The 72089-nt window shown below is 48.1% G+C and overlaps 1 protein-coding gene across 1 annotated transcript; it reads right to left on the bottom strand.

Annotated features, from left to right (window-relative positions):
• Positions 1-45952: 45952 nt before the first annotated feature.
• LOC141117405 (protein S100-A6-like) lies at positions 45953-56156 on the bottom strand. Its single transcript, XM_073610260.1, has 4 exons — positions 56093-56156; positions 55936-56013; positions 46859-47002; positions 45953-46170 (listed from the first exon to the last, which is right to left on the bottom strand). The coding sequence occupies exons 1-4, from the start codon at positions 56093-56095 to the stop codon at positions 46003-46005; spliced, it is 393 nt and encodes a 130-aa protein (XP_073466361.1). The 5' UTR covers positions 56096-56156; the 3' UTR covers positions 45953-46002.
• Between the last annotated feature and the right edge of the window lie 15933 nt (positions 56157-72089).

The following is a 72089-nucleotide window of genomic DNA, read 5'->3' as shown; positions in this document are numbered from 1 at the left end:
CTGGAACTCCTCTGCATTACCTTGGTTTGGGCATATCACTACGTTAAAAATGGACACCATGCCAAAATTGCTATATTTATTCCAAACCGTTCCTATTATGGTCCCTAAACACTATTTTACATCTCTTCGCTCTATGTCCATATGATTCATATGGCAAAATGGTATGTCCCGCATTAGTCACAACCTACTTACATACCCCAAAATACAGGGCGGAGTAGGCCTTCCTGACTATGAGCTATATCATAGAGCTGCATTGTTATCCAGGGTCTTAGAATGGTTCCCTCGCCCATTCCCCAAAGCGTCCACCATGGTGGAACAAGATTTATCCGCTCTTGATCTCAGGGCCTTGCTTTGGGGATATGGACGACACTTACACTCACTCTCCTCTACTTCCCCACTGATGATTGCAGCATTACTGTCACGGACCTGGCCGGGACGGAGGCTGTTGGAGAGGACTGTATGCAAGCCTGTTGCCCACCGATTATGGGCCCTAGCATTTGGGGGAATGGTGCTCTCTGTGAGCTGTATGCCTGGGGACCCTGGGGTTGATGTTACTATGGATTCAGCTCCATGTCCCCCCAAAACACACAGACTCTGGAACCCTTTATATGCCATATTAGAATGGTGACTGATTTATACCATTGGGACTCGTACTGTTAAATGCTAATGTCATCAATTCTGCTACAATGTGTTTAGTGTGGCTCTAAGAGTCTTTTCACCCATTGTTGTTTATGTTAATTGAGAGAGCTGATCACATTAGCCACCAGCACTGGGTAATAGACGAATGGTCTGGGCTGAGGAGGGGGGAGATTGTTGTTTGTATTGTTAATTGTATTGATGTGTGAAGCTCGGTGCCTACAAGACTGTCATCTGGTCTGGGTACATTTTGTAGTAAATTAGCTCATGTTAATTAGGTTAGCTTCCAGTCATCCCTGCTGTATAAAGGTCTGTGAAATCTCAAAATAAAAAACAGTTCTGATGTACTCCAAGACTGGTGTTGTCTAGTTCTTGGGGTTTCTATAGCCAGATCCATTGGACGCGTGTTCCAGAACTTAGGAAGGGGTATACAGACGGAAGCACTCAAGCGGAGTGTGGGGCGTTCCGTGACATTGGTGGCAAGCAGCGGGAAAGCTTCCTGAAGTCTGAAGTCTGGGACATCCAAACCTCCAATTGGATCCAAGATCAGCATAGCAGACTTCAGTCACCCCAGCGGAGATATGGACCTGGCATCAGAATTCCCGGGGCTACTGCGGATCATCCTTTCAACGTACACCAGGACTGTGTCTGAGGATGAATACCTGGAGCTCAGGCAGCTGATTCGGGTGGAGCTCTGGATTGCAGCCCTCCGTCTCGCTGGTATAAAACAGGGCAAGTGCTTTCCAACCCAAGAGCAACGGGCCAGTGACCAACGGGCATTGCGGATGGCATTCCTGGGAGAGCAGCCCCAGGAGCAATGGGTGACTGAGTTGGACAGGTTGGTCCAGCAGGAGATAGAGCTGGACAATCGTTATCGGGCTCTGCAATGGCACGCAGAGGAGGGATATTTAGGGGAGACAACAGAATGCTCTCCGGAGGGATATGACTTTGGCGGCCCTGGATTGCTGTGGGAGAACCTTACAGATCTTTTTATGTTTGGCGATGAAGGGGAACCTGACCTTGAGGACATGAGAGACTATAGAGAGTCTATGCTCGGTCTTGCAGGGGTCTCAGAGCTCAAACCTGATCTGGACCATTTGCTAAGGAAGGAACAGCATCTGGAAAGGGCATACAGGAAACTGCTAGAACAAGTTCAGCAGCATGCCAGAGAATCGGCAGTGGAAAATCCGGAGATTGCCGTCCCCAAACCTGAAGTGCTGACAACAGGGCAGAGCTCTGCTAACCTCTGTCCAGAAATGATAACATCTTCTGGGTTCCATGGACAGGAGATGGTGAACCCCTATTCCCCGACATCAGTTGCAGAGACATGGGATTTGATAGACTTTTCTGCTGAGGAAGAACAACCTGATGAGCCTCCAGCAGAAGAGCTGCTATCAGGGCCAAAGTTCACTGTGTTCTGCCCAGCACCAGCAGTGGCTTCGGCCTTCCTGAGAGAAGAGGTAGTCGGCCTTTCTCCCACAACACTGACAGGGACATGTGATTTTCTGCCAGCAGCATCTATGGAGTTAAAACAAACTTCTCCAGCTGAAGATCTGGTAACTGAACAGAGGGTCCAAGACCTCTGTCCCACACTTTTACCAGTTCCAGAGACTGGGGATTTAATAGACATTTCTGTAGAGGAGGAACCACCTAGCAAACCCCCAGCAGAAGTGCTGGCAACCGGACAGAGGGTCCAAGACCTCTGCCCCACATCTGCAGCAATTGTGGAGGCTCAGGGTGAGAAGATGGCAATCACTTCCCAGCAGCAGATACAGGGGGAGAAGGGAGAGGAGGTGTGTGTTGTCCCTCCCCAACAGTTGGCCAGGGTGGAGGAAGTGGGCTTTCCTCCCCAGCAAAGATCCGTGTACCTGGGAGACAGTACCATCGACATGTCGTCCCAGCAGCCAGATGAGGGAATGGAAAAGGAAGCAGCCGGCTCACCTCCCCAATGGCAGCTACACAGTTTTGGAGGGGAGGAAGCCAGCTGCCTGCCCCAACAGTTAGCTGGAGCAGAGGATGCGGAGTCCCCAGCAGAAGTGCTGGCAACAGGGCAGAGTGCTACCAACCTCTGCCCAGCACCAGCAACAACTACAGAGTTCCAGGGAGGCGGGGCAGTCGGCCTCCCTCTCCAACAGTTAGCCGGAACAGATGGTGTGGAGTTTCCAGCAGAAGGGCTGGCAACAGGGCCGAGGACTGCTGGACTCTGCCCTCAACTAACAGAGGATGGATTTCCTGTGAAGGTGGATGGGACTTCAGTCTCCACCTGTATACCCCAGGGATGCTGGGCAGTGGGCCCAGATCCCCAACAGCATGACAGAGAGGTTGGCTGGGTGAGTGATACTCTGTTTGGAATAATTTATTTGGGGTACGGTGTGGGTACAGGCAGTAGAGGACTGGAGCTGTTTACTAACTTCGGAGTCAACCCGTCTGGGGTCTCCTCCTGTGTTAGTCTCCTGCCGAAAGGGGAGAAATGTCACGGACCTGGCCGGGACGGAGGCTGTTGGAGAGGACTGTATGCAGGCCTGTTGCCCACCGATTATGGGCCCTAGCATTTGGGGGAATGGTGCTCTCTGTGAGCTGTATGCCTGGGGACCCTGGGGTTGATGTTACTATGGATTCAGCTCCATGTCCCCCCAAAACACACAGACTCTGGAACCCTTTATATGCCATATTAGAATGGTGACTGATTTATACCATTGGGACTCGTACTGTTAAATGCTAATGTCATCAATTCTGCTATAATGTGTTTAGTGTGGCTCTAAGAGTCTTTTCACCCATTGTTGTTTATGTTAATTGAGAGAGCTGATCACATTAGCCACCAGCACTGGCTAATAGACGAATGGTCTGGGCTGAGGAGGGGGGAGATTGTTGTTTGTATTGTTAATTGTATTGATGTGTGAAGCTCGGTGCCTACAAGACTGTCATCTGGTCTGGGTACATTTTGTAGTAAATTAGCTCATGTTAATTAGGTTAGCTTCCAGTCATCCCTGCTGTATAAAGGTCTGTGAAATCTCAAAATAAAAAACAGTTCTGATGTACTCCAAGACTGGTGTTGTCTAGTTCTTGGGGTTTCTATAGCCAGATCCATTGGACGCGTGTTCCAGAACTTAGGAAGGGGTATACAGACGGAAGCACTCAAGCGGAGTGTGGGGCGTTCCGTGACAATTACATATCTGGTACAAGAAGGGTATACAGTCTCTACTGTCCTCAGACCCCTCACCCCTCACTTCTTTATTTGACCACCCTGCACTCCCTCAAGATAAAGGTTCCAACACACTAGGCCCATATTCCCATTCTACGTGGCCTGTAGCGAGTTCATTTGTGAACCCTACTTGCGGTGCACCCATCCTGCCAAACACGCAAGGTAATTGGCTCACAGCCCTCCGTATATCCTCCTTTTGTTCTGATCTTTTCTCTTCCTCTCAAATTCACAGACCCTTAACGGAATTCGAACAGCTGTGCTCTCTTCCGGAAACTCCCAGACACTTACTTTCTACCATATACATGATGCAGAACATACTGCTACATAACCGACCTCCTTCATATACCAGGAAGTGGTCCATGAAGCTGGGAAAGGAACTTCATTTAGAGGATTGGCAAAAGTCATATTATTTCACACACAAATCCTCAATATCCTGCTATACCCAGGAGAAAAATTTTAAACTTCTCTCCCGATTGTACAGGGACCCTCAATCCCTTAACAAAATTTTCCCCTCCGTTCCATCCTCATGTTGGAGATGTGGTTCAGAAAACGGAAGTTACTTACATATATGGTGGGCCTGTTCATTTATTCAGCCACTATGGTCCAAGGTTTTTTCCATTTACAGTAGTCTTTACGACCAGCCCATGCCACCTTCCCCAGAAATAGCATTACTATCCATGCTTCCTGGTTCCATAACCTCACAGAAGCGTTCCCTACTGCGCTTTTTCCTATCGGCTGCCAGGCAGATCATACCCTTATTTTGGAAAACCACCACTAGACCCCCACTTGCCTTATGGGTTTCGACAATGAATGACATTATGCGCATGGAGGAGAGGATAGCCATGGATAATGATACTTTTGATAAATTTAAAACTTTATGGCTTATTTGGATTGAATACTCTACATCGGACTCCCTGAAAACCTTATTGACTACCCAAGGTTAGACACAGATACTCACCCTTACTACTCCATGTACACGTTGTCACGCCGAGGTCTATTCCACGCCCCCCCCTTGTACCCTATCCCTCTTGTCTCTTTTTCCACCCACTTTTCTTTTCTTTCTCTTCGTCTTCCTGAATTCTATTTCTACCTCATAGTCAGAGGTTATAGTCTTTCCTAGATTAATCTACACGTTTTTATAGACAGATTATTACTATATAGTATTGTCGGATAATGAGGGTTTCCTATCTTGTAAGATTTAATCTAGCATTGTACATTGGAATAGGATATACCCCATACTGTCTTTGTTATTGACAACTGACTACTAACCCTTTTGTACAAAATTTCTTTGATATTGTTAATAAAAACATATTTCACACTAAACCTGGGCTACACCCAATACCAGGGCAAGGCCTTCTAGAACCCAAGAAAAATGAAGCCAAAATGTTCAGTGTTGAGGCAGGCGAAGCTTTATATTTGCACCTAGAGTGGCTGGGACGGCACAGGGAACATAATTGGCCACCACTGTCCACCAGGCCTAGACTTGATGCTTTGCGGTCCATGGAAAACCGAATAGAAAAGGGGAAAGGATGTGACACGGTTCCACCAGTGTTGTTTAGCTATCAGGAGCTTTGGGAAGCCAGGTTTTCATTAACATTATTGGAACCAATTTTGGTTTTATCTGTAAACTAGTTATAACTCAGAAAAAGTGCAAATTGTATTCTTTTGTAAAGTCACTAGAATGAGGTCTGTGGTACAGATTCTGGTTCTGTCTATTTTTGTTATGTGACAGATCACTGTGCTGGTTCTGTTCCCCCAATGCCTATTATGACTAAATCTCAATCATGTAACTATGATAGACCACCCCCATCCCATCCTGCAGATATACAAGCCTTCTCCATCTCACTGATAGGGACTACAAGGATTACACCGGGACTACACCGTATGACATCAGTCTAATGAGGATGTTTTTTACTCGGGATGTATGATTTTTTCAAACGGGCTCAATAAATCTTTATATGATCATCTTGCTGTACCCAAAGGTCTACCGCCTGCTCCTGTTCTCCATTCCACAAGATAAATAAAACCAGTACTTACTGGGAATTAATGAATTGTTCTGTCTGCTCTTCCAATAAATGAATGCCGGAGATCCGGGACCTCAGGCGAGTTCTGAACAATCGGTGATCTTTACCTAAACAAACTAATAGTCACAGTACAGGCCGGCCTCACAGTACATCTCATCCTCATTGAACTGTTTATCTGCGTTTGTCCACATCAATGTCACACCACACGCCGATGATTGTCTTTAACCCGTAATGTGGCCTGTACATAACAGAATGCATCTAAAAACCCAAGAGAATACGGGGCATTACATTAACAAAAGGTTATAAGCCCTGTCACTTGGGGGTCCCAGAACCATGGCACCCGGACACTTGGGGGTCCCAGAACAATGACACCTGGACACTTGGGGGTCCCAGAACAATGACAGCCAGACACTCTGGAATATTGGTATTGGATTATGGTCATTGGTATTCTATAGATATATTGATGCAGAAAACAAAAACACAGAAGCATTTAAAGGATAAATTTCTAGTTTGAGACGTCAGTCTTTGTACTGAAGTAGGAACGGGGGTCAGTTTATATGGCCATATTTATGTGTGTAGTAAGACTGATTTAGAATTTCAGCTAAGAATCATATTTCTTGTATTTCATGTTGAAGCTACTTGTGACTTCCCCATTACAGGAATCTGCTACATTCCTCTTTCTGTGCAAAAAGCTTGCTTGCTGACATCATTTAAGACAGATGAAGGAACCGCAAGAGCATACTGCAGAGAAACGAGTTTTGTAAAAAGCTAAAAATATATATGGTTTGCAGAACTTGTCTGGTTTTAGGATGCATAGGTTGATTTTTAAAAGGTTAGAATGTCTGGTAAAACAGAAGTGTACCGCCCGTTTGCTTGTGACGTAATATGCTGAAAATATATATGTACACTGTATTCACTGTATTAGACACTCTTGACATGTAGACACGAGTTGGGTCAGGAGTGTCCATTCTTTTCTGGCCAGAAAGATGGAATAAATCTCCCATACCAGAGTTCTATGTCCAATAATGTCATTACCGATATTCTGCTACTTTATTTGGTGCATTTGGCCATGAGGGGGGAATATCGGTGTGACCTGTTGAGGCAGGTGGCACTGTTTTCCACCAGACCTACAAGGAGTGGCCCTGAGAGGCCAGCCCTGCGGGCTATATCGTAGTCTCAAAAGGCGCCTTCTAGAACTGTTATCTAGGAGACTGCGCTGTGTCCCATTTGGTGGCCTGCTGTGGACGACCTTGGTAGCGTCAAAAGGACCTGGGAATCCGAGAAATAGATAGCTGGAGCTCCAACGGGAACAGGTGAGAGTCTTTTTACTTCTGTTTTTGGATAACAGTCAGACAGCCAGCCAGCCTCTCGACGGATCGAGAGAAGGGAAGCCTGATCACCTTCCGAGAGAGACGTCTGTTCAGATGATTGTGCATCTTTCGGACGAATCCTCAGTCAGTCAGTAATTTTTGGGTGGGAGTGTCTGGTATGATTGATGTGTGTATGAGACATCACTTTGTGGTGAAGTGACCGTGGTCCTCTTCTAAGTGCGGTTCCTGGCCGGGAGACCGCGCCCAGGCCACTGACCGAGGGAAGCGTTGTCTATTGTTCCTACTTGTGTCGAGGATTCAGACCCCTTACTGAATTCTCATCATTTACCCTACCCTCTGTGCCTGTCTTGGTGTCTTTTAGGTTATAAGTAGGGATGAGCCGAACACCCCCCTGTTCGGTTCGCACCAGAACATGCGAACAGGAAAAAAATTCGTTCGAACACGCGAACACCGTTAAAGTCTATGGGACACGAACCTGAATAATCAAAAGTGCTAATTTTAAAGGCTTATATGCAAGTTATTGTCAATAAAAGTGTTTGGGGACCCGGGTCCTGCCCCAGGGGACATGAATCAATGCAAAAAAAAGTTTTAAAAACGGCCGTTTTTTCAGGAGCAGTGATTTTAATAATGCTTAAAGTCAAACAATAAAAGTGTAATATCCCTTTAAATTTCATACCTGGGGGGTGTCTATAGTATGCCTGTAAAGGGGCGCATGTTTCCCGTGTTTAGAACAGTCTGACAGCAAAATGACATTTTGAAGGAAAAAACACATTTAAAACTACCGCGGCTATTGCATTGCCGACAATACACATAGAAGTTCATTGATAAAAACGGCATGGGAATTCCCCACAGGGCAACCCCGAACCAAAATTAAAAAAAAAAAATGATGTGGGAGTCCCCCTAAATTCCATACAAGGCCCTTCAGGTCTGGTATGGATATTAAGGGGAACCCCAGCCAAAATTTAAAAAAAAAATTGACGTGGGGTTCCCCCTAAATTCCATACCAGACCCTTCAGGTCTGGTATGGATTTTAAGGGGAACCCCGCGCCAAAAAAAAAAAAAAAAAACGGCGTGGGGTCCCCCTAAAAATCCATACCAGACCCTTATCCGAGCACGCAACCTGGCAGGCCGCAGGAAAAGAGGGGGGGATGAGAGTGCGGCCCCCCCCCTCCTGAACCGTACCAGGCCACATGCCCTCAACATTGGGAGGGTGCTTTGGGGTAGCCCCCCAAAACACCTTGTCCCCATGTTGATGAGGACAAGGGCCTCATCCTCACAACCGTGGCCGGTGGTTGTGGGGGTCTGCGGGCGGGGGGCTTATCGGAATCTGGAAGCCCCCTTTAACAAGGGGACCCCCAGATCCCGGCCCCCCCCCTGTGTGAAATGGTAAGGGGGTACTTACCCCTACCATTTCACTAAAAAACTGTCAAAAATGTTAAAAATGACAAGAGACAGTTTTTGACAATTCCTTTATTTAAATGCTTCTTCTTTCTTCCTTCATCTTCTTCTTCTTCTGGTTCTTCTGGCTCTTCTGGTTCTTCCTCCGGCGTTCTCGTCCAGCATCTTCTCCGCGGCGTCTTCTATCTTCTTCTCCTCGGGCCGCTCCGCACCCATGGCATGAGGGGAGGCTCCCGCTCTTCTCTTCATCTTCTTCTCTTCTTCATCTTCTTCTTCATCTTCTTCTTCATCTTCTTCTTCTTCTTCTCTTCTTCATGTCTTCTCCGGGCCGCTCCGCAGCCATGCTGTGGCATGGAGGGAGGCTCCCGCTGTGTGACGGCGTCTCTTCGTCTGACGGTTCTTAAATAACGGGGGGCGGGGCCATCCGGTGACCCCGCCCCCCTCTGACGCACGGTGACTTGACGGGACTTCCCTGTGACGTCACGGGGAATGCCACAGGGAAGTCCCGTCATGTCACCGTGCGTCAGAGGGGGGCGGGGTCACCGGGTGGCCCCGCCCCCCGTTATTTAAGAACCGTCAGACGAAGAGACGCCGTCACACAGCGGGAGCCTCCCTCCATGCCACAGCATGGCTGCGGAGCGGCCCGGAGAAGACATGAAGAAGAGAAGATGATGAAGAAGAAGATGAAGAAGAAGATGAAGAAGAAGATGAAGAAGAGAAGAAGATGAAGAGAAGAGCGGGAGCCTCCCCTCATGCCATGGGTGCGGAGCGGCCCGAGGAGAAGAAGATAGAAGACGCCGTGGAGAAGATGCTGGACGAGAACGCCGGAGGATGAACCAGAAGAGCCAGAAGAACCAGAAGAAGATGAAGGAAGAAAGAAGAAGCATTTAAATAAAGGAATTGTCAAAAACTGTCTCTTGTCATTTTTAACATTTTTGACAGTTTTTTAGTGAAATGGTAGGGGTAAGTACCCCCTTACCATTTCACACAGGGGGGGGGCCGGGATCTGGGGGTCCCCTTGTTAAAGGGGGCTTCCAGATTCCGATAAGCCCCCCGCCCGCAGACCCCCACAACCACCGGCCACGGTTGTGAGGATGAGGCCCTTGTCCTCATCAACATGGGGACAAGGTGTTTTGGGGGGCTACCCCAAAGCACCCTCCCAATGTTGAGGGCATGTGGCCTGGTACGGTTCAGGAGGGGGGGGGGCGCACTCTCGTCCCCCCCTCTTTTCCTGCGGCCTGCCAGGTTGCGTGCTCGGATAAGGGTCTGGTATGGATTTTTAGGGGGACCCCACGCCGTTTTTTTTTTTAAATTTTGGCTGGGGTTCCCCTTAATATCCATACCAGACCTGAAGGGCCTTGTATGGAATTTAGGGGGACTCCCACATCATTTTTTTTTTTTAATTTTGGTTCGGGGTTGCCCTGTGGGGAATTCCCATGCCGTTTTTATCAATGAACTTCTATGTGTATTGTCGGCAATGCAATAGCCGCGGTAGTTTTAAATGTGTTTTTTCCTTCAAAATGTCATTTTGCTGTCAGACTGTCAGACTGTTCTAAACACGGGAAACATGTGCCCCTTTACAGGCATACTATAGATACCCCCCAGGTACGAAATTTAAAGGGATATTACACTTTTATTGTTTGACTTTAAGCATTAATAAAATCACTGCTCCTGAAAAAACGTCCGTTTTTAAAACTTTTTTTTGCATTGATCCATGTCCCCTGGGGCAGGACCCGGGTCCCCAAACACTTTTTATGACAATAACTTGCATATAAGCCTTTAAAATTAGCACTTTTGATTTCTCCCATAGACTTTTAAAGGGTGTTCCGCGGCATTCGAATTTGCCGCGAACACCCCAAATTGTTCTCTGTTCGGTGAACTTGCGAACAGCCAATGTTCGAGTAGAACATGAGTTCGACTCGAACTCGAAGCTCATCCCTAGTTATAAGTATGGGTGGGAAATATAGTGTTGAATCTCCCCTACAATCCATGATCTCCAACTTTAGGAAGGGATTTGCTAAGAACTGCAATTTAAAACTTAGCCCTGAGAAATTGATAACATTGTGTGAGAAAGATTGGCCCTGCTATGGAGCGCAGTGGCCCCCACAGGGAACCCTTGACTCAGAGACCATTGACTGATTATTTGAGAATATTATGTCAGAATCACAGAAACATGACCAAGACGCACCTTCCAGGAGGACTGTTCGTTCGGATGATTGTGCATCTCTCGGATAAATCCTCAGCCAGCCAGTCAGGAGGAATATCCATCCAGATGATTGTGCATCTCTCGGATAAATCCTCAGCCAGCCAGTCAGGAGGAATATCCATCCAGATGATTGTGCATCTCTCGGATAAATCCTCAGCCAGCCAGTCAGAAGGAATATCCCTCCAGATGATTGTGCATCTCTCGGATAAATCCTCAGCCAGCCAGTCAGGAGGAATATCCATCCAGATGATTGTGCATCTCTCGGATAAATCCTCAGCCAGCCAGTCAGAAGGAATATCCATCCAGATGATTGTGCATCTCTCGGATAAATCCTCAGCCAGCCAGTCAGGAGGAATATCCGTCCAGATGATTGTGCATCTCTCGGATAAATCCTCAGCCAGCCAGTCAGGAGGAATATCCGTCCAGATGATTGTGCATCTCTCGGATAAATCCTCAGTCAGTCAGTCAGGAGGAATGTTCGTCCAGATGATTGTGCATCTTTCGGACAAATCCTCAGTCAGTCAGTCAGTCAGCTAGGAGAAAACGTCCATCTGGATGATTGTGCATCCTTTGGACAAATGGGAGATAAAGACCTGCAGTGGATAGAAGCCACAAAAAGAGGAACAGTGTAGAATTATGGTTATGACAAGAGTAGTACCACGGACAAAACAAACAAAACACATATATTCTCAACCCAAAGAGACAGATCAGCCTCCCCCGTATGTAGATGAACGGACCTCAGATAGAGACAGGTCAGAGCCATGTCCAAATGCCCCGTCCAGTAAACAAGGGGACTCAAGTTGTTGTCCACCTACATCAGATTCAGCAAGTTTGTCAATGCCAAATCTCAGTAAATATACTCCGAACCGTAACACTCTGGGTATAAGCAGGACAGAAATAGGGAACTCAGTAGTAGTCAATGGGCTCCCCAATCAAGTGTCCACTTCCACTCCAAGAAATCCTGATGCAAACAGCCGGACCCTTGCCCCATCTTTCAACATACCTCTGCAAATGCCCCTAAGAGAACAGGCGGTGGAGGAACATCGGACTCTAGTTTACACCCCTTTTTACCACAACAGATTTACTGAACTGGAAGATTCATAACTCTGCCTACTCTGAGAAGCCCCAAGCCTCATCACAGATTTGCTCCGGTCAATAACTCAGACCCATAACCCCACTTGGTTGGACTGCCAGCAACTTTTATTGACCCTTTTTAATACTGAGGAGAGACACAGAATTAACCAAGCAGTGCAGAAGTATAAAGTCAAAAGACCCTTCCTATTAGAAAGACTTTGTAGTTTTGGGGGGGGCATCAAGTCCAACATCAGTTCCTGTACATGCCGGATTCCCCTATTCCCTTGCTGGGCAGAGACTTACTTGCTAAACTCAGAGCGTACATATACTTCCAATCTGACGGACAGGCTATCCTAAAATTGCCCCATCCCTTTAAAGCCCGCATACTGCAAGACATCCCAGGACTATGGGCAGACAACCCACCAGGATTAGCCAGACACATTTCCCCAATCCTTATTGAATTAAAATCAGGAGCCACTCCAGTCAGCCTGAAACAGTACCCAGTCCCTCTAAAAGCCCTAGTAGGAATACAAAAGTACTTAAATATATTCCTACACTATGGAATTCTAAAACCCTGTCAGTCTCCCTGGAATACACCTCTACTCCCAGTGCAGAAACCCGAAACAGCTCACTGTCGTCCTGTTCAAGACCTCAGAGCAGTCAATCAGGCTGTAATGACCATGCACCCAGCGGTCACTAATGAACAGTGTGACCCGGAGGAAAAATTAGACGTAGGGTTGGCATGACTATGGGAGGAACAGGTCTGGAAGGGTTAAAGTGTTACTGAGGTAGTTTTAGATGAAGGGGTAGCTTACCTTATTGGAGCATCAGGTCAGGTGGTCGGGGTGGAGCCGGAAAAGGGTCTTGGGTAGTTGCATAGGCTGATGGGTAATCATTCCAGAAGATTTCTTGTTGGAAGAAGTTCTGTCGGTCCCCTGCGGAGAGAAGTACAGGCAGGATGAGTGATTTGGAGGCCTTATGGGACCAGGTCAGGGCTGCAGCCTCTACACGGGGTCCACAGTGGCTCCAACAGCAGTTGCTAGGCATGTTAGGGGGGTCGGGGGTTGATCCATCTCCTCCTGGGTCCCCCCCTTCCTCTAAGCGCGCTAGGAGGGTTCGCCCTCCCGAGCGCTTGAGCCCTTCACACACACCCCGGGTTCGGCGGCCGCATGGGAGCTCCATTCGGAACCCTTCAGTGTCCCCTGCTGTGCCATCAACTTCTGGCTCCAGCGGAGGGCCTGGGAGGAATCCCCAGCATCGGCGGGACCTGCGGGAGGTGGGGACGCTGCGCTCTCTTTCCCCCTCCTCCCCCTCTACAGTGACTCAGGACATGGCGGCCGGCTCTCCTGCTGATGTGCCTAGCAGGAGGCCAGCTCGGCATGGGACACGGTGGGATGCAGGGAGGGGCGGGAGCCCTGTCCCTTCTGGAGCGGTGGTGAGGGCGGATTGTGTCTGCCAGGAGGTCCGGTACCTGCATTCATTGGCGGCATCGTCTAAAGGCTCGGCTCCCTCTCCTGTGGCTGGAACGACAGCTCGGCGTGGGAAGTCTATTGAAACAGGCAGCAGAAGGCATGTTAGCGCCCTCTGCTGCTTCTCCAAAGAAAGTGCAGTCGGCTTCACATAGAGAAAGAGTGACAGCTACACGGGGGAGTGACCAGGCCCAATTAAAGGGTAGGCGACCCCCTTCCACAGTTGGGGGTGCACGGGAACCCCGCAGCTTTCCGATGGAGGCAGATAAAGATGATGATACGCCGAGGCGTGCGGAGCCGGAAGAATCGAGGGGGCGGACGCCTGCGGCACAGTCCGTGCGTGAGTCGTCAGCAGAATCCGGCGAGGTATCCAGTGATGACAGCGATGGGCGATCACCGACCATGCGCCCTACTGTGCAGAGTCAGCTGGGATCCGGATGTGCGGCTGCTCGGGATTCGGCATGCAGGCAGCCTGGTGAGTCCAATTTTATTTCTGCTTCCTCTGTAGGTCAAGGTGTTCGGTTTGTGGCGGGTGAGCAGGGGGGGTCACAGGGCGGGGTGCACTTGGGTCAGATAGGAAGGGAACCTGGTGTGTTGGGTTTGGCGGAATTTTCGTGAATTGTTGGACCGTTGTGCTCCGCCCAGGCCTTCTGGACTAGTAGCGGGGCCAACGGGGGCGTGGGTCCCTGCTGTGACCACGTCGGATGGTTCGGGCCGTGATGCCTCCATCATGCGTAGTTCTACGCTGCCGCCAGCGGTAGGCACGGCGTCACACCGGGAAGGACAAACAGATGCGGAGGTCCCATTATCCTCGGCGGTAGTTGAGTCTGCTTCTCAGACGGTGAGGGTCAGTGGCTCGGAGTCACGTAAGTCCAAGGAGTCTGGGGACGATGGGGTTCGTTTGGGAGATAAAGCACATGGTGAGGTTTATGTATGCTTCGAGGGTCCGTTGGGGGTGCATCTCAAGCCTGAAGTTAGGGAGAAGATTTGGTGGGGGGAATATGTGGAGATATTCTCCCTTTTGCCATTAGAAAAGTTCAATATAGATAAAGGCAAAGCGGACGAGAGTAAAAAGGAGGAGGAGAGGCGACGTTGGCGGCTTATCCCTAGGACTTTTTCTAACTGGCTGCAAGCCTTTGCGATACTGGCCAGCGTCATTGGTGAAAAGGAACCGGAGAACTGTTCTCCGCTTTTTTGCTATTTAGACGCTATCGGGGAGGCTTATAGAGTATATGGGGGATTGGCGTGGCTTCGCTATGACAAACAGTTTAGTCAGCGAAAAGCCGTTAGGCCTCAGCTAAGATGGGACCATAAGGATATTGGGCTTTGGATGAAGCTCATGGTGCAGGCTCGGGCTTCGGGCCAGCCCTTTCCGGGGGGGGGGGGGGGGGGCGGTTCAGGTGCTGGACAGCCGGCCTCACAACGAAAAAACTATTGTTGGCAATTCAACGAATCAGCGTGCTGTTTTGGCGCGGCCTGTCGATTCCGTCATGAGTGCTCCGGATGCGGAGGCTCTCACGGCTATGCCAAATGTTTCAAGAAAGGGAAGCTAAAATCCGGTGAGTCCGCTTCAAAAAGGGAGGACGCCGGTAAACCTGTCCATGATGCTGCCGTACCTAAATAGGTATCCCAGAAGGGAGGCGGCGTTTTTTTCCTTGCCGAGGGCTTTACCACTGGTTTTCGCATTCCTTGTTCGTTACCCTTGTCTGGGGCTTCTGTGCCCAAGAATCTGAAATCTACTTATCAGTTTCCTCAGGTGGTGACGGACAAATTGGCTAAGGAGGTGGAGCTGGGCAGAATGGCTGGCCCCTTCGATCACCCACCCATACCTACGTTGCATGTGTCCCCTTTAGGGGTGGTTCCTAAGAAGGAACCACATAAATTTCGGCTGATACATAATTTGTCGTATCCAAAAGGATCTTCGGTGAATGATGCGATTGAGCCTGATTTGACTTCGGTGTCCTATACGTCATTTGATGCGGCCGTTAGTTGGGTTCAGCTATATGGGCAGGGGGCATTGTTGGCAAAGACGGACATTGAGTCCGCTTTTCGTTTATTGCCGGTTCACCCGGACAGCCAGCCGTTGCTGGGTTGATTTTGGGGTGGGCAGTTTTTTGTTGACCGTTGTCTTCCCATGGGTTGTTCTATTTCTTGTTCTTATTTTGAGACGTTTAGTACCTTTGTCGAATGGGTGGTTCGGGAAGAGTCACAAGTGCGCTCGGTTCTGCACTACCTTGATGGTTTTCTTTGTATTGGCCCCCCGAAGTCCACGGTTTGTTCGGTCTTGTTACGGATATTGGAAGGCGTGGCACGGCGTTTCAGGATTCCTCTTGCGCCGGAAAAGACAGAAGGGCCTTCGACTGAGATGCAATTCTTGGGTATCATCATTGATACGCAGGCGATGGAGTGTCGCTTGCTGCCTGCTAAATTGGAGGACTTGCGATTGTTGGTGAGGGCGGCCCTACAGGCGAGAAAAATTAGGCTGAAGCAATTGCAGTCTTTGCTGGGGAAGCTTAATTTCGTCTGCCGCATCATGCCGATGGGGCACATTTTTTGTCGTCGCCTGAGTGCCGCTACTTCTGGGGTGCGATTGCCGCATCATTTTATTCGGCTTTCGGCCGAACACAAGGCTGATTTGCGGGTGTGGGAGGAGTTTCTGGCCTCTTATAACGGGAGGTCCTTATGGATGGCCCCGGTGGTGTTTGATTTGTACACGGATGCGGCTGGCAGTTTGGGTTTTGGGGCGTACTGTCAAGGGGCATGGTGCACGGAGGCGTGGCCGGAGGAATGGCGTGTCACTGGCTTCTTGAGTAACCTGGTGTTATTGGAGCTTTTCCCGATTGTGGTGGCAGTGGACATTTAGGGGTCTCGATTTCAAAATCGGCGAGTTTGTTTTCACTGCGATAACATGGGGGTGGTGGCAGTTGTGTCTAGTCTGTCTGCTTCGTCTCCGCCCGTGGTGCGTTTATTATGTTTTTTGGTTCTTCGTTGTTTAAGCTTGAATTGTTTTGTAAAAGCTGTACATGTACCGGATGTAGAGAATTCCATTGCTGATGCCTTGTCTCGTTTTCAGTGAGACAGGTTCCGGAAGCTGGCGCCGGCGACGGAGCAGAGGTCTGTTCCTTGTCCTGCACATCTGTGGAGACTGGCATTGGAATAGCTGGTGTCTTGGTACAGCGTTCGGTGAGTGAGGGAACATGGGCGGCTTACTCTTCGTTTGGCGTGAATGGGAAGGACTGGTAAGTTCCATGGGGGGTTGTGTTTCGGATCAGGACAGGCTTTCCCTGTTGTTGTATGTGATTGGGAAGCAGTTTTCCAAGGGAGAGTCGGTATCGAAAATGAATCGGAGATTGACTGCGTTGGCTTTTCTTTATAAGCTACAAGGCCTGCAGGATATCATGAAGGATTTTATGGTGCGTCAGGCCATGAAAGGTTTCCGGCGCGGACGCGTGGTAAGAGATACCAGGCGCCCGGTGTCTTTTGAGCTGCTACAGGATATGGTAGGAATCTTGCCCAGGGTTTGTTCCTCCCCTTATGAGGTTCACCTGTTTACAGCAGCTTTTTCTTTGGCTTTCTTTGGAGCCTTGCGGATTGTGGAGTTGGTGAGCAAAAATAAACGCGGTGAAGGGGGTTTGATGTTTTCGGAGGTGCAGATCGCTGTGGATAGCATTCGGCTCCTGATCAGCAGATCAAAAACTGATCAGCTGGGCAAAGGGGTTTATGTGACGTTATTTAAGGTGCTTCCAGAGGCGGTGTGTCCGGTACTTTCTGTTCAGCGCTTCGCTCTATGTTTGGGCTCTATGTTTGGGCTCTATGTTTGGGCTCTATGTTTTCTTTGGTTGTCTGTTGCAGGTTTTCCTCAAGGCCTGGTGTGGATTCTGGGTGACTTTTATGTCTTCTGGGGGGCGATCAGAGCGGATGCACGGCCCGAAGGGAGACAGCTTGGAGTTCCCCGGAGTGAAGCAGTATGCAAATGGCTGGGAGTTAGAGGCATGATGTGGGGCGGGGTTCTTCCGGAATTTCATTATTATTCTAAAGTGGATAGGCCTCCTGATGTTTTGGTGCTCTCCGTGGGAGGGAATGATATGGGGGTCCGGGCCGCTAGGGATATTGTCAGGGATGTTAAATTCGACATTCTGCGACTGATGCGTGATTTCCCTGGTGTTATCATAGTGTGGTCAGACATAGTGGCACGACACAATTGGCGACATGCACGTTCTGTTGAACGCTTGAATAAGGCCCGGATAAAAGCCAACAGGGAGAGCGGACGTTTTGTGTCTCGTCTTGGGGGTGTGGTGGTTCGCCACCGGGATCTGGAAGACTTGTCTATTAGGTATTGGAGGGATGATGGTGTGCATTTAAATGCGGTTGGAACAGATTTTTGGTTTTTGGGATTGCAAGAAGGGGTTCAGAGGGCTCTTCAGGTGTGGAGGGACTCGCTTTAGTGAGGTGTCACTCAAGCTCGCATGGCGGGTCAGGGGGTCTTTGGGGGGTCAAGAATTAAAACAGATTATTACATTTTGGGGGACCCATATAGGGTATGGGATCCCACCTTGGTTGGTTGTTGGTGGTTCTCCCAGGACTTAGGTCCCATGGGAAAGAAAAATTGGAAAGTCGCAATGTCCTCGAGCCGGCTGGGGCACAGCTGAGGACACAGTTGTTATTGATCAAAAATGGGACCCCAAAGACCCCCTCCTGGTGTTAAAATTGTTCTGTTTATTGTTATATAATTTGTTAATAAAGGGCTGTTGTGGCCATTTAAACCCATGTCACGCAGCGTTGTGTGGTTATTATAGGTTTAAGATAAGTGTAAGACCGCAGTTGACGAATCCTATAGTCAAGTGTGACCCGGAGGAAAAATTAGACGGAGGGTCAGCATGACTATGGGAGGAACAGGTCTGGAAGGGTTAAAGTGTTACTGAGGTAGTTTTAGATGAAGGGGTAGCTTACCTTATTGGAGCATCGGGTCAGGTGGTCGGGGTGGAGCCGGAAAAGGGTCTTGGGTAGTTGCACAGGCTGATGGGTAATCAATCCAGAAGATTTCTTGTTGGAAGAAGTTCCCTCCCTCCTGCCCTACATTTAGTTAAGAGGTGGTATAAAATAAAAAAAAATTAAAAAAGAGGGTAAAACAGATAAGGGGTGGGGAGTATCATTGTTTAAAAAAAAAAAAGAGTAAAAATGTCAGAATGGTAAAAAAAAAAAAAATATATTTTCTTTTCAAATTTGTCACAGCAGCTGGCGGGTCAGGGGGTCTTTGGGGGTCAAGAATTAAAACAGATTATTAAATTTTGGGGGACTCGTACAGGGTATGGGATAACACCTTGGTTGGTTGTTGGTGGTTCTCCCAGGACTTAGGTCCCATGGGAAAGAAAAATTGGAAAGTCGCAATGTCCTCGAGCCGGCTGGGGCACAACTGAGGACACAGTTGTTAGTGATCAAAAATGGGACCCCAAAGACCCCCTCCTGGTGTTAAAATTGTTCTGTTTATTGTTATATAATTTGTTAATAAAGGGCTGTTGTGGCCATTTAAACCCATGTCACGCAGCGTTGTGTGGTTATTATAGGTTTAAGATAAGTGTAAGACCGCAGTAGACGAATCCTATAGTCATGTTACAATTACTGTAGGAGGCAGGTTATAAGGTGTCCCGGAGAAAGGTGCAATTGTGCCAAGAGACTGTAAAGTACCTGAGATTCAGAGTATCACAAGGACAGAGACAATTGGGAGAAGGCAGGAAAGAAGTTGTTTGTCAGATTCCCACCCCGACTACCAGACGGCAAGTACGTGAATTCCTGGGGGTGGCAGGATTCTGCTGAATCTGGATACCGGACTTTGCCACAAAAGCCAGACCCCTCTATGAATCCACAAAGGGGGGAGAAAAGAAACCCTTTCAATGGGGACAACAAAACAGAGCATTCAAAGACATTAAGGTCTCCCTAATGCAGGCTCCTGCGCTAGGCTTGCCAGATAGCCAAAAAGTCCTCTATTTATATGTCAGTGAAAAACAAGGAATAGCAGTAATACTTGGGGTCGTGGCAGCGCCCTGTAGCATACCTTTCAAAACAACTGGACACTGTAGCTCAGGGATGGCCATCCTGCCTGCGGGCCATCGCAGCAACAGCCCTCCTTGTGGCGGAAGCTGACAAGTTGTCATTAGGTCAGGAGACTTATGTCCGAGTCCCACACCAAGTACAGGCATTAATGGATTACAAGGGGAATCACTGGTTTACTAACAGTCGACTGGTTAAATATCATCTATGCTGTGTGAAAATCCTCGTATCCACTTAGAGACTGTAAACACTTTAAACCGAGCCACTCTGCTCCCCACCTCACAGGAACCCCTAACTCATGACAGTCTCCAGGTAATGGATATGCAAGCCGACCAGACTTGAAAGACAGCCCCTTGGAAAATCCAAACGTTGAGTACTTTACTGACGGAAGCAGTTTTGTAAAAAGATGTTTATCCCCAGATATAGGCTCAGACAATGGCCCTGCCTTTGTCCACAAGTGCCTCCAGGAATTAGCAACAGCACTTAAGATTACTTGGAAATAGGGATGAGCTTCGTGTTCGAGTCGAACCCATGTTCGACTCGAACATCGGCTGTTCGATCGTTCGTCGAAATGCGAACGTTATGGGCCGTTCGCGCCAAATTCGTGTGGCGCGTCACGGCCCATAATTCACTGCGGCATTGCGGTGCATTGCTGGCTGATGATTGGCCAAGCATTCGCTATGACCCGCATGCTTGGCCAATCACAGCGCCGTCAGTAGAGAGAGCCGTAATTGGCCAAAGCCAAGGAGGCTTTGGCCAATTATGGCTCAGGGGATTTAGTACACGCCCCACACTATATAAGGCCACCTGCACGGCGGCCCTGTGTAGTGTGTGTTCCGGCGTTCATAGAGAGAGAGAGAGACAGACAGTGACATTTGATTTGAGTTAGATAGATTAGGCAGAACAGTCAGTCAGTTAGCTGCACTTACAGTGTATTGTGTATATATATGCATCCCAGGTGTTGCATATATATATATATATATATATATATATATATATATATATATATATATATACACTGTATTCAGCTTAGCTAGATCCGTTCCTGTTATCTTCTTACTGACAGGCAGGCTTGTCTTGTTACAGTATTTACAGCTACCTGAAGAAAATTGCTGATGTTCTTTTGATCCTATTAGTACCACAGTCAGGCAGCTAGACTATTTACAGTACAGTTAGTGCAGTGCGTCCTGCTCACAGTGTTCAGCTAAAACTACAAGTTAGTGGGGTGCGTTTGAGCTACTGGCCTGTCCTGCATCCAGCGTTCTTTCGGAACGCACATTCAGTACTGCTGGAGGCTTTGTAACTGATCACAGGGTGCGTCTGTCCACCGACTCGGTTGATCGACTGACCTTCATAAAAATGAATGAGTCTTGGATCACCACCAGCTACCAAGCACCTGATGCTGATGTAACCGAATAATTTTTTTTGAAATCTCAGATCCCTTCAAAGACTGCCTATGCTGATGCTGAGTGACTATCCTGAGTAATTATCCTCTTCCTCCTCAATCATCACGCTGATAGCTTGTAAGAACATTTTTGGTTCTGGGCGCCACCACCAGTGCCTAAGGCACAATTTTTCAGCCCCTGTTTAACAGGGGCGTGTAATTACAATTTTTGATGTAATACTTTGCAGCAGGGCTCGTTCCTGCATTCCAACTAGAGTGTCTGTGAGGGGTTGCAGTGTTGTGGCACCAGCACCAGTGCCTAAGGCCCATTTTTTCTGCCCCTGTCTAACAGGGGCATGTAATTACAATTCTTGATCTAATATTTCACAGCAGAGCCCTGTGAGGGCTTACAGTGTTGTGGCCACAACAACACCTAAGGCCCAAATTTCTGCTGAGTATATAGGGCAGGACCCTACTTTCAAACATCTAACTTACAAACGACTCCTACTTGCAAACGGAAGGAGACAACAGGAAGTGAGATGAAATCTACCCCTAGGAAGGGAAATTCTCTCCTGTAAGAGTTAATATGGGAAAACAAGTTCTCCTTTCCACTGATGCTTTCCAATCCTTGTTCCACAAAAAACCCCAAATTTTCAAAAAACATTTGTCATTGGGACAAAAAGTGAGGTGAAATCTTCTGAAAAGGAGGAAAGACAGCAAAACAAATGTCACAGGGGTGATAACCCTTCCCTATGTTTTCCAAAAAGCTTAAAATAGATTTTTTGGCTGGAGCTAAACACGTTAAAAATGTACCCGTTCAAAATTACAAACAGATTCTACTTAACAACAAACCTACAGTCCCTGTCTTGTTTGCACCGCCTGTATACTGCTGTTCAGAGTATATAGGGCCTGGTGGCCCCACACCTTTCCTTATTTTAATTTGGGTGCGGGGTTCCCCTTAATATCCATACAAGACCCAAAGGGCCTGGTAATGGACTGGGGGGTACCCATGCCGTTTGTCTCACTGATTTTCATCCATATTGCCAGGACCCGACATTACATTAAACCCGCAAGCAGTTTTAAATGAGATTTTTTCCTTTAAAAATGACATTTGGTGCAGGGACTGTTCTAAACACAGGAAACACGCGTCACTTTACAGGCATACTATAGACACCCCCCAGGTACAAAATTTAAAGGGATATTTCACTTTTTTTTTTTTTTTACTTTAACCATCATTAAAATCACTGCTCCCGAAAAAACTGCCGTTTTTAAAAGTTGTTTTTGCATTGATACATGTCCCCTGGGGTAGGACCCGGGTCCCCAAATACTTTTTAGGACAATACCATGCAAATTAGCCTTTAAAATGAGCACTTTTGATTTCAAACATTCGAGTCCCATAGACGTCAATGGGGTTCTAACGTTCGTGCGAACTTTCGGTCCGTTCGCAGGTTCTGGTGCGAACCGAACCGGGGGGTGTTCGGCTCATCCCTACTTGGAAACTACACACTGCATATAGGCCCCAAAGCTCTGGAAAAGTTGAACGGATGAACCGCACGCTCAAGTCACAACTGGCCAAGCTCTGTCAGGAAACCCAAATGAAATGGACCTTGATGTTGCCCATTGCTTTACTGAGAATTCTGAGTACCCCAACAAAGAGGTCAAATCTGTCCCCTTTAAGGTACTGTATGGTAGGCCCCCACCCATCATTAGAAGGATAAGAGGAGACTTGCATCAGATAGGAGGGGTAGTTAACCGTGAACTGATACAGAGACTTGGGGAGAGTAAGCAAGACATAGGGAAATGGGTTCAAGAGAAACTTCCCGTAAGCTTGTCCCCAGTACACCCCTTCAAACCAGGAGACACAGTGTGGATAAAGGAGTGGTACTTAACCCCACTAGGGCCAAAATGGAGGGGTCCTTACACTGTTCTGCTATCTACCCCAACAGCCATTAAGGTAGCTGAGGTGACACCCTGGATACACCACTCCAGGGTAAAATGAGCTGCTGACCTCACAGACTCCAGGCACAGTACAGTAGATCCCCAAGATCCTTTGAGACTGAGATTGACCAGAGAAATCAGAAGGAAGAACTCCAGCCCTGTGTTCAGCACACTCCTGGAAGCTGCTGAATTTACGCACGGCAGAAGATAGACAGACTGCAGCCCTGCGGCCAACACACTCCTGGAAGCTGCTGGCTCAATGCACGGTGGAAGATAAAGGATATCTACTAAGCTCTGCTCCAACCACACCCCGGACGCTGGTTGGTCTACGCAAAGCTGAAGCCTGAGGATATTCATCGGTGTAATGTTTACTAAAATCTTTATAACGAGACTGTTGAAAGCCATAGCAGTGATACTGGCCGAGCTAAAAAAGGGGGAGGGTAATTCATGTGACCCTTGTATAAAGACCATAAGAGTAGGATCCATAGCTACCAAGATGTTACTGTGGCACTCTCATTATCAATGCAAGGGTACAGAGACTGGTACCTGCATACATAATGGGACTACCTATTCAATGTGCTCCGTGGAAAATCAGATAACCTGTTATCACCCTACTTATGCTCCCTATAAAACCTGGCTAACCATTCAGAGCTTTAGCTCCACTGATGAGCTGGTAAACCATACCCTGATCACCAACTCAAGTATTGCAGAGACAAGTTTTCATTATTTTATGATTCTCCCTATAATGTATGGAGTGCTAATATTTTTACTCTTTTTGCATTCTTATTGTTACCATGGGCCAAGGGTCACTATCCCAGTGTTTTATAAGTTAATGAGAGACCCGGCTGGAGCCGACAATGGGGAATAATCTCGGTAGAAGAATGTTTTGTGCCTGCTAGTGAGGTCACCATAGAAAAGAAAAAAACAAAACTGTATGTATCTAGTGATGCTTAATCTCGCTCATATTAATCGCTATGATTATGATCAAAGGGGGGAATGAAGTAGGAATGGGAGTCAGTTTATATGGCCATAGTTATGTGTGTAGTAAGACTGATTTAGAATTTCAGCTAAGAATCATATTTCTTGTATTTCATGTTGAAGCTACTTGTGACTTCCCCATCACAGGAATCTGCTACATTCCTCTTTCTGTGCAAAAAGCTTGCTTGCTGACATCATTTAAGACAGATGAAGGAACCGCAAGAGCATACTGCAGAGAAACGAGTTTTGTATAAAGCTAAAAATATATATGGTTTGCAGAACTTGTCTGGGTTAGGATGCATAGGTTGATTTTTAAAAGGTTAGAATGTCTGGTATAACAGAAGTGTACCGCCTGTTCACTTGTGACGCAATATGCTGAAAATTATATCTACACTGTATTCACTGTATCTGACACTCTTGACATGTAGACATTAGTCGGGTCAGGAGTGTCCATTCTTTTCTGGCCAGAAATATGGAATAAATCTCCCATACCAGAGTTCTATGTCCAATAATGTCATTACCGATATTCTGCTACTTTAATACAAGCCTTCTCCGTCTCACTGATAGGGACTACAAGGATTACACCGGGACTACACCGTATGACGTCAGTCTAATGAGGATGTTTTTTTACTCGGGATGTATGATTTTGGCAAACGGGCTCAATAAATCTTTATATGAGCATCTTGCTGTACCCAAAGGTCTACCGCCTGCTCCTGTTCTCCATTCCACAAGATAAATAAAACCAGTACTTACTGGGAATTAATGAATTGTTCTGTCTGCTCTTCTAATAATGAATGCCGGAGATCCGGGACCTCAGGTGAGTTCTGAACAATCGGTGATCTTTACCTGAACAAACTAATAGTCACAGTACAGGCCGGCCTCACAGTACATCTCATCCTCATTGAACTGTTTATCTGCGTTTGTCAACATCAATGTCACGCCACACGCCGATGTTTGTCTTTAACCCGTAATGTGGCCTGTACATAACAGAATGCATCTAAAAACCCAAGAGAATACGGGGCATTACATTAACAAAAGGTTATAAGCCCTGTCACTTGGGGGTCCCAGAACCATGGCACCTGGACACTTGGGGGTCCCAGAACAATGACACCCGGACACTTGGGGGTCCCAGAACAATGACACACGGACACTTGGGGGTCCCAGAACAATGACACACGGACACTTGGGGGTCCCAGAACAATGACACACGGACACTTGGGGGTCCCAGAACAATGACACCCAGACACTTGGGGGTCCCAGAACCATGGCACCCGGACACTTGGGGGTCCCAGAACAATGACACCCTGACACTTGGGGGTCCCAGAACCATGGCACCCGGACACTTGGGGGTCCCAGAACAATGACACACGGACACTTGGGGGTCCCAGAACAATGACACCCAGACACTTGGGGGTCCCAGAACCATGGCACCCGGACACTTGGGGGTCCCAGAACAATGACACACGGACACTTGGGGGTCCCAGAACAATGACACACGGACACTTGGGGGTCCCAGAACAATGACACCCGGATACTTGGGGGTCCCAGAACCATAGCACCCGGACACTTGGGGGTCCCAGAACAATGACACATGCGGACACTTGGGTGTCCCAGAACAATGACACATGCGGATACTTGGGGGTCCCAGAACAATGACACATGCGGACACTTGGGTGTCCCAGAACAATGACACCCGGGCACTTGGGGGTCCCAGAACAATGACACCCGGGGTCCCAGAACAATGACACCCGGACACTTGGGGGTTCCAGAACAATGACACCCGGACACTTGGGGGTCCCAGAACAATGACACCCAGAAACTCAGGAATATTGGTATTGGATTATGGTCATTGGTATTCTATAGATATGTAGCGCTGGTAGATTTTCAATTTACCGCATGTTAGGTAAATTTAGTAAATTGTGCGAAGCCCTGTCACTTGGGGGTCCCAGAACAATGACACTTGGGGGTCCCAGAACAATGACACCCGTACACTTGGGGGTCCCAGAACAATGACACCCGGACACTTGGGGGTCCCAAAACAATGACACCCGGATACTTGGGGGTCCCAGAACCATAGCACCCGGCCACTTGGGGGTCCCAGAACAATGACACCCAGGGGTCCCAGAACAATGACACCCAGACACTTGGGGGTCCCAGAACAATGACACATGCGGACACTTGGGGGTCCCAGAACAATGACACCCAGACACTTGGGGGTCCCAGAACAATGACACATGCGGACACTTGGGGGTCCCAGAACAATGACACCTGGGCACTTGGGGGTCCCAGAAGAATGACACCCAGAAACTCAGGAATATTGGTATTGGATTATGGTCATTGGTATTCTATAGATATGTAGCGCTGGTAGATTTTCAATTTACCGCATGTTAGGTAAATTTAGTAAATTGTGCGAAGCCCTGTCACTTGGGGGTCCCAGAACAATGACACATGCGGACACTTGGGTGTCCCAGAACAATGACACCCGGGCACTTGGGGGTCCCAGAACAATGACACCCGGGGTCCCAGAACAATGACACCCGGACACTTGGGGGTCCCAGAACAATGACACCCGGACACTTGGGGGTCCCAGAACAATGACACCCAGAAACTCAGGAATATTGGTATTGGATTATGGTCATTGGTATTCTATAGATATGTAGCGCTGGTAGATTTTCAATTTACCGCATGTTAGGTAAATTTAGTAAATTGTGCGAAGCCCTGTCACTTGGGGGTCCCAGAACAATGACACTTGGGGGTCCCAGAACAATGACACCCGTACACTTGGGGGTCCCAGAACAATGACACCCGGACACTTGGGGGTCCCAAAACAATGACACCCGGATACTTGGGGGTCCCAGAACCATAGCACCCGGCCACTTGGGGGTCCCAGAACAATGACACCCAGGGGTCCCAGAACAATGACACCCAGACACTTGGGGGTCCCAGAACAATGACACATGCGGACACTTGGGGGTCCCAGAACAATGACACCCAGACACTTGGGGGTCCCAGAACAATGACACATGCGGACACTTGGGGGTCCCAGAACAATGACACCTGGGCACTTGGGGGTCCCAGAAGAATGACACCCGGGGGTCCCAGAACAATGACACCCGGACACTTGGGGGTCCCAGAACAATGACACCCGGGGGGTCCCAGAACAATAACACGCGGACACTTGGGGGTCCCAGAACAATGACAAATGGAAACTCAGGAATATTGGTATTGGATTATGGTCATTGGTATTCTATAGATATGTAGCAGTGGTAGATTTTCAATCTACCGCATGTTAGGTAAATTTAGTAAATTGTGTGTTAGGAAGGTTAAAGTTTGCCTCTGTTTCAGCTTGGCTGACGTTGTGTATGTTTCCGTGCTGACCGGTGGGTGTCGCTGTTATCACTGGTTAGTGTTGGAAAGGCAACGTGTTGAAGCGTATGGATGCTCCTCTGTCCCGGAGGCACGCTCGGTGGAGGTGGTCCTCCGAGTTGCATTCTGGGTGAGGGTATTTATGGGACAGACGCCATATTTTGGGGTTCATTTTTACAGCCACCTGCTGGCCCTCCTGGCCGACAGGTATGCGTTAAGGAGCTACCTCGTGGTCCTCTGTTTGGGAGGCCCACGATGCTGCGGCGCAGGGGTGGGTCCAGAGGCTTGTCTGGGGCTTACCACCGTGGCTGAGAAATGGTCCTGAGCTGTCAGTCCTGTGTGACGAAGCTGGACAACCGAGGAGATCCCAGGGGAGGACCCGTCTTGGAGAGATCACGCAGTGTGCTGGTCTATAGAGGGGCCTGGTGACTCGGTTGGAGGACGTATCCAAAAGTAACTATACAGCATAGTGTTACCGGCTCGGCTTAAAGGTTCAAGCACTGTGACTGACATTTCACTACAGAAAACCCTATACATCCCGTGGCAGAGGATCGTACGGATTTTATTCCCAAACAAGTCTGTGGCAGAGACTTTTGATTCGTGCTGCGTGCTGGCTGCTAGACTGGTGAGAGAGGCCTATCCAGATGAGCAAGGAGTGTGTCCCACGAGGGGAGCGCATTTCAAATAGTATATGAATTCTACCAGGACATTTTGTCAAGAGAACCCTACCAGAGAATATTTGAGTTTCTTCTGCGAGTTTCCTTTCTACCTCTTTCCTGCTACTTCCTAAGTCGTTTGTTTTAATAAAGCATTGAAAACGTACTCCAGTGTTGGTGCGTGTATCGTCCAGAGGTAAACTCAACAGAACCCCTAGACCCGGTGCCGGTGAAACAGAGGGAAGCAGAGTGAAGGTAACAGACTCGCTTAAACCAGCAGCTCCACCGTGAGTTATTGCTACAGATATATTGATGCAGAAAACAGAAACACAGAAGCATTTAAAGGATACATTTCCAGTTTATTGAGACGTCAGTCTTTGTACAAGGGTCTCCTCCATGGCGGTGGAATGAACGGTTGGAGTGCCTCAGCTGCTCTCGCAGAAGAAGGTGTTGCAGGCCACGGTCAAAGAGGCCACCAAGATGACAAACTCCTGAAAGTCCACCTCCCCATCTCTGTTCTCATCCAGCTCCTTCAGGATCCTGTCCACGGAGGTGGCGTCTTTTTGCTCCTAGAGAAGGAAGACTTAGATTTAATTAACCATCGTTTTCCCATCTTTCCCCGGTTCCTGCCTACATTACACCGAGATTCCATTCTAGAAGAGTATCCCACAGGAAATAAAAAAGTGTATTTAGTTTGGAAATTTGAGGCTTTCGTAGTAATAATTCTACACGTCTGTTTTTTCATCTTTGTAGTTTGTGTATCAAGATTATGAGGTCCTCTTTAGAATTAGTCAACGCTATGCAACCCTCAATATATTTTTTAGATAATGATTTTTGAATGTCAGGTATCAGCAAAAAGACTTTTCAGAGGGTTCCCCAATCACCAATTTGGCTGTTGATTGTGTGTGACTTGCTTTAGAAAGTAACTACATGCAGTATCTGGAGTAGAGTTAAAAGATATTACTTTTTATTTATATATTCTGGAGTCCTTGTCCCTTTAGAGCCGGTTCACACAGGGGGGCTTCAAAGTCACCCGACTCTGAAACCGCCCCGTACAGCCCGACCTGCAAAACTACTTCTGTATAGAAGTCAATGCAAGCCACTCTGAAGTTGCCCCAAAGTAGTACAGGAACCTTTGAGTTGAGTTTGACTTGAGTCGCTCCTATTAGAACGGTTCCATTGTAGAGAATGGAGCGCGACTTGTCAGGCCGCTAAGTCACCAGACAGGTCACCCCTGTGTGAACAATGGCTTTCTTCTTGTCACTCTTCCATAAAGGGCAGATTTGTGGAGAACACGACTAATAGTTGTCCTGTGGACAGATTCTCCCACCTGAGCTGTGGATCTCTGCAGCTCCTCCAGAGTTATCATGGACCTCTTGGCTCTTCTCTGATGAATGTTCTCCTTGCCCGGCCGGTCAGTTTAGGTGGACGGCCATGTCTTCATGAGATGTTCAAAGCTTGGGATATTCCTTTATAACCAAACCCTGCTTTATACTTCTCCACAACTTTATCCCTGACCTGTCTGGTGTGTTCCTTGGCCTTCATGATGCTGTTTGTTCACTAAGGTTCTCTAAGAAATCTCTGAGGGCTTCACAGAACAGCTGTATTTATACTGAGATTAAATGACACACAGGTGGACTCTATTTACTAATTAGGTGACTTCTGAAGGCAATTGGTTCCACTAGATTTTAGTTAGGGGTATCAGAGTAAAGGGGGCTGAATACAAATGCCCCTCCCCCACACTTTTCACATATTTATTTATATTATTTATCATTTTCCTTCCACTTCACAATTATTACCTCTGATGTATGATGATGATGAGGATCAGATTAGGTCCCCCTTGCTAGTATCGGGTTGGACCCCCTTTTCCCTTCATTCTTGGTGGCATAGATACAACAAGGTGTTGGAAACATTCCTCAGAGGTTTTCCTCCATAGTGACCTGATAACATCACACAGTTCCTGCAGATATGTCGGCTACACATCCATGATGCCAATCTCTTGTTCCACCACATCCCAAAGGTTTTCTATTGGATGTGATGTGATGAGTGTGGAGGACATTGGAGTACAGTGACCTCATTATCCAGTGGTGAGATGATTGGAGCTTTGTGACATGGTGCATTATCCTGCTGGAAGGAGCCATCAGAAGATGGGGACACTGTAGTCATAAAGGGATGAACATGGTCAGCAACAATACTCAGGTACACCATCCCCCACACCATTACACCCCCACCACCAGCCTGAACTGGTGATATCCCATCCCCCACACCATTACACCTCCACCACCAGCCTGAACCGGTGATATCCCATCCCCCACACCATTACACCTCCACCACCAGCCTGAACTGGTGATATCCCATCCCCCACACCATTACACCCCACCACCAGCCTGAACCAGTGATACCCCATCCCCCACACCATTACACCCCCACCACCAGCCTGAACCAGTGATACCCCATCCCCCACACCATTACACCCCCACCACCAGCCTGAACCGGTGATATCCCATCCCCCACACCATTACACCCCCACCACCAGCCTGAACCGGTGATATCCCATCCCCCACACCATTACACCCCCACCACCAGCCTGAACCGGTGATACCCCATCCCCCACACAATTACACCCCCACCACCAGCCTGAACCGGTGATACCCCATCCCCCACACAATTACACCCCCACCACCAGCCTGAACCGGTGATACCCCATTCCCCACACCATTACACCCCCACCACCAGCCTGAACCGGTGATACCCCATTCCCCACACTATTACACCCCCACCACCAGCCTGAACCGGTGATATCCCATCCCCCACACCATTACACCCCCACCACCAGCTGAACCGGTGATACCCCATCCCCCACACCATTACATCCCCACCACCAGCATGAACGGGTGGTACCCCATCCCCCACACCATTACACCCCCCACCACCAGCCTGAACCGGTGATACCCCATCCCCCACACCATTACACCCCCACCACCAGCCTGAACCGGTGATATCCCATCCCCCACACCATTACACCCCCACCACCAGCCTGAACCGGTGATACCCCATCCCCCACACCATTACACCCCCACCACCAACCTGAACTGGTGATATCCCATCCCCCACACCATTACACCCCCACCACCAGCCTGAACCGGTGATACCCCATCCCCCACACCATTACACCCTCACCACCAGCCTGAACCGGTGATATCCCATCCCCCATACCATTACACCCCCACCACCAGCCTGAACCGGTGATACCCCATCCCCCACACCATTACACCCTCACCACCAGCCTGAACCGGTGATATCCCATCCCCCATACCATTACACCCCCACCACCAGCCTGAACCGGTGATATCCCATCCCCCACACCATTACACCCCCACCACCAGCCTGAACCGGTGATATCCCATCCCCCACACCATTACACCCCCACCACCAGCCTGAACCGGTGATACCCCATCCCCCATACCATTACACCCCCACCACCAGCCTGAACTGGTGATATCCCATCCCCCACACCATTACACCCCCACCACCAGCCTGAACCGGTGATATCCCATCCCCCACACCATTACACCCCCACCACCAGCCTGAACCGGTGATATCCCATCCCCCACACCATTACACCCCCACCACCAACCTGAACCGGTGATATCCCATCCCCCACACCATTACACCCCCACCACCAGCCTGAACCGGTGATATCCCATCCCACACACCATTACACCCCCACCACCAGCCTGAACCGGGGATATCCCATCCCCCACACCATTACACCCCCACCACCAGCCTGAACCGGTGATATCCCATCCCCCACACCATTACACCCCCACCACCAGCCTGAACCGGTGATACCCCATCCCCCACACCATTACATCCCCACCACCAGCCTGAACCGGTGATATCCCATCCCCCACACCATTACACCCCACCACCAGCCTGAACCGGTGATACCCCATCCCCCACACCATTACATCCCCACCACCAACCTGAACCGGTGATACCCCATCCCCCACACCATTACACCCCACCACCAGCCTGAACCGGTGATATCCCATCCCCCACACCATTACACCCCCACCACCAGCCTGAACCGGTGATATCCCATCCCCCACACCATTACACCTCCACCACCAGCCTGAACCGGTGATATCCCATCCCCCACACCATTACACCCCCACCACCAGCCTGAACCGGTGATACCCCATCCCCCACACCATTACACCCCCACCACCAGCCTGAACCAGTGATATCCCATCCCCCACACCATTACACCCCACCACCAGCCTGAACCGGTGATATCCCATCCCCCACACCATTACACCCCCACCACCAGCCTGAACCAGTGATATCCCATCCCCCACACCATTACACCCCCACCACCAGCCTGAACCGGTGATATCCCATCCCCCACACCATTACACCCCCACCACCAGCCTGAACCGGTGATATCCCATCCCCCACACCATTACACCCCCACCACCAGCCTGAACCGGTGATATCCCATCCCCCACACCATTACACCCCCACCACCAGCCTGAACCAGTGATACCCCATCCCCCACACCATTACACCCCACCACCAGCCTGAACCGGTGATACCCCATCCCCCACACCATTACACCCCCACCACCACCAGCCTGAACCGGTGATACCCCATCCCCCACACCATTACACCCCCACCACCAGCCTGAACCGGTGATACCCCATCCCCCACACTATTACACCCCCACCACCAGCCTGAACCGGTGATACCCCATCCCCCACACCATTACACCCCCACCACCAACCTGAACTGGTGATATCCCATCCCCCACACCATTACACCCCCACCACCAGCCTGAACCGGTGATATCCCATCCCCCATACTATTACTCCCCTACCAACAGCCTGAACTGGTGATATCCCATCCCCCACACCATTACACCCCCACCACCAGCCTGAACCGGTGATATCCCATCCCCCACACCATTACACCCCACCACCAGCCTGAACCGGTGATATCCCATCCCCCACACCATTACACCCCCACCACCAGCCTGAACCGGTGATATCCCATCCCCCACACCATTACACCCCCACCACCAGCCTGAACCGGTGATACCCCATCCCCCACACCATTACACCCCCACCACCAACCTGAACTGGTGATATCCCATCCCCCACACCATTACATCCCCACCACCAGCCTGAACCGGTGATATCCCATCCCCCACACCATTACACCCTCACCACCAGCCTGAACCGGTGATATCCCATCCCCCACACCATTACACCCCCACCACGAGCCTGAACCAGTGATATCCCATCCCCCACACCATTACACCCCCACCACCAGCCTGAACCGGTGATACCCCTTCCCCCACACCATTACACCCCCACCACCAGCCTGAACCAGTGATATCCCATCCCCCACACCATTACACCCCCACCACCAGCCTGAACCGGTGATATCCCATCCCCCACACCATTACACCCCCACCACCAGCCTGAACCGGTGATATCCCATCCCCCACACCATTACACCCCCACCACCAGCCTGAACCAGTGATACCCCATCCCCCACACCATTACACCCCCACCACCATCCTGAACCGGTGATACAAGGCAGGATGGATCCATTGGCCAAATTCTGACCCCACCATCTGAATGTTGCAGATGAAATCCAGACTCATCAGACCAGCCAACGTTTTTCCAATCTTCTATTGTCCAATTTTGGTGATCCTGTGCCAATTGTAGCCTCAGTTTCCTGTTCTTAGCTGATGGGAGTGGTGCCCGGTGTGGTCTTTTGCTGCTGTAGCCCATCTGCTTCAAGGTTGGATGTGTTGTGCGGTCAGAGGTGGTATTCTGCATACCTTTGTTGGTTATTTGAGTCACTCTTGCCTTTCTATCATCTGGAACCAGTCTGCCCATTCTCCTCTGACATCAACAAGGCATTTTCCTCCACACAACTGCCGCTCACTGGATATTTTCTCTTTTTCCCACTATTCTCTGTAATCCCAGAGAGATGGTTGTGTGTGAAAACCCCAGAAATACTCAGACCAGCCCGTCTGCCACCAACAACCATGCCACGATCAAAGTCACCGAGATCCCCTTTCTTCCCTATTCTGAAGTTTAGTTTGAGCCTCAGCAAGTCGTCTTCACCACTTCTAGATACCTAAATGCTTTGAGTTGCTGCCATGTGATTGGCTGATTAGCAATATTTGCTGACATGCAATTGAACAGGTGTACCTAATAAAGTGGTATATATATATATATACAGTATATAGTACATTCACACCAGTCACTGCCCTCAAGGATCTTACAGTCTAAGGTCCCTAACTCATATTAATACATACATTGGGGCTAATTAACCTCCCAGCGTGTCTTTGCAGTATGGGAGGAAACCCACACAGGCACAGGGAGAACATGCAAACTCCAGGCAGGTAGTGCCCCCTGGTTGGGATTTGAAGTGATGACCCCGAGTGCTGCCAGGTAGAAGTGCTAACCACTTATCAACATTGGAAAAGACTAAGAAATCGCAAAAAATGGACTTTGTAGGCACACACGTAGGATACAAAATATTAGAATATTTAATTGGATAAAGTTATAAAAGGTAAAATGTAGAAAACATAAAAAGAACAGACATCATACTAATGATGACATAGAATACATGACCCCGGGGACTCCAATAACACCTCCAAATATTATAATCTAATCCAGTGGGATGAGAAATAAGATCCGGTATAACCAGTAGCGGCATCCAAGAGGAATAAAGTGCATGGAGTAGTTGAGTCGCAGTGTGAGGTCACAGGAGGATTTTCCCCTCTACATGTTTCACACAATTGTGCTTCTTCAGGAGATTACAGATCTGATAAACATGAAAAAAACATCAAATAAGTATATATATATATATAACATACTATCCAGTACATAAAGCAATATAAACAATGAAATGGTAATTTCAATGGGATCTAGCAGGATGGAGCCCAAGTCCGGTGACCACCGGGGGAGGGGGGACAAAAAGCAACAATCCTCCCATGGGGACGCAGCCACACATTACACAAACTAATAAATTAACCACTTCAGCCCCGGACCATTTGGCTGGCCAAAGACCAGAGCACTTTTTTGCGATTCGGTGCTGCGTCAATTAAACTGACAATGGCGCGGTCGTGTGCGGCGTGACTCCCAAACAAAATCGACGTCCTCTTTTTTTCCCCACAAATAGATCTTTCTTTTGGAGGTATTTGATCGCCTCTGCGGTTTTTAAGTTTTTTGGGTTATAAAATAAAAATAGAGCGACAATTTTTTTCCCCTCAGTTTAGGCCGATACGTATTCTTCTACATACTTTTGTTTAAAAAATCACAATAAGCGTTTATTGATTGGTTTGTGCAAAAGTTATAGCGTCTACAAAATAGGGGATAGATTTATGGCATTTTTATTAATAATTTTTTTTGGCGGCGATCAGCGATTTTTATCATGACTGCGACATTATGGCGGACACATCGGACACTTTTGGCGCTATTTTGGGACCATTCACATTTATACAGCGATCAGTGCTATAAAAATGCTATAAAAATGCATTGATTACTGTGTAAATGTGACTGGCAGTGAAGGGGTTAACCAGGAGGGGGCGCTAAAGGGGTTAAGTGTGTCCTAGGGGTGTGTTCTAACTGTGGGGGGAGGGGCTATGTGTGACACGACCAGAGGCGGCTCTAGGCTTGGTGAGGCTTTAGACAAAACTTAGACATGAGGCCTCACTTACACCCGTAATGAGAAAAATAATTATATTAAAATTAACAATATAAATTCCATACACTGGGTATAGAAAAGAATCCCCTCCCCCTCTTTAAAATAATCCCATTTTGTTGCTTTGCAGCCTGAAATTAAGACAGACACTGTTTTTGTTTTAGCTGGATTTACTAGAGCAACTTATAACATCAAATGGAAAGATATATAACACCAACATGTCAGAAAAAAATTGGCGCCTGTGTGAAAGAGATTGGACTGTCGCTGCAGAGGACACTGGGCCGTGGGATGCATAAAACAACTGAAACAGGCGGCATACCACGCTGGCACCGACCACAAGCCCCTCCCACTTCTTCCCACCCATGAACCTCCCTGCCACTTTATTACCCTTTTATTGAGTCCCACAAACCCTCAAGACAAACCTGCCGACTTATCTCCCCTCCCGTAGCCGGCATCCCTTCCAACGGGATCTCTGAGGCTCAGCAATTCTCTCCCTTTCCACCAGTGCTTGTAAGCAGCGGCTGGACCGGATTTATAGATGTTCTGCCTCCACCTATAGATGCCACACCCCCACATATAGATGCTCTGCCTCCACCTATAGATGCCCTGCCACCACCTATAGATGCCCCGCCTCCACCTATAGATGCCCCACCTCCACCTATAGATGCTCCGCCTCCACATATAGATGCTCCGCCTCCACCTCTAGATACCCCGCCTCCACCTATAGATGCCCTGCCTCCACCTATAGATGTTCCGCCTCCACCTATAGCTTATCCGCCTCCACCTATAGCTTATCCACCTCCACCTATAGATGCTCTGCCCCCACCTATAGATGCCCCGCCTCCACCTATAGATACTCCGCCTCCACCTATTTATTCCCCGCTTCCACCTATAGATGTCCCGCCTTCACCTATAGATGCTCCGCCTCCACCTATAGGTTATCCACCTCCACCTATAGATTCTCCACCTCCACCTATAGATGCAGCGCCTCCACCTATAGATGCTCCGCCTCCACCTATAGATGCTCTGCCTCCACCTCTAGATACCCCGCCTCCACCTATAGATGCCCTGCCTCCACCTATAGATGTTCCGCCTCCACCTATAGCTTATCCGCCTCCACCTATAGCTTATCCACCTCCACCTATAGATGCTCTGCCCCCACCTATAGATGTTCCGCCTCCACCTATAGATACTCCGCCTCCACCTATTTATGCCCCGCTTCCACCTATAGATGTCCCGCCTTCACCTATAGATTCTCCACCTCCACCTATAGATGCAGCGCCTCCACCTATAGATGCTCCTTCTCCACCTATAGATGCTCCGCCTCCACCTATAGATGCTCCACCTCCACCTATAGATGCCCCGCCCCCACCTATAGATGCTCCGCCTCCAGCACCACAGAACCATGGAGGAGAGGGTAGGAATGTTGGAAAGTGGTCGGGGAGATGGCGGCAGTGCCAGAGTGCCAGAGCTTACATGAAGGGAGCACCAAGGGAGCACTGGAGAGCACTGAGGAGACACAGAGGAAGCGCCGGGGTTTGGGATTTTACCACCTCCACTATCCTGGCACCCTAAGTGGCTGCCTTATTCTGATGCCAGCCCTGGGCACATGTGCGGAGGAAGCGATGCAGCCCTATGCAGGGAACGGGGCCGTCTTTATTATTGATTGGACCTGGGAAAACATTTTCTTCATCTGACTCTATTTTCTGAACATACAGTACAGATTGTTTTGGAGACTAAACCCCATTATGTCCAACTGCTGAGAATTTGGGGGCCTCAACTACAGCCCCCCGACACACCAAAGGGTTGTACATATTATATAGTGCTAAATGTACTACAGGATATGATCAGAGACTGCGGACATAGTACAGGAGATGATCAGAGACTGCGGACATAGTACAAGAGATGATCAGAGACTGCAGACATAGTACAAGAGATGATCAGAGACTGCAGACATAGTACAAGAGATGATCAGAGACTGCAGACATAGTACAAGAGATGATCAGAGACTGCAGACATAGTACAAGAGATGATCAGAGACTGCAGACATAGTACAGTAGATGATCAGAGACTGCGGACATAGTACAGGAGATGGTCAGAGACTGCAGACATAATACAGGAGACGATCAGAGACTGCAGACATAATACAGGAGATGATCAGAGACTGCAGACATAATACAGGAGATGATCAGAGACTGCAGACATAATACAGGAGATGATCAGAGACTGCAGACATAATACAGGAGATGATCAGAGACTGCAGACATAGTACAGGAGATGATCAGAGACTGCAGACATAGTACAGGAGATGATCAGAGACTGCAGACATAATACAGGAGATGATCAGAGACTGCAGACATAATACAGGAGATGATCAGAGACTGCAGACATAATACAGGAGATGATCAGAGACTGCAGACATAATACAGGAGATGATCAGAGACTGCAGACATAATACAGGAGATGATCAGAGACTGCAGACATAATACAGGAGATGATCAGAGACTGCAGACATAGTACAGGAGATGATCAGAGACTGCAAACATGATACAGGAGATGATCAGAGACTGCAGACATAATACAGGAGATGGTCAGAGACTGCAGACATAGTACAGGAGATGATCAGAGACTGCAGACATAATACAGGAGATGATCAGAGACTGCAGACATAGTACAGGAGATGATCAGAGACTGCAGACATAGTACAGGAGATGATCAGAGACTGCAGCATAGTACAGGAGATGATCAGAGACTGCAGACATAGTACAGGAGATGATCAGAGACTGCAGACATAATACAGGAGATGATCAGAGACTGCAGACATAGTACAGGAGATGATCAGAGACTGCAGACATAGTACAGGAGATGATCAGAGACTGCAGACATAGTACAGGAGATGATCAGAGACTGCAGACATAGTACAGGAGATGATCAGAGACTGCAGACATAGTACAGGAGATGATCAGAGACTGCAGACATAGTACAGGAGATGATCAGAGACTGCAGCATAGTACAGGAGATGATCAGAGACTGCAGACATAATACAGGAGATGATCAGAGACTGCAGACATAGTACAGGAGATGATCAGAGACTGCAGACATAGTACAGGAGATGATCAGAGACTGCAGACATAGTACAGGAGATGATCAGAGACTGCAGACATAGTACAGGAGATGATCAGAGACTGCAGACATAATAGAGGAGATGATCAGAGACTGCAGACATAGTACAGGAGATGATCAGAGACTGCAGACATAGTAAGGAGATGATCAGAGACGGCAGACATAGTACAGGAGATGATCAGTACTGCAGACATAATACAGGAGATGATCAGAGACTGCGGGCATAGTACAGGAGATGATCAGAGACTGCAGACATAGTACAGGAGATGATCAGAGACTGCAGACATAGTAAGGAGATGATCAGAGACGGCAGACATAGTACAGGAGATGATCAGAGACTGCAGACATAGTACAGGAGATGATCAGAGACGGCAGACATAGTACAGGAGATGATCAGAGACTGCAGACATAATACAGGAGATGATCAGAGACTGCAGACATGATACAAGAGACGGTCAGAGACTGCAGACATAGTACAGGAGATGATCAGAGACTGCAGACATAGTACAGAAGATGATCAGAGACTGCAGACATAATACAGGAGATGATCAGAGACTGCAGACATAGTACAGGAGATGATCAGAGACTGCAGACATAGTAAGGAGATGATCAGAGACGGCAGACATAATACAGGAGATGATCAGAGACTGCAGACATAATACAGGAGATGGTCAGAGACTGCAGACATAGTACAGGAGATGATCAGAGACGGCAGACATAGTACAGGAGATGATCAGAGACTGCAGACATAATACAGGAGATGATCAGAGACTGCAGACATGATACAGGAGATGATCAGTGACTGCAGACATTATACAGGAGATGATCAGAGACTGCAGACATGATACAAAAGATGGTCAGAGACTGGCTGCTTTTAATGGGCACAGTGGCTACTTTTGATGGGCACAGTGGCTGCGTTTGATGGGCACAGTGGCAGCATTTGATGGGCACAGTGGCAGCGTTTGATGGGCACAGTGGCAGGGTTTGATGGGCACAGTGGTTGCATTTGATGGGCACAGTGGCTGCATTTGATGGCACAGTGGCTGCGTTTGATGAGCACAGTGGCAGCGTTTGATGAGCACAGTAACAGCGTTTGATGGCACAGTGGCTGCATTTGATGGCACAGTGGTTGCGTTTGATGGCACAGTGGTTGCATTTGAAGGCACAGTTGCTGCGTTTGATGGGCACAGTGGCTGCGTTTGATGGGCACAGTGGCAGCGTTTGATGCGCACAGTGGCAGGGTTTGATGGGCACAGTGGCTGCATTTGATGGGCACAGTGGCAGCATTTGATGGCACAGTGGCTGCGTTTGTTGGGCACAGTGGCTGCATTTGATGGGCACATTGGCTGCATTTGATGGGAACAGTGGCTGTGTTTAATGGGCACAGTGGCTGCGTTTGATGGGCACAGTGGCAGTGTTTGATGGCACAGTGGCTGCATTTGATGGCACAGTGGTTGCATTTGATGGCACAGTGGTTGCGTTTGAAGGCACAGTCGCTGCGTTTGATGGGCACAGGGGCTGCGTTTTATGGGCACAGTGGCTGCGTTTGATGGGCACAGTGGCAGCGTTTGATGGGCACAGTGGCAGCGTTTGATGGGCATAGTGGCTGCATTTGATGGACACAGTGGCAGCGTTTGATGGGCACATTGGCTGCGTTTGATGGGAACAGTGGCTGTGTTTAATGGGCACAGTGGCTGCGTTTGATGGGCACAGTGGCAGCGTTTGATGGCACAGTGGCTGCGTTTGTTGGGCACAGTGGCTGCGTTTGATGGGCACATTGGCTGAGTTTGATGGGAACAGTGGCTGCATTTTATGGGCACAGTGGCTGCGTTTGATGGGCACAGTGGCAGCGTTTGATGGGCACAGTGGCAGCGTTTGATGGGCACAGTGGCTGCATTTGATGGGCACAGTGGCAGCGTTTGATGGCACAGTGGCTGCGTTTGTTGGGCACAGTGGCTGTGTTTGATGGGAACAGTGGCTGTGTTTGATGGGCACAGAGGCAGCGTTTGATGGGCACAGTGGCTGCATTTGATGGGCACAGTGGCTGCGTTTGATGGGCACATTGGCTGCGTTTGATGGGAACAGTGGCTGTGTTTGATGGGCACAGTGGCTGCATTTGATGGGCACAGTGGTTGCATTTTACGGCACAGTGGCTGCATTTGATGGGCACAGTGGCTGCGTTTGATGGGCACAGTGTCAGCATTTGATGGCACAGTGGCTGTGTTTAGGCACAGTGGCTGTGGTTGATGGGCACAGTGGCAGCTTTTGATGGGCACAGTGGCTGTGTTGGATGGGCACAGTGGCAGCTTTTGATGGGCACATTGTGCGTTTGATGGGCACAGTGGCACTGCTTTTGATGGGCACAGTGTGCATTTGATGGGCACAGTGGGCATTTAATGGGCAGTGGAAGCTTTTGATGGGCACAGTGGGCGTTTGATGGGCACAGTGGTAGCTTTTGATGGGAACAGTGGCTGCATTTGATGGGCACAGTGGCAGCGTTTGATGGCACAGTGGCTGCATTTTATGGCACAGTGGCTGTGTTTGGGCACAGTGGTTGATGGGCACAGTGGCAGCTTTTGATGGGCACATTGTGCGTTTGATGGGCACAGTGGCTGTGTTTGATGGGAACAGTGGCTGTGTTTGATGGGCACAGTGGCTGCATTTGATGCGCACAGTGGCTGCGTTTGATGGGCACAGTGACAACGTTTGATGGCACAGTGGCTGCGTTTTATGGCACAGTGGCTGTGGTTGATGGGCACAGTGGCTGTGGTTGATGGCACAGTGGTTGCGTTTGATGGCACAGTCGCTGCGTTTGATGGGCACAGGGGCTGCGTTTTATGGGCACAGTGGCTGCGTTTGATGGGCACAGTGGCAGCGTTTGATGGGCACAGTGGCTGCATTTGATGCGTACAGTGGCTGCGTTTGATGGGCACAGTGACAACGTTTGATGGCACAGTGGCTGCGTTTTATGGCACAGTGGCTGTGGTTGATGGGCACAGTGGCTGTGGTTGATGGCACAGTGGTTGCATTTGATGGCACAGTCGCTGCGTTTGCTGGGCACAGGGGCTGCGTTTTATGGGCACAGTGGCAGCGTTTGATGGGCACAGTGGCAGCGTTTGATGGGCACAGTGGCTGCATTTGATGGGCACAGTGGCAGCGTTTGATGGCACAGTGGCTGCGTTTGTTGGGCACAGTGGCTGCGTTTGATGGGCACATTGACTGCGTTTGATGGGAACAGTGGCTGTGTTTAATGGGCACAGTGGCTGCGTTTGATGGGCACAGTGGCAGCGTTTGATGGCACAGTGGCTGCGTTTGTTGGGCACAGTGGCTGCGTTTGATGGGCACATTGGCTGCGTTTGATGGGAACAGTGGCTGCGTTTTATGGGCACAGTGGCAGCGTTTGATGGGCACATTGGCAGCATTTTATGGGCACAGTGGCTGCATTTGATGGGCACAGTGGCAGCGTTTGATGGCACAGTGGCTGCGTTTGTTGGGCACATTGGCAGCATTTGATGGGCACAGTGGCTGCATTTGATGGGCACAGTGGCAGCGTTTGATGGCACAGTGGCAGCGTTTGATGGGCACATTGGCTGCGTTTGATGGGAACAGTGGCTGTGTTTGATGGGCACAGTGGCTGCATTTGATGGGCACAGTGGTTGCATTTTATGGCACAGTGGCTGCATTTGATGGGCACAGTGGCTGCGTTTGATGGGCACAGTGGCAGCATTTGATGGCACAGTGGCTGTGTTTAGGCACAGTGGCTGTGGTTGATGGGCACAGTGGCAGCTTTTGATGGGCACAGTGGCTGTGTTGGATGGGCACAGTGGCAGCTTTTGATGGGCACATTGTGCGTTTGATGGGCACAGTGGCACTGCTTTTGATGGGCACAGTGTGCGTTTGATGGGCACAGTGGGCATTTAATGGGCAGTGGCAGCTTTTGGTGGGCACAGTGGGCGTTTGATGGACACAATGGACATTTGATGGGCACAATGGCTGCTTTTGATGGGCACAGTGGGCGTTTGATGGGCACAGTGGCTGCTTTTAATAGGCACAACTTTGTCATCTACTTAGTTGACCAGCCTGGTGAAGTGCAGGGACTGGAGACTGGAGACACTCACAGCAAGGCACAGCAGCAGCAGCTCTCTCTCTTCAGACACGCTCCGGCTCCATCCGCTCTGCTCCCTCTCTTATCCACTCTGTCTGAAGAACATGGCAGAGGTGGGCGGAGCTTGCTTACTATCCGTGGAGGCGGCATGCAATGAATGCTGGGGCGGCCGTGGTCTCTCACTGACGTCACTGGTTGCTAGCTAGATGCTGGGCGGCCAGCGATTCTAGCGAGCCAAGTGAGCAACCAGTGCAGTCAGGTGCGGCGGCGGCGCCCTCTTCTGCAGGCACATTACAGCGCTGGGGTGCGGTGCACCCACCCAGGATCGGCCCTGAATACCAGACTCCTGCCGTACACCTATTATATATTCATTACTGAAAATACATAAGAACAAAACAAATCCACCACCGAGGCCAATAGTGAATGGAAAAGATTCACTTATGCCGTCCATACACGGTTCAAATTTCGTAAGAATTTTCTCTCGGAAATCGTATGAAAGAATTTTCGTATGAATTTCGCACCATTAGTGGGCTGCAACAACGGCCGATTTTCATGCGGCAATCAAATTTGAGGAATCGGACATGTTGGAAATTTTTAGAAAAACAAACAATTTTCTAGTCAATGATGGGAGAATCGTGCGAGAAATGTAATAAGAAAAGAAAATTTACAGAGAGAAAAGAAGATTCTCGGCCAAGAAAATTCTTTTCTGTAGCAACATGCGGTGAAATTGAAGGCATGGTCGGCCGAATTTTGAAAATCAATGGTGGCGCCATCGGATCACGAAAAAAATGAACTTTCTGATTTTGAAAAGAAAATTGGTTCAAAATTCGACCGTGTATGGCCTGCTTTACTTCCAGAATGGACCAATATATAGACGTTTTCCTGCAACCAGCCGTTCAAAGCACACAAGCTTACTTAAGGGATACAAAACAAATGTTAGAGATTATAGAGAATATCCCTAAAGAAGAAGGACCGTGGATCATGACTACTGCAGATGTTTCATCTTTATATACGATAATACTCCACCATCAAGAGTGCGAAGCTGCAAAATGGGGCCCGAGGACATATACCAAGCTCCCCTGTATGCAGAGAAAATTTTTCATGAAATGTCTTGATTTTGTCTAAAGAATAATTATTTCTGGTACAACAAAAAACGACTATCATCAACAGACTGGAGTAGCGATGGGAGGCAAATGTATTTGGGAATAGAAGCGTACATTAGACACTGGCGGGGGGACATAAGGTGAGGATCCTCAGCCAGTTGGAATCCAAATGGATATTTACACTAGAAACTTTCTCACCCAGAGGCCTTAATATTGAATTCCACCTCGACTGCTTCCTTAGTGATTTTTAAACATCTGAAAACATCCTTTCCTATTTCTTGCTATGGGTCCCTCAGTGTCCTATTCCATCCGCACCTTTAATATATATTTTATTGTCATTTTTAACTAACCTCCCCTTTCTCCCTTTTGTTCCCCTTTATACATCTACACATTCTCCATGTGTGTGTTTTTAGTATCCCGTACTTCCCCTTGCCGCTTTTACAGTGATTTTATATTATCATTGTCTCCTATTATTATTATTGTCATATTATGATCCTTTCATTTATCGTCAGCTCTCTATGCTTACGTCAGTACCGAGGTCTATTCCATCCGGTCGGTATTGACAGTTTTAATTAATAAATACATTTTTCTACATTTTTAATTCTTTGTTTTTCCCCTACGGGTACTCCTTTTTAATATTTATATTTGTGAGTCCTTGATCTTCAGCCCACGATGCTAGTTTCCCAGTATTTAACCCTTGTCATTGCTGACAGTCCTTTACCATATCTATGTCTTGGCCGCACCCTCATAACAATAGCATTCAGCTCACGGCCCTTAGCACTAACTACACCTTCGTTTACGGCTGTGCTATATATGAACTGATAACCAAGAAAATGGTCACGCTGCTATGGTATTATCTCATTGAGCCACAAGAAAATGGCCGCCCATTAGAAACAATGTTAAAAACTAAAGACATCATGTGTGCCTTTCCTTTATCCCCTGATGAAGTCACAAGGTTGTGACGTCACGCGTAGGGATGGGATAGGCACTCTATGCTGACCTATGTTTACGAGCTCGCCGCTCCTTGGAGACAAGCATTTTTGTTCTGCTATATTTGTGAGTACCTTCATGCTATTTTAATAAAACCAACTATTGTTAAACAATACTACACTATCCGGTACCCCTTCTTTTTATTTACTCCTCCCGCACTCACTGAGGTACCAAGATATTTAAAGAACGCATTCTGGTCCAGGAATACAAGGAGAGGCAGCCATTACCAGCACCTATTTCTATGCTGTTAGCTGGCACTATTTATTGCGGTGCGATTGCTGTGTGTATGGTACACACCGTATCACATTGTATACACGTTATTTTGCACTTTGCACAGGAAGTTTCATTTGTTGCAGAGTTTTGCACATATTTACACTTTAGTAAACAGATTCACAGTGTCATTTCTGCGTATGACGTTTGCACTTTATTATTATTATTATTATTCCAGATTGTGTATATATTATGTCATACTTTATGAAGATTCATTACCAGTAGGTTTGTTTACCTTTTTTGGTGCTCTCTACATCATCTTTGTTCTTTAGTTATTTATCAATTTTACTTATACTGCTACCTTTAGCAGCTCATGGGCATACTTTGCTGGAGCAGCGCAGCACCAACCCTCACCTCCATTTTCAATGTAAGGTTTTATATAAAGTAGAACAGCAGAGGGCGATGTTGTAGCTTTGTACCAATGTAAGGTTTTATATAAAGTAGAACAGCAGAGGGCGATGTTGTAGCTTTGTACCAATGTAAGGTTTTATATAAAGTAGACAGCAGAGGGCGCTGTTGCTGCATTGAATTGTTTTAGGGTTTATATAATACAGCTGAGAACTTATGTGACAAACAGAGGGTACAACTCTTGCTGCAGCCATTACAGCTCCCAGTACCTGTAACATGTTAGGATTAGGCAGCCATGTAAAGTGCTGTAATATGATTATTTCATAGAGCAGAGCCCTCCCACTGTCAGCCTGATTTCTGGTTCTTAGAATATGGAACAATACTAAATCATAATTTCTTTTGTCTGCAGAGATCCATTTATGGTTCTTGTTTCTGATTGGTTTCTGTGAGTTGATAGCTATTTCCACTCTTTTATATGAAGTCAGAGAAATCAATCAATAAAATCATTTGTAGGAAGATGACCAGATGTGACGAGCTAAACAATATTTTTAGCACAAATACTGCAGATGAGACGAACGTCATATCCAAAAGATGTTACATTTATTGAAAGATTTCACAATCGCTGAATTCAGCAAATATTGCCCCTCCCCCTGAGCCCATCATTCACTATTATGTCCTTTATGGAAAAGGCAACAGGAGCCAAGAAACGCATGAATTCCTCGAAGGTCACCTTCTTATCCTTGTTAACATCCATATCACTGATGATTTCCTTCAGGAAATAATCATCCCCTTTTACCTGTAAAACAAAATAAGGACACATTTTCATTTTAAATGTATTTTCTTTTTAAATAAGATTTGCCTGCAGTAGTTTCTGTCTTTGCCCCTCCCACAATGGGGGGATTTCCTGCAGTAGTTTGTGTCTCTGCCCCTCCCACAATGGGGAGATTTCCTGCAGTAGTTTGTGTCTCTGCTCCTCCCACAATGAGGAGATTTCCTGCAGTAGTTTGTGTCTCTGCCCCTCCCACAATGGGGAGATTTCCTGCAGTAGTTTGTGTCTCTGCTCCTCCCAAAATGGGGAGATTTCCTGCAGTAGTTTGTGTCTCTGCTCCTCCCACAATGGTGAGATTCCCCCCAGTAGTTTGTGTCTCTGCCCCTCCCACAATGGGGAGATTCCCCCCAGTAGTTTGTGTCTCTGCCCCTCCCACAATGGGGAGATTTCCTGCAGTAGTTTGTTTCTCTGCTCCTCCCACAATGGGAAGATTTCCACAGTAGTTTGTGTCTCTGCCCCTCCCACAATGGGGAGATTTCCTGCAGTAGTTTGTGTCTCTGCCCCTCCCACAATGGGGAGGTTTTTTTCTCAGTGACACTCCCACAGCTTTCAGTGAATGTCTATTCTCCATATTTGAGTCAGTAATCACATGAGACAAATGTAAGGATGGGATTGGCTGCCCTCTGGGGTGTCCCCACCAATAGGTGTCACTTACATTGAGTATTGGGAATTCTGCTGTGATGAGGTCAGACATTTCTTTGGTGCTCAACATTTCCTTCTCTTCGCTACACTTAGGGGCGTAACTTTCAAATTTCTCCACCAACTGGACCAGGATTTCCTCCACCTTCAGATTATTATCCTGGAGAGAGAAGAAAATGAGAGATCCCAACGAGATCCACCGAGATCACCTACCCCTCCCACAGTGAGGCCGGGGGGAGAGAGACAGAGGGCGGGGTTACTGGGAGAGGGCGGGGTTACTCCCAACTATTATCATTATTTACTATTATTATTAATAATAATTGTAAATAATAATGTTACAGATCAGCACAGCAGAGCCCCTCCCCCATTAGAGTTCATATCGCTCCCCGATCTCACTACCAGCCGGACTCCTCTTCATCAATTGTCATTTTATCCCTCCGAGTATCATAAAACACAAAAGCAATGGAGCTTCCTCTGCTCTGCTGGGCCCTGGTACAAAGTCTTGGGGTGTGTCAGGAACAAAGTCTGGGGGAGTGTCTGACACAAAGTCTGGGGGGGTGTCGGGCACAAAGTCTGGGGGAGTGTCTGGCAAAAAGTCTGGGGGAGTGTCTGGCACAAAGTCTGGAGGGGAGTGTCTGGCACAAAGTCTGGGGAGTGTCAGGCACAAAGTCTGGAGGGGAGTCTGGCACAAAGTCTGGGGGGGTTTCTGGCACAAAGTCTGGGGGGGTGTCGGGCACAAAGTCTGGGGGAGTGTCTGGCAAAAAGTCTGGGGGAGTGTCAGGCACAAAGTCTGGAGGGGAGTGTCTGGCACAAAGTCTGGGGAGTGTCAGGCACAAAGTCTGGAGGGGAGTCTGGCACAAAGTCTGGAGGGGAGTCTGGCACAAAGTCTGGGGGGGTTTCTGGCACAAAGTCTGGGGGGTGTCTGGTACAAAGTCTGGGGGGTGTCTGGTACAAAGTCTGGGAGGTGTCAGGCACAAAGTCTTGGGGAGTGTCTGGCACAAAGTCTGGGGGGTGTCGGGCACAAAATCTGGGGGTTTTTTGGCACAAAGTCTGGGGGAGTGTCAGGCACAAAGTCTGGGGGGTGTCTGTCACAATGTCTGGGGGGTTTCTGGCACAAAGTCTGGGGGGGTGTCAGGCACAAAGTCTGGGGGGTGTCGGGCACAAAGTCTGGGGGGTGTCTGGTACAAAGTCTGGGGGGTGTCTGGTACAAAGTGTGGGGGGTGCCTGGTACAAAGTCTGGGGGAGGTGTCAGGCACAAAGTCTTGGGAGTTTCTGGCACAAAGTCTGGGGGGTGTCAGGCACAAAGTCTGAGGGAGTTTCTGGCACAAAGTCTGGGGGGTGTCGGGCACAAAATCTGGGGGGTGTCTGGTACAAAGTCTGGGGGAGTGTCAGGCACAAAGTTTGGGGGGGTTTGGCACAAAGTCTAGGGGGTTTCTGGCACAAAGTCTGGGGGGGTGTCAGGCACAAAGTCTGGGGGGTTCTGGCACAATGTCTGGGGGGTGTCAGGCACAAATTCTGGGGGGTGTCTGTCACAAAGTCTAGGGGGTTAGTGGCACAAAGTCTGGGGGGTGTCAGGCACAAAGTCTGGGGGGTTCTGGCACAATGTCTGGGGGGTGTCAGGCACAAATTCTGGGGGGTGTCTGTCACAAAGTCTAGGGGGTTAGTGGTACAATGTCTGGGGGGTGTCTGGCACAAAGTCTGGGGGGTGTCTGGTACAAAGTCTGGGGGGGTGTCTGGCACAAAGTCTGGGGGGAGTGTCTGGCACAAAGTTTAGGGGGGTGTCTGGTACAAAGTCTGGGGGTGTCAGGCACAAAGTGTGGGGGGGTGTCTGGCACAAAGTCTGGGGGGTGTCTGGCACAAAGTCTGGGGGGTGTCAGGCACAAAGTCTGGGGGGGTGTCAGGCACAAAATCTGGGGGGGTGTCAGGCACAAAGTCTTGTGGGATGTCTGGCAGAAAGTCTGGGGGGGTCTGGTACAATGTCTGGGGGGTGTCAGGCACAAAGTCTGGGGGAGTGTCAGGCACAAAGTCTGGGGGAGTGTCAGGCACAAAGTCTGGGGGGGTCTGGTACAATGTCTGGGGGGGTGTCTGGCACAAAGTTTAGGGGGTGTCTGGTACAAAGTCTGGAGGGTTTCAGGCACAAAGTCTGGGGGGTGTCTGGTACAAAGTCTGGGGGGTGTCAGGCACAAAGTCTGGGGGGTGTCTGGTACAAAGTCTGGGGGGTGTCTGGTACAAAGTCTGGGGGGTGTCAGGCACAAAGTCTGGGGGGTGTCTGGTACAAAGTCTGGGGGGTGTCAGGCAAAAAGTCTGGGGGGGTGTCTGGTACAAAGTCTGGGGGGTGTCTGGTACAAAGTCTGGGGGGTGTCAGGCACAAAGTCTGGGGGGTGTCTGGTACAAAGTCTGGGGGGTGTCTGGTACAAAGTCTGGGGGGTGTCAGGCACAAAGTCTGGGGGGTGTCTGGTACAAAGTCTGGGGGGTGTCAGGCAAAAAGTCTGGGGGGGTGTCTGGTACAAAGTCTGGGGGGTGTCTGGTACAAAGTCTGGGGGGAGTGTCTGGCACAATGTGTAGGGGGGTGTCTGGTACAAAGTCTGGGGGGGTGTCTGGCACAAAGTCTGGGGGGAGTGTCTGGCACAAAGTCTGGGGGGAGTGTCTGGCACAAAGTTTAGGGGGGTGTTTGGTACAAAGTCTGGGGGTGTCAGGCACAAAGTGTGGGGGGGTGTCAGGCACAACGTCTGGGGGGTGTCTGGTACAAAGTCTGGGGGGTGTCTGGTACAAAGTCTGGGGGGTGTCTGGTACAAAGTCTGGGGGGGTGTTAGGTACAAAGTCTGGGGGGAGTGTCCGGCACAAAGTCTGGGGGGTGTCAGGCACAAAGTCTGGGGGGGTGTTAGGCACAAAGTCTGGGGGGTGTCAGGCACAAAGTCTGGGGGGTGTCAGGCACAAAGTCTGGGGGGGTGTCAGGCACAAAGTCTGGGGGGTGTCAGGCACAAAGTCTGGGGGGGTGTCAGGCACAAAGTCTGGGGGGGTGTCGGGCACAAAGTCTGGGGGGGTGTCAGGCACAAAGTCTGGGGGGGTGTTAGGCACAAAGTCTGGGGGGGTGTCGGGCACAAAGTCTGGGGGGTGTCTGGCACAAAGTCTGGGGGGGTGTCAGGCACAAAGTCTGGGGGGGTGTCTTGCACAAAGTCTGGGGGGTGTCTGGTACAAAGTCTGGGGGGGTGTCTGGAACAAAGTCTGGGGGAGTGTCGGGCACAAAGTCTGGGGGGGTGTCGGGCACAAAGTCTGGGGGGGTGTCTGGAACAAAGTCTGGGGGGGTGTCAGGCACAAAGTCTGGGGGGGTGTCTGGAACAAAGTCTGGGGGGTGTCAGGCACAAAGTCTGGGGGGGTGTCTTGCACAAAGTCTGGGGGGTGTCAGGCACAAAGTCTGGGGGGGTGTCGGGCTTCAGGTCCACCCATCAGCTGCTCTGTGTTGCCAAATAAAATGTAATGAATATCTTATTGGTTGTTTTTAGTGACTTTGGCTCCGCCTTGTTTCTCTGTTGTTTCTAGGTGGGCGTGTCTGTCTGCTTGCTCCGCCTCCTCTGCAGCAGCCGGGGACGGCTAACATTTTCCTAATTGTGTCCAGCCAGTCTTGTGATTTACACTGCGTGCTGCGTAGCTGAAGGGGGAGGGAGGGACACCACTATCTGCAGCTCTGAGCCTCCCTGTGAGATTTGGATTCCTGTAACACTCCCCATTGCCCATCGCACTGCCCCCAGCACCTGAAACATGTTAGCTTGTCAGCATTATGCATTGATGTCTGTAGATTTCAAGCTTCACTATTTACTGCAGATTCGGATCCTTCTGTGAGATCTTCACCCGATCGTCTGGAATGGTTTGTCTCGTTCAACAGGCAATAAACAACAATATTTATTCAGCCAATCACAGGTCACTGAGATCAGACTAGCATACGATGAGCTCTGATTGGCTGCCTGAGCTGCATTCCTACTAAATAAAGATTTCAATATTCAAAGCTCTCCGGTGGATGTGTCGGTGTTCTGTACATAGCGGAAGGGACGCCGACCCCCAATTATTATCTCATGTCTCTATTGTGTGTATTATAGGACCCCGCGGGGGTGGGGAGGGGGAGGGGATAACATGAGTGGAGGGCGGAGATCCCTATACATGGATTTTGTTACATCTTTAATCTGCATCTGTGCAAAATTGTATTATTATTGTATTATTATCAATATTTGTATTATTATTAATATTGTAATATTATTTATTATTATTGTGTTGTTGTTTATTTTATTATGTTGTAATATTAATAGCATTATTATCAATATTATGTTTAATATTATATAATTATTATTATTATTATTATTGTCAATATTTTTATTTTGTAGTTTTTTTATTATTGTATTGTATTGTATTCTCCTTCCTCAGATCCGTCTTCAATAGGTCATCTCACACCTGTGACCAGGAAGTCTCCAAAGTCTTGAGAAGTCTCCTTATTTTCTGTTCTCTCAGCAGCCCCCTGTCCTTTGTCTGAGACAACTGACCCCCATTTGCCCACCTGTGCAGGTCACCCTGACTAGGAGGTGGCCAGGAAAACCACAGCCGGCATGAACATGAGCGATTGGCAGGATTGTGTGTCCATGATTATGCCTGTGCAGAGTGGAGGAGGGGCAGGGCGCTGTGTTTTGTGTTTGATGAAGATTGTAGTGATATAGTATAGTGGGGAGATAATTAATTAGTAGTTATTATAATGATGATGTAAGTAATCTTTCCGCAGCAACCCAATTCTTCCAGAGAGATGAACTTTATTGACTTCCAACACAGAACAAAGTCTTGTAACAGATGACAAAATCCAACAGAGTAAATATGACAACGTTAGTAAATATCCGAGCCTTCAGAGTCCCATGTTTCCTAGACCTGTGCCTTCATAATCACAGACCCCCAGTGAATAGACTGAACGCCATGTTATATTCACTATACACTGAATGGATGAGCAATTTGATTGGCCCTTTCCATTTAGGCCTTTGATCTGCTTCTGTCTTTCAGAGTGACAGACAATGACCCCTCGCCGTAAACAGCTGTCCTCATAAACTGCCCTCATTTGTATTCTTGTATATTAACATCAACGAGTATTTGTGTAATTAGATTAACAGATACCAATGTGGCCTGCCTAGAATGGACTTGTCCTAGAATGTCTACATATAACACCATATATAAAATACATACATATATATATATATACCTATAGCACCATATATAAAATACATATATATATATATATACATATAACACCATATATAAAATACATATATATATACATATAACACCATATATAAAATACATATATATATATACATATAACACCATATATAAAATACATATATATATATACATATAACACCATATATAAAATACATACATATATATATATACATATAACACCATATATAAAATACATATATATATACATATAACACCATATATAAAATACATATATATATATATATATATATATATATATATATATATACATATAACACCATATATAAAATACATACATATATATATATACATATAACACCATATATAAAATACATACATATATATATATACATATAACACCATATATAAAATACATACATATATATATACATATAACACCATATATAAAATACATATATATATATATATATATATACATATAACACCATATATAAAATACACACATATATATATATATATATATATATATATATATATATATATATATATATATATATATATATACCGTATATACTCGAGTATAAGTCGACCCGAATATAAGCCGAGGCACCTCATTTTACCACAAAAAACTGGGAGAACTTATTGACCCGAGTATAAGACGAGGGTGAGAAGTGCGCAGCTACTGTAAGTGGAAAAGAGGGTCAACAATGCCCATTTGCAGCCATAGGTCCCCCAATCTTCAAACTCAGTAGTTAAGGGTTCCTAGATGCCCCCCTAGCTGCTGACAAAATTTGGGGTCTCTGGACCCAACGGGTCCCAAAATGACATAGCTGCAGATGGACACAGTTGACTGAATTTGGGGGCCCCGTATTTCGGGCCCACTTGGTGCTAGGAACCCCAAATTTGGAATGCAAACCCAGTGGAACTAGCACTACAACATATCTAAAGCTGGGGTTCCTAGCACCAAGTGATCCCGAGATACGGGGTACCAAATTTGGTTTGGAAAATATCAAGCACTTTTCAGCAGCAGAGAATGACATTTTCCGAACCGACTTTGGGGCCCCGTATCTTGGGGCCACTTGGTGCTAGGAACCCCAGCTTTGGATATGTTGTAGTGCTAGTTTCACTGGGTTTACACACCAAATTGTGGGTTCCTAGCACCAAGTATACGGGATACAGGGCCCCAAAGTCGGTTCGGAAAATGTCATTCTCTGCTGCAGAAAAGTGCTTGACTCGAGTATAAGCCGAGGGGGGAATTTTCAGCACAAAAAAATGTGCTGAAAAATTTGGCTTATACTCGAGTATATACGTTATATATAGAGAGATATATAGAGATATCTATATATATATATAGCCCTGTCTATATATATATATATCTATATATCTATATATATATAGATATATATCTATATATATATAGATATATAGATATATATATATAGACAGGGCTTTTTTTCTCAAACAATAGGTGCTGGAACTCAACCACGACCCCACAAAACCCCTCCACCCCACTCACACCCTCCAAATCACATCAAATAGTGGGTGTGGTCAGTCAAATTTCACAGTAGGAGGGTCCTACTCCTAAAGGGGCATTAAATATCAGGATTGCATTACATACAGAGTGCAGAGTTCAGGGGGGTTACACACAGAGTGCAGAGCTGTCACTTGTAAATACAGAAACTGGACTTCTATGTTTACAAGTGATTGTGGTCAGCAGCCCCCCCTAAGGGTCTGAGCCAGAGGTGGTGGAACTGAGTTCCACTAGTTCCCCCTGAAAAAAAGCAATATATATATAGATATACATACATATATCTATATATATACATATACAAAACACACTACATATATCCCCACTTGGATCGGTTCAAATCAGAATTGATTCACAACCAAACTGCTCAGACATCCCTGGCTCTTAAGATTGAAGCCATCTCTATGCTTTCCTTATTTTTCTGGATTGTTCTTAGTTTTCTTCTACCACAACAATATAAACCAAACAAAAAACATATTAATATAAATTGAATAAACACAAAAATCATGGACAGAGTTCTCAATAGCGGGTGAGTAAAAGTGTTATTGGGTCTCCACCAAGGCTCCTGACATTCTTTAGCAATTTTATTAGAAAAAATATATTATTAGAAAATGTATATGTATTTTATATATGGTGTTATATGTATATATATATGTATTTTATATATGGTGTTATATGTATATATATATATATGTATTTTATATATGGTGTTATATGTAGACATTCTAGGACAAGTCCATTCTAGGCAGGCCACATTGGTATCTGTTAATCTAATTACACAAATACTGGTTGATGTTAATATACAAGAATACAAATGAGGGCAGTTTATGAGGACAGCTGTTTACGGCGAGGGGTCATTGTCTGTCACTCTGAAAGACAGAAGCAGATCAAAGGCCTAAATGGAAACGGCCAATCAAATTGCTCATCCATTCAGTTTATAGTGAATATAACATGGCGTTCAGTCTATTCACTGGGGGTCTGTGATTATGAAGGCACAGGTCTAGGAAACATGGGACTCTGAAGGCTCGGATATTTACTAACGTTGTCATATTTACTCTGTTGGATTTTGTCATCTGTTACAAGACTTTGTTCTGTGTTGGAAGTCAATAAAGTTCATCTAATAAACAAAGGGCAAACTAAACGTAATTTTGGATGCAAGCTGGACACTAAAGGATTCACCAACCTGAATATCACATAATAGACAAATACAAGTGCAGCGCAAAAAGAAAATGAAAAGTCCATATAATAAAACATGTATTCAATTCCTCTTGTCACGGGCAGGCTGATCCCTTTTCATAACGCATCAGATGTCATATGTGTAATCATAAAGGTGCGCTTACCAGAAAAGGTGGACCCCTTAATTACAGGGGGTCAAACAGACCTGGGTAAATAAATGGTGAACAGCTATGCTGGATCTCATCTGCAATGGTCAGTCCTCAGTTGTCCTGGGATGGGTCCATAACTGTCTTTGCAGAGAAATGATCCACGAAGGCTTGAAGATTCTTCGATCGATACCTCTCTCAGGTTTGGCTTCCTAAGAGCTCTTGGCCTGGGACTTAGGAAGCCAAACCTGAGAGAGCTATCGATCAAAGAATCTTCAAGCCTTTGCGGATCATTTCTCTGCAAAGACAGTTATGGACCCATCCCAGGACAACTGAGGACTGACCATTGCAGATGAGATCCAGCATAGCTGTTCACCATTTATTTACCCAGGCCTGTTTGACCTCCTGTAATTAAGGGGTCCACCTTTTCTGGTAAGCGCGCCTTTATGATTAAGCATATGACATCTGATGCGTTATGAAAAGGGATCAGCCTGCCCGTGACAAGAGGAATTGAATACATGTTTTATTATATGGACTTTTCATTTTCTTTTTCTTTTTGCGCTGCACTTGTATTTGTCTATTAAATAAAGTTCATCTCTCTGGAAGAATTGGGTTGCTGCGGAAAGATAACTTACATCATCATTATAATAACTACTAATGAATTATCTACCCACTATACTATATCACTACAATGAGGCGAGGTGGGTACCCCCCCTGGTAGTGAGATGTTGGTACTTCCCCTGGTAATGAGGAAAGGTAGGTACTCATCCTTGTAATGAGGAAAGGTAGGTATTCCCCCTGGTAATGAGGAGAGATAGGTACTCCCCCTGTATAATGAGGAAAGGTAGGTAATCCCCCTGGTAGTGAGGAAAGGTAGGTGCTCCCACTGAATAATAAGGAGAGGTAGGTACTCACCCTGGTAATGAGGAAAGGTAGGTACTCTCCCTGTATAATGAGGAAAGGTAGGTACTCACCCTGGTAATGAGGAAAGGTAGGTACTCACCCTGGTAATGAGGAAAGGTAGGTACTCACCTTGGTGCTGTAGGCAGAGAAGAGACTCAGAAAGATCAGAAGACAGAACATTTTGTTGGTGGGTTTGAGGATTGCAGTCTGGGGATGGGGAGAAGAGAACACAATGATGATGGGTGAGGACGGGTAATATAAACTCTCTATAGGTAATATAACTTACCATGGTGATCGATGTGACGGCACACACTATGCTGGGTACAGGTGTGAGGAGACTTTTATATGAACTGAAATCTGGTCAGACCCTCCTCTCCCCACCCCCTTTATGTGTATTATATTCCTTGTGTGGACACACCCAGCTCTGTACTGATACCTCTATACAGGTGATCCACACTCCAATGACTTGTCCTGCAACTTGGGACTGCAAAGTCACATGACAAGTCGTTCCCCATGATTTCCAATGACAACCATTCATATTAGTATGACTTCAAGTCGTGCCGATTTCAAAGTAGTCCCTGCGCTACTTTGGTCAGACTTTGATGCGAGTTACACAGGCATTCCCTAAAATCGTGGCAAAATTGCGTGACTTTGGAGTCGCGGTAGTGTGAAAGGGGACTAACTAGCTTGCTAAAACATTCTTCTCACCACTGAGCCCAGCTCTATCTCCACGGGAAGGAACCTTTTATAGTGTGGGGTGAGACTATGAGCACTGAGCCATGATTGGACAAAGTCATAACTTTGCCCAATCAGAGCTCTCACAGTGCTCTTTGCCCTGACTAGGCAAAGCCTTGCACCTGACCGCTGGTCAGGGGAATTGCTTCAGCCAATCAGAGCTGTTAAAAATGCACTGTGCAACATTGCATTGCATTAGAACATGCAAACACCCGAAAGTGCGATGTTTGGGGCTGAACTGATGCTTGGCCCGAACAGCTCATCTAAACACCATGGTCTACAGAACAAGCAGGAGAATAAGAGAGCTTGGTTTGGGTCGATTGACTTCCAGTTGGCTTGTGTCCCAGTGTTGGTGTCTTTTCTTTTGCCGGCAGTAAGGATGAGCCGAACACCCCCCGGTTCGCACCAGAACTTGCGAACAGACCAAAACCTTGCACGAACGTTAGAACCCCATTGAAGTCTATGGTACTCGAACGTTCAAAATCAAAAGTGCTAATTTTAAAGGCTAATTTGCATGGTATTGTCCTAAAAAGTGTTTGGGGACCCGGGTCCTGCCCCAGGGGACATGTATCAATGCAAAAAACCTTTTAAAAACTGCCATTTTTTTGGGAGCAGTGATTTTAATAATGCTTAAAGTCAAACAATAAAAGTGTAATATCTCTTTAAATTTCGTACCTGGGGGGTGTCTATAGTATACCTGTAAAGGGGCGCATGTTTCCCGTGTTTAGAACAGTCTGACAGCAAAATGACATTTCAAAGGAAAAAAAAGTCATTTAAAACTACTCGCGGCTATTAACAAATTGCCGGTCCGACAATACACATAAAAGTTCATTGATAAAAACTGCATGGGATTTCCCCGCAGGGGAACCTCGAACCAAAATTTAAAAAAAACTGGCGTGGGGGTCCCCCTAAATTCCATACCAGACCCTTCAGGTCTGGTATGAATTTTAAGAGGAACCCCGTGCCAAAATTAAAAAAAAATTGGCATGGGGTCCCCCCAAAAATCCATACCAGACCCTTATCCGAGCACGCAACCTGGCAGGCTGCGGAAAAAGGGGGGATGATAGAGCGCCCCCCTCCCCTCCTGAACCGTACCAGGCCACATGCCCTCAACATTGGGAGGGTGCTTTGGGGTAGCCCCCCAAAGCACCTTGTTCCCATGTTGATGAGGACAAGGGCCTCATCCCCACAACCCTTGGCTGATGGTTGTGGGGGTCTGCGGGCGGTGGGGCTTATCAGAATCTGGAAGCCCCCTTTAACAAGGGGACCCCCAGATCCCGCCCCCCCATGTGAAATGGTAAGGGGGTACAAAAGTACCCCTACCATTTCACAAAAAAACTGTCAAAAATGTTAAAAATGACAAGAGACAGTTTTTGACAATTCCTTTATTTAAATGCTTCTTTCCATCTTCTTTCTTCTATCTTCCTTCGGTTTCTACCTCCATCTTCATCTTGAAGGGCCTGGTATGGAATTTAGGGGGACCCCCACGCCATTATTTTTTCAATTTTGGTTCGGGGTTCCTCTGTGGGGAAATCCCATGCCATTTTCATCAATGTACTTCTATGTGTATTGTCGGACTGGCAATTCATTCATAGCCGCGAGTAGTTTTAAATGACTTTTTTCCTTTGAAATGTCATTTTGCTGTCAGACTGTTCTAAACACGGGAAACATGTGCACTTTTACAGGCATACTATAGACACCCCCAGGTACAACATTTAAAGGAATATTACACTTTTATTATTTGACTTTAAGCATTATTAAAATCACTGCTCCCGAAAAAATAGCCTTTTTAAAACTTTTTCTTGCACTGATCCATGTCCCCTGGGGCAGGACCAGGTCCCCAAACACTTTTTATAACAATACCATGCATATAAGCCTTTACAATTAGCACTTTTGATTTCTCCCATAGACTTTTAAAGGGTGTTCCGCGGCTTTCGAATTAGCCTCGAACACCCCAAATTGATCGCTGTTCGGCGAACTGGCGAACAGCCGATGTTTAACTCAAACATGAGTTTGGCTCAAACTCGAAACTCATCCCTAGCCGGCAGCCACATCTGGGTTTTACCTGGAGTGTGGTGGCTGCATCATATGGCACATCTCGGTAGAGTTGCCACCTCATCCCTTTAAGCCCGAACACCTTTCAATTACACAGGTTCTGAGGCTAATTAAATGCAGATAAGGTACCGAGTGAGTATAATTACCACCTTGATGAGCCACAGAACCTGTATAATTAATATGTGTTTGGGTTAAAAGAGATGAGTTGGCAACCATAATCACAGGACTGCATCCTCTATTTGAAATCAAGTGGGACGTTGTGTCAGTGCTTGAGCATGGAGTCCATGTTCTTCTAGAACTTTTGTGCCTGCAGCTCCCCTAAAAGGTACTGAAGCGTTCCTCTACAACCGTAAGACTTTTAAACCTCAGTAGCCCCCTGCAACTTCCACTAATCTACACTGCAGTCCCTTTTGCGCCTTGCCATCCCCATCTGCTATGCATTCTCTGCAGCACCACCTCTGTACCCGCAGTCTCCACTACATCCACAGTCTGAACCTGGGCTACACCCAATACCAGGGCAAGGCCTTCTAGAACCCAAGAAAAATGAAGCCAAAATGTGCAGTGTTGAGGCAGGCTAAGCTTTATATTTGCACCTAGAGTGGCCGGGACGGCACAGGGAAGATAATTGACCACCACTGTCCACCAGGCCTAGACTTGACACTTTCCGGTCCATGGAAAACCGAATAGAAAAGTGAAAAAGATGTGACACGGTTCCACCAGTGTTGTTTAGCTATCAGGAGCTTTAGGAAGCCAGGTTTTCATTAATGTTATTGGAACCAATTTTGGTTTTATCTGTATACTAGTTATAACTCAGAAAAAGTGCAAATTGTATTCTTTTATAAAGTGACTAGAATGAGGTCTGTGGTACAGATTCTGGTTCTGTCTATTTTTGTTATGTGACAGATCACTGTGCTGGTTCTGTTCCCCCAATGCCTATTATGACTAAATCTCAATCATGTAACTATGATAGACCACCCCCATCCCGTCCTGCAGATATACAAGCCTTCTCCATCTCACTGATAGGGACTACAAGGATTACACCGGGACTACACCGTATGACGTCAGTCTAATGAGGATGTTTTTTCTCGGGATGTATGATTTTGGCAAACAGGCTCAATAAATCTTTATATGAGCATCTTGCTGTACCCAAAGGTCTACCGCCTGCTCCTGTTCTCCATTCCACAAGATAAATAAAACCAGTACTTACTGGGAATTAATGAATTGTTCTGCCTGCTCTTCCAATAATGAATGCCGGAGATCCGGGACCTCAGGCAAGTTCTGAACAATCGGTGATCTTTACCTGAACAAACTAATAGTCACAGTACAGGCCGGCCTCACAGTACATCTCATCCTCATTGAACTGTTTATCTGCGTTTGTCAACATCAACGTCACACCACACGCCGATGTTTGTCTTTAACCCGTAATGTGGCCTGTACATAACAGAATGCATCTAAAAACCCAAGAGAATACGGGGCATTACATTAACAAAAGGATATAAGCCCTGTCACTTGGGGGTCCCAGAACCATGGCACCCGGACACTTGGGGGTCCCAGAACCATGGCAACTGGACACTTGGGGGTCCCAGAACAATGACACCTGGACACTTGGGGTCCCAGAACAATGACACTCGGACACTTGGGAGTCCCAGAACAATGACACCCTGACACTTGGGGGTCCCAGAACAATGACACCCGGAAACTCAGGAATATTGGTATTGGATTATGGTTACCTTGGGGAGATGCAGACTAAAATACTGCAATCACTAAGCAGCAAATAATATCACCTGTGATGTATTTCAGTTATCTTGCAAACCTGGCCTCTTAGTGGGTCCTGAGTACAGGGTTGATGACCACTGATTTAAAGGATACATTTCTAGTTTATTGAGACGTCAGTCTTTGTACAAGGGTCTCCTCCATGATGGTGGAATGAACGGTCGGAGAAGGTGTTGCAGGCCACAGTCAAAGAGGCCACCAAGATGATAAACTCCTGAAAGTCCACCTCCCCATCTCTGTTCTCATCCAGCTCCTCCAGGATCCTGTCCACGGAGGTGGCGTCTTTTTGCTCCTAGAGAAGGAAGACTTAGATTTAATCAACCATCGTTTTCCCATCTTTCCCCGGTTCCTGCCTACATTACACCGAGATTCCATTCTAGAAGAGTATCCCACAGGAAATAAAAAAGTGTATTTAGTTTGGAAATTTGAGCCTTTCGTGGTAAAAATTCTACTTTTTTTTTTTTTTTCATCTTTGTAGTTTGTGTATCAAGATTATGAGGTCCTCCTTAGAATTAGTCAACGCTATGCAACCCTCAATATATTTTTTAGATAATGATTTTTGAATGTCAGGTATCAGCAGAAAGACTTTTCAGAGGGTTCCCCAATCACCAATTCGGCTGTTGATTGTGTGTGACTTGCTTTAGAAAGTAACTACATGCAGTATCTGGAGTAGAGTTAAAAGATATTACTTTTTATTTATTTATTCTGGAGTCCTTGTCCCTTTAGAGCCGGTTCACACAGGGGGGCTTCAAAGTCGCCCGACTCTGAAACCGCCCCGTACAGCGCGACCTGCAAAACTACTTCTGTATAGAAGTCAATGCAAGCCGCTCTGAAGTTGCCCCAAAGTAGTACAGGAACCTTTGAGTTGAGTTTGACTTGAGTCGCTCCTATTAGAACGGTTCCATTGTAGAGAATGGAGCGCGACTTGTCAGGCCGCTAAGTCACCGGACAGGTCCCCCCTGTGTGAACAATGGCTTTCTTCTTGTCACTCTTCCATAAAGGGCAGATTTGTGGAGAACACGACTAATAGTTCTCCTGTGGACAGATTCTCCCACCTGAGCTGTGGATCTCTGCAGATCCTCCAGAGTTACCATGGACCTCTTGGCTCTTCTCTGATGAATGCTCTCCTTGCCCGGCCGGTCAGTTTAGGTGGACGGCCATGTCTTTGTGAGATGTTCAGAGCTTGGGATATTCCTTTATAACCTAACCCTGCTTTATACTTCTCCACAACTTTATCCCTGACCTGTCTGGTGTGTTCCTTGGCCTTCATGATGCTGTTTGTTCACTAAGGTTCTCTAAGAAATCTCAGAGGACTTCACAGAACAGCTGTATTTATACCGAGATTAAATGACACACAGGTGGACTCTATTTACTAATTAGGTGACTTCTGAAGGCAATTGGTTCCACTAGATTTTAGTTAGGGGTATCAGAGTAAAGGGGGCTGAATACAAATGTCCCCCCCACACTTTTCACATATTTATTTGTATCATTTATCATTTTCCTTCCACTTCACAATTATTACCTCTGATGTATGATGATGATGAGGATCAGATTAGGTCCCCCTTGCTAGTATCGGGTTGGACCCCCTTTTGCCTTCATTCTTGGTGGCATAGATACAACAAGGTGTTGGAAACCTTCCTCAGAGATTTTGCTCCATAGTGACCTGATAACATCACACAGTTGCTGCAGTTTTGTCGGCTTCACATCCATGAAGCTAATCTCTCGTTCCACCACATCCCAAAGGTGCTCTATTGGATGAGATGTGGTGAGTGTGGAGGCCATTGGAGTACAGTGACCTCATTGTCCAGTGGTGAGATGATTGGAGCTTTGTGACATGGTGCATTATCCTGCTGGAAGGAGCCATCAGAAGATGGGGACACTGTAGTCATAAAGGGATGGACATGGTCACCAACAATACTCAGGTACCCCATCCCCCACACCATTACACCCCCACCACCAGCCTGAACCGGTGATACCCCATCCCCCACACCATTACACCTCCACCACCAGCCTGAACCAGTGATATCCCATCCCCCACACCATTACACCTCCACCACCAGCCTGAACCGGTGATACCCCATCCCCCACACCATTACACCCCCACCACCAACCTGAACCAGTGATATCCCATCCCCCACACCATTACACCCCCACCACCAACCTGAACCAGTGATATCCCATCCTCCACACTATTACACCCCCACCACCAGCCTTAACCAGTGATACCCCATCCCCCACACCATTACACCCCCACCACCAACCTGAACCGGTGATAACCCATCCCCCACACCATTACACCCCCACCACGAGCCTGAACCGGTGATACCCCATCCCCCACACCATTACACCCCCACCACCAGCCTGAACCGGTGATACCCCATCCCCCACACCATTACACCCCCACCACCAGCCTGAACTGGTGATACCCCATCCCCCACACCATTACACCCCCACCACCAACCTGAACCAGTGATATCCCATCCCCCACACCATTACACCCCCACCACCAACCTGAACCAGTGATATCCCATCCTCCACACTATTACACCCCCACCACCAGCCTTAACCAGTGATACCCCATCCCCCACACCATTACACCCCCACCACCAACCTGAACCGGTGATAACCCATCCCCCACACCATTACACCCCCACCACGAGCCTGAACCGGTGATACCCCATCCCCCACACCATTACACCCCCACCACCAGCCTGAACCGGTGATACCCCATCCCCCACACCATTACACCCCCACCACCAGCCTGAACTGGTGATACCCCATCCCCCACACTATTACACCCCCACCACCAGCCTGAACTGGTGATACCCCATCCCCCACACCATTACACCCCCCCACCACCAGCCTGAACCGGTGATATCCCATCCCCCACACCATTACATCCCCACCACCAGCCTGAACCGGTGATACCCCATCCCCCCACACCATTACACCTCCACCACCAGCCTGAACCGGTGATACCCCATCCCCCACACCATTACATCCCCACCACCAGCCTGAACCGGTGATACCCCATCCCCCACACCATTACACTCCCCACCACCAGCCTGAACCGATGATACCCCATCCCCCACACCATTACACCTCCACCACCAGCCTGAACCGGTGATACCCCATCCCCCACACCATTACACCCCCACCACCAGCCTGAACCGGTGATATCTCATCCCCCACACCATTACACCCCCACCACCAGCCTGAACCAGTGATATCAAATCCCCCACACCATTACATCCCCACCACCACCAGCCTGAACCGGTGATACCCCATCCCCCACACCATTACACCTCCACCACCAGCCTGAACCAGTGATACCCCATCCCCCACACCATTACACCCCCACCACCAGCCTGAACCGGTGATATCTCATCCCCCACACCATTACACCCCCACCACCAGCCTGAACCAGTGATATCCCATCCCCCACACCATTACACCCCCCACCACCAGCCTGAACCGGTGATATCCCATCCCCCACACCATTACACCCCCACCACCAGCCTGAACCGGTGATATCCCATCCCCCACACCATTACACCCCCACCACCAGCCTGAACCGGTGATACCCCATCCCCCACACCATTACACCCCCACCACCAGCCAGAACCGGTGATATCCCATCCCCCACACCATTACACCCCCACCACCAGCCTGAACCGGTGATATCCCATCCCCCACACCATTACACCCTCACCACCAGCCTGAACCGTTGATATCCCATCCCCCACACCATTACACCCCCACCACCAGCCTGAACCGGTGATACCCCATCCCCCACACCATTACACCCCCACCACCAGCCTGAACCAGTGATATCCCATCCCCCACACCATTACACCCCCACCACCAGCCTGAACCAGTGATATCCCATCCCCCACACCATTACACCCCCACCACCAGCCTGAACCAGTGATATCCCATCCCCCACACCATTACACTCCCACCACCAGCCTGAACCAGTGATATCCCATCCCCCACACCATTACACCCCCACCACCAGTCTGAACCGGTGATATCCCATCCCCCACACCATTACACCCCCCACCACCAGCCTGAACCGGTGATATCCCATCCCCCACACCATTACACCCCCACCACCAGCCTGAACCGGTGATACCCCATCCCCCACACCATTACACCCCCACCACCAGCCTGAACCGGTGATACCCCATCCCCCACACCATTACACCCCCACCACCAGCCTGAACCAGTGATATCCCATCCCCCACACCATTACACCCCACCACCAGCCTGAACCGGTGATGCCCCATCCCCCACACCATTACACCCCCACCACCAGTCTGAACCGGTGATATCCCACCCCCCACACCATTACACCCCCACCACCAGCCTGAACCGGTGATACCCCATCCCCCACACCATTACACCTCACCACCAGCCTGAACCAGTGATATCCCATCCCCCACACCATTACACCCCCACCACCACCCTGAACCGGTGATACCCCATCCCCCACACCATTACATCCCCACCACCAGCCTGAACCGGTGATACAAGGCAGGATGGATCCATGCGCCAAATTCTGACCCCACCATCTGAAAGTCGGAGCTGAAATCCAGACTCATCAGACCAGGCAATGTTTTTCAATCTTCTATTGTCCAATGTTGCTGATCCTGTGCCAATTGTAGCCTCAGTTTCCTGTTCTTAGCTGATGGGAGTGGTGCCCAGTGTGGTCTTCTGCTGCTGTAGCCCATCTGCTTCAAGGTTGGATGTGTTGTGCGGTCAGAGGTGGTATTCTGCATACCTTGGTTGGTTATTTGAGTCACTCTTGCCTTTCTATCATGTGGAACCAGTCTGCTCATTCTCCTCTGACATCAACAAGGCATTTTCCTCTACACAACTGCCGCTCACTGGTTATTTTCTCTTTTTCCCACCATTCTCTGTAAACCCGAGAGATGGTTGTGTGTGAAAATCCCAGGAATACTCAGACCGGCCCATCTGCCATCAACAACCACGCCACGTTCAAAGTCACCAAGATCTCCTTTCTTCCCCATTCTGATGCTCGGTTTGAAGTTCAGCAGGTCGTCTTCACCACGTCTAGATCCCTAAATGTTTTGAGTTGTTGCCATGTGATTGGCTGATTAGCAATATTTGCTACCAAGCAATTGAACAGGTGTACCTAATAAAGTAGTATATATATATATATACAGTATATAGTACATTCACACCAGTCACTGCCCTCAAGGATCTTACAGTCTAAGGTCCCTAACTCATATTAATACATACATTGGGGCTAATTAACCTCCCAGCGTGTCTTTGCAGTATGGGAGGAAACCCACACAGGCACAGGGAGAACATGCAAACTCCAGGCAGGTAGTGCCCCCTGGTTGGGATTTGAAGTGATGACCCCGAGTGCTGCCAGGTAGAAGTGCTAACCACTTATCAACATTGGAAAAGACTAAGAAAAAAAAATGGACTTTGTAGGCACACACATAGGATAGAAAAATATTAGAATTTTTAATTGGATAAAGTTAAAAAAGGTAAAATGTAGAAAACATAAAAAGAACAGACATCATACTAATTGTTAGGTACCTGGTAGGTGAGCCTGACTGTAGGAGAAGACCTCTCATACAACGCTGGTTCAGGAGCCACTGGAGTGGGAACAGTGGTCTCCTGAGCGCAGTGGGGTAGGAGTGCCTGTTGGAGTGAAGTCTCTGATGTAGAGGTAGAGATCCCTCCAGGGATAGCAGGTCTGCAGGTGAGAGGAGACTGGAACAGAAGCAGGCTGACACACTGGATGGTGGAACTTGCAGGTGAGAGGAGACTGGAACAGCAGCAGACTGATACACTGGAAGTGAGGAAGTCACTAGGCTGAAGCTGATGGTGCAACAGCAACAGGTAGGCAGGCACAAACAGAGTCAAACAGTCCGGGTTGGCAGGTAACTGGCACACAGGTGATACAGCAGGCAAAGGCAGAGTCGGTGAGCCGGCAGAGGTCGGCAACGGTAGCAGATTCAGACAGCAGAAGAGTCAGGCAGGCCGGGTCGGGATAGGAGCAGGTCGGATGGTCAAACAAGCCGGGTCAATCAGGTAACAAGCAATCAGGATTCAGGTTTCAGGCAGAGTCACAGAGCTGAGACGAAGCAGCACTGTTCCCATGAAACAGGGGAACTTTTATGTGCTGGTTGGCGCCAAACCGGCGCTAACGCGGACGCGCGCGCGCCCGTGCTTGTGCACGCGCCCGCGCCGTGCACCCGCGCGTGCCCGAGCGCCGCGCCGACGCACGGCAACTGTGGTGGTTTGACGCTGTGTCTGAACAGGAGCGCGCTGGCTCCTAGACGCATGCAAACGCCCTGATCTGGTGCTGGTGGATCCCTGACATTGCCCCCCCCCAAGGGGCAGCCTCCGGATGCCCAACAACCTTTTCTTCTCAGGATGAGTAGAGAAATAGGTGCGTACTAAACGCCTAGCATGCACATTACTGTCCGGTTCCCACGAGTTACTTTCTGGACCATAACCTTTCCATTTGATTAAAAATTGGTTTTGCCCTTGCCTTCTTCTACAATCAAGGATAGCCTCAACCTCAAATTCCTCGCTGCCATCAACTACCACAGGTTCAGGAGGTCTTGTCCCTCTATCAGGAAAGGGATCAGGTATAGCAGGTTTGAGCAGAGATACATGGAAAACTGGATGAATTTTCAATGAATCAGGTAAAGTTAGTTCGTAAGACACTTCATTGATCTTCCTTCTAACTGGAAAGGGTCCCATGAATCTGGGTGCCAACTTCTTAGAAGGACATGCTAACTTGATATTAATGGTAGAAAGCCATACCTGATCGCCAATTTGTAAGTTCAGCTCCCCCCTTCTTTTCCGGTCGAAGATCTTCTTACCATCTGCCTGGGCCTTGGACACTGTTTCCTGCAATAACCGGCTGTTGTGACTGAGGAACTCCACTGTATTCTGTACTGCTGGGACCGAAGACTCTGAAAGGAAATCAGGTAAAAAGGTTAGGTGAAAGCCGTAATTGGCGAAAAACGGGGATTGACCGGTGGCAGAATGTTTGGCATTATTGTAAGCAAATTCTGCTAAGGGTAGTAGGGATACCCAATCGTTTTGTGTGAATGATGTGAAGCATCTGATGTATTGTTCCAGGGTCTGATTAGTCCTTTCCGTCTGACCGTTTGTTTGAGGGTGATAGGCCGAGGACAAGGCCAATTCAATCCTTAGGGTTTCACATAGGGATCTCCAGAAACGTGAAGTGAATTGAACCCCTCTATCAGAAACTATGTTTATAGGTACTCCGTGAAGTCTGATGATTTCCTTGATAAATATGCGAGCAGTCTCGGTGGCAGACGGGGTTCCCTTTAAAGGTAAAAAATGAGCCATCTTGGTTAGACGATCTACTACAACAAAGATAACTGAGCATCCTTCGGAGCATGGAAGTTCCACAATAAAGTCCATAGAAATCATTTTCCATGGTCTGTCGGGTACCGGCAATGGTTTCAATAGGCCCCAAGCTCGATTCCTGGATGATTTATTCTGGATGCAGATGGGACAGGAACTAACATACTTTTCACAAAAGTCCTTTAGATTGGGCCACCAGAATGTACGCTGCACTAGTTCCAGGGTCTTGCGGACTCCGAAGTGGCCTGCCAAAGGATGGTCGTGGAGAAGTGTTAAAACCTTGACCCGGACATTTTCAGGAACAAAAATTTGGCTTCCCTTCCAGAACAATCCATCTCTACTCACTAAAGAAATTCCCGTTGGTCTGGCTGTTTCAGAGGATGCTTCTTTAATTAGGGAAAGTAAATCTGTTTGTAGCAGTAAAAAATTGTTTGCAGGTAAGATGGTGTCAGGAGTAGATAAGTCCTTGGGGTTGTCATGCATACGTGATAATGCATCCGGTTTAATATTTTTAGAGCCTGGACGGTATGTGATATGGAAGGAGAAACGTGAGAAAAACAGAGCCCAGCGAGCTTGTCGAGGCCTCAATCGTTTGGCAGATCGCAGGTACTCTAGGTTTTTATGGTCAGTATAGATTAGTACTGGATGCATAGCCCCCTCCAACAGGTACCTCCATTCTTCTAGAGCAGTTTTAATAGCAAGAAGCTCTCGGTCACCGACGTCATAATTCCTCTCCGCAGGGGAGAGTTTACGAGAGAAGAACCCTACAGGATGCATTATCTCCTTGTTACCTTTGCGCTGTGAAAGAATCGCACCTACCGCAATCTCAGAGGCATCAACCTCTAAAATAAACGGTAAGGAGGGTTCAGGGTGGCTGAGGATAGGTGCTGAAGTAAACAGTCTTTTGAGATTCTCGAAAGCGTCTTGGGCAAGTTGGTTCCAGGAGAAACGGATATTTTGTCTGGTTAACTGTGTGATAGGTGCAATTATGGCTGAGAAGCCTTTGATGAACTTTCTGTAGAAGTTTGCAAATCCCACAAACCGCTGCACACCCTTCTTGTCCACGGGGACCGGCCAGTCCAAAACAGCGGAAACCTTTTGTGGGTCCATCTTGATGCCTGTTGCAGATATGATTAACCCCAGGAATTGGATGCTATGTTGTTCAAACTCACATTTCTCTGCTTTTGCGTATAGACTGTGTAAGCGGAGGCGACCCAACACCCTGCGGACATGTTCCTGATGCAGTTCACGGGATTCAGAAAAAATCAGTATATCATCCAAGTATGCAATTACAAATACGTCTAGGAAGTCCCTGAGGACGTCGTTAATCAGGTGTTGGAAGGTTGCAGGAGCGTTGCACAGTCCAAAGGGCATGACCAGGTATTCATAATGCCCGAATCGGGTTCGGAATGCTGTCTTCCACTCATGTCCAGCCTGAATACGGATTAAATTATAAGCCCCTCTCAGGTCAAGTTTGGTGAAAATGACGGCAGTCCTTAATCTTTGAAAAAGTTCAGGTATTAAAGGTAAAGGGTACCGGTTCTTGACCGTGATCTTGTTTAGTTCACGATAGTCGATGCACGGCCGGAGAGACTTGTCCTTTTTGGTGACGAAGAATATTCCGGCGCCAGCTGGGGAGGTAGAATGGCGTATAAAACCTTTGGCCAGGTTCTCATCTATGTATGTCTTTAACACTTCCTGTTCTTTCTCAGATAATGGAAAAATGCGTCCAAATGGTATTTCGGATCCTGGCAGTAATTCGATGGGGCAATCGTATGGACGATGAGGTGGAAGAGAGTCTGCCCCTTTTTTACTAAACACATCAAGGAATTCATGATATTGTTTGGGTATGACCTGGCAAAGTTTCTGGTCGGTGTCCAAACAAAGTAGGGTGGAAGAGGAATCCGAATCTTTCTCAAAACAGTGTTCAAGACAGTAAGAGGATGAGAATTTTACTTCTCCAGATGTCCACTGAATGTAAGGGTTGTGGGCCTGCAGCCAAGGGATACCCAAGATGATGGGAAACATGGGAGAGGAGATGACATCAAGAACCAGCAGTTCCTTGTGTTGGGAGGAAGTAGAAGCAAGCAGAGGCAGGGTCTCCTTGGTTACTTGTCCTGATCTGATGCGGGATCCGTCCGCTAGAAATACGGCAAGTCCCTGGGTTTTGGCTCGTAAAGGAATGTTATGTTGGCTGGTAAAGTTTGAATCAATAAAGCAACTGCATGCTCCGGAATCAATGATGGCGTTGGTTGTTATAGTCCCTTCTTGCAGCTGTAAAGACAGAGGAATGGAAATGTGGGTAGAGTTCGCAGATAGGGCAGAGAGACTGGTAAACACAACAGACGGGCACTTACTTAACTTGACAGGACAGTTCAGTACGTAGTGTCCAGACCCACCGCAGTAGAGGCACAGATTGAGTTGTCGGCGTCGGGCCCGTTCTTCAGGCGATAATGCAGGTCGCATCAGGCCCAATTGCATTGGTTCCACGGAGTCAGATGAGACATTAGCTGAATTAAGACTGGGTGAAGGTGTATAGCGGGTTGCTGGAAGTGGTGCTCTGGTTGTCATCCAACTCGGGCGGGATTGAAGAGCAGATCGCTCAGATCGACGTTCCCGGATACGTCGGTCGATTTGGATAGTCAAGTTAATCAGGGCCTCGAGAGTGTTTGGTACACCCACTCGGGCAAGTTCATCTTTTAAACCCTCAGATAGGCCCAAGCGGAACTGGTGACGCAGGGCCGCGTCGTTCCACTGAGTGTCCGCACTCCAACGTCTAAAGTCCATGATATAGTCTTCCGCAGGTCTGCGGCCTTGCTGGAGTGTAAACAAAGCGGTTTCAGCTGTAGCAGTCTGTTGGGGGTCCTCATATATCTGTGCCATGGCTTCAAAGAAGGAAGATAAGGACTGGGTCAATGCTGAGTCCCCCTCAAGTAGACGATGGGCCCAGGTCTGGGGTTCCCCTTGTAGGAGGGAGATCACGAATCCCACTTTAGTGGCCTCCAGTGAGAAAGTTCGGGGCTGTAATGCAAAGAAGAGCTTGCATGCGTTGCGAAAGGCCCGGAACTTGGCCCGGTCTCCAGAGAATCTATCAGGAGTGGGAACCTTTGGTTCAGGTGGGAGCATCACTACGGAAGGGCCAGGAACTGACTGTGCCGGGGTTGCAGCTGAGGAGGAGGCCACGGGGTTAGACCCTGCAAGGTGCTGGACTTGTCCTTCCAATCTGCTGTAATTGTCCTGGAGGGATTGGACGGCTTGGCTAAGAGCCGCAAGGTGGGTGCAGATCTCCTTTAATGGAGAGGAATCTCCTGCAGGCTCAGTCATGGCTGCTTCGTACTGTTAGGTACCTGGTAGGTGAGCCTGACTGTAGGAGAAGACCTCTCATACAACGCTGGTTCAGGAGCCACTGGAGTGGGAACAGTGGTCTCCTGAGCGCAGTGGGGTAGGAGTGCCTGTTGGAGTGAAGTCTCTGATGTAGAGGTAGAGATCCCTCCAGGGATAGCAGGTCTGCAGGTGAGAGGAGACTGGAACAGAAGCAGGCTGACACACTGGATGGTGGAACTTGCAGGTGAGAGGAGACTGGAACAGCAGCAGACTGATACACTGGAAGTGAGGAAGTCACTAGGCTGAAGCTGATGGTGCAACAGCAACAGGTAGGCAGGCACAAACAGAGTCAAACAGTCCGGGTTGGCAGGTAACTGGCACACAGGTGATACAGCAGGCAAAGGCAGAGTCGGTGAGCCGGCAGAGGTCGGCAACGGTAGCAGATTCAGACAGCAGAAGAGTCAGGCAGGCCGGGTCGGGATAGGAGCAGGTCGGATGGTCAAACAAGCCGGGTCAATCAGGTAACAAGCAATCAGGATTCAGGTTTCAGGCAGAGTCACAGAGCTGAGACGAAGCAGCACTGTTCCCATGAAACAGGGGAACTTTTATGTGCTGGTTGGCGCCAAACCGGCGCTAACGCGGACGCGCGCGCGCCCGTGCTTGTGCACGCGCCCGCGCCGTGCACCCGCGCGTGCCCGAGCGCCGCGCCGACGCACGGCAACTGTGGTGGTTTGACGCTGTGTCTGAACAGGAGCGCGCTGGCTCCTAGACGCATGCAAACGCCCTGATCTGGTGCTGGTGGATCCCTGACACTAATGATGACATAGAATACATGACCCCGGGGACTCCAATAACACCTCCAAATATTAGAATCTAATCCAGTGGGATGAGAAATAAGATCCGGTATAACCAGTAGCGGCATCCAAGAGGAATAAAGTGCATGGAGTAGTTGAGTCGCAGTGTGAGGTCACAGGAGGATTTTCCCCTCTACATGTTTCACACAATTGTGCTTC

Source organism: Aquarana catesbeiana, linkage group LG13 (assembly GCF_042186555.1).
Source record: "Aquarana catesbeiana isolate 2022-GZ linkage group LG13, ASM4218655v1, whole genome shotgun sequence".
NCBI classification, from domain to species: Eukaryota; Metazoa; Chordata; class Amphibia; order Anura; family Ranidae; genus Aquarana; species Aquarana catesbeiana.
This window is presented reverse-complemented; position numbering and strand designations above follow the sequence as displayed.

Bases quoted from the DNA above. Each gene is read 5' to 3' on its own strand.
- LOC141117405 (XM_073610260.1), bottom strand. The intron at 47,003-55,935 runs GTGAGTACCTAC...TTCTCTCTCCAG, and splicing joins TCTCTGCCTACAGCACCAAG to GATAATAATCTGAAGGTGGA. The intron at 46,171-46,858 runs GTAAGTGACACC...TTTGTTTTACAG, and splicing joins CAGAATTCCCAATACTCAAT to GTAAAAGGGGATGATTATTT.